This window comes from Gouania willdenowi, chromosome 16 (assembly GCF_900634775.1).
Source record: "Gouania willdenowi chromosome 16, fGouWil2.1, whole genome shotgun sequence".
In the NCBI taxonomy this organism is placed as follows: Eukaryota; Metazoa; Chordata; class Actinopteri; order Blenniiformes; family Gobiesocidae; genus Gouania; species Gouania willdenowi.
Window position 1 is genome coordinate 3,568,159 of NC_041059.1, and position 72,089 is coordinate 3,640,247.

The 72,089-nt window shown below is 36.6% G+C and overlaps 1 protein-coding gene across 1 annotated transcript; it reads right to left on the reverse strand.

Moving 5' to 3' along the window:
• Positions 1–2,370: 2,370 nt before the first annotated feature.
• LOC114477812 (glycine-rich cell wall structural protein-like) lies at positions 2,371–48,733 on the reverse strand. The gene is made up of 5 exons (XM_028470429.1): positions 48,726–48,733; positions 48,463–48,583; positions 48,169–48,191; positions 31,012–31,915; positions 2,371–2,511 (listed from the first exon to the last, which is right to left on the reverse strand). Exons 1-5 carry the CDS (start codon positions 48,731–48,733, stop codon positions 2,371–2,373), a joined length of 1,197 nt encoding a protein of 398 aa, XP_028326230.1.
• Positions 48,734–72,089: the final 23,356 nt, after the last annotated feature.

Sequence of the window (72,089 nt, forward strand, 5' to 3'; positions counted from 1 at the left end):
GGTACAAAGTGGAGGGAAAGAAAAGAACATCACATTGATTCGTTTTTAAACTGCATGTTGTAATTAAAAGTTGATTTAAATCTGTACTTTTAAAATATCATAGTAAAATGATGTCCCAACGCCACACATTTCGACATATGTGAATAAATCTTCTTCAAAGCCAAAGAAAAGTGACACTCTCCATTAGGAAACGAAGAAAATGTCTTCAAATCAATCAAAAAAATCACACATACTGTATAATACTAAGTTAATGAATTAGACGTCATCAATTATGCCAGTTACTTCTAGAGGCTTTAGTACAGGGGTTCTCAACCTTGGGGAGGGGGTTGCCAGATGCCTTCAAGAAACTAAGACATTTTTTGAATAATTTTAGCCCATTTTTGCATTTTCATCACTTTTACTTGCCATGTTTTTGCTCTTTTTAATGCATTTTTGCTACATTGCTCCCGTTTCTGCCACTTTTTCTTCAAATTTCAATGCTTTTTCTCCACATTTTCACCATTTACAAGATATTTTCACCCCAAAAATCTCTCCCCTTTATTCCTCCTTATAGATGGTCCTGTCTCCACATGACTGTTCTTCAATGTTCATGTCTGTGTTCAACCACCTTCAGCTACAGTGGGGGTCCCCGCTCTCTGGAACCTTTATTTTGGGGGTCACTGCCTGAAAAGGTTGAGAACCACTGCTTTAGGGAATGTGCTCATATCAACAATTGGCTCTGGAACCAAGGGAAGACTTTAATGATTGTCCTAAATTATTTCTGTCAGCGCTGACAACCTAAACAGGACCTTGATTTAATTCTGTAATTGCACCATCACCTTTAGCCTGAACCTGTACTTTGGTAATTAATAGGCGTGAGCTTTATTTGAAGTGTGGCAGGGCGGGTAATGGCCGGGTAAGTGCTTGTGTCATTTTTACCAACGCTGCGTCACAAGAAGGAGAACGATCCCATAAAACTGCATCAGTGTTCAGTCAACCAGTGAACCAAACAAACTGTTCCTGCACCCACTGTTAGTAGAGGACACGACTCGTCCTTGTCTCATCTCAGGATTTAAACTTCACAGTTTCTGATATTTAAAAAGGATTTTATAAAGGTGTTTATATAGTTGTGCATGTCATTTAAGGGAGTTATATGATATCGACTGTCCTGATCCTTTTGTCCAAGAATATCCATGGTTCTTTTATACTGAAATGAGCCTTCAAACAAAATGTTGTTTTTACATGTTTTTTTCCCCCCTTACCTACATTGGTATTCAAATATAGTTTCACTGGAAATTCAATCGCGATGCTAACAATTAGCCCATATATGGGATTATTAATGTTAAAGGAATACTCAAACCAAAATACAAAGACAACTAGAATATTTGCATTTCCTGAAGAAAATGCAAGTGTGACGCAGGCCAGCACCTGCGTCACACTTGCATTTTCTTCAGGAAATGCAAGTGCATTAACTTAGCATTAGCATTGCATTAGCAATAGCCTATCATTAACATTAACCTTGCATTAACCTAGAATTAGCACTAACCTAGCATTAGCCTCACATTAGCATTAATTTAGCATTAATATTAGCTAGCTTTAGCATTGGCCTAACATTAGCATTAGTTGGCTTTAGCATTAACCTAGTAATAGCATTAGCCTAGCAATAGCACTAACCTATAGCCTAACAATAGAATTAGCCTAACATTAGCACTAACCTAGCATTATCATTAGCCTTACAATAGCATTACCCTAACATTATCATTAACTGAGCATTAGCACTAACCTAGCATTAGCCTAACAATAACATTAACCTACCATTAACCTAACAATAGCATTAGCCTAGCATTAGCACTAACCAACATTAGCATTAGCCTACCATCAACACTAACCAAGCATTAGCATTAGCTTAATAATATAATTAGCACTAACCTAGCATTAGCAGAAACCAAGCATGAGCATTAGCCTAACAAGAGCATTAGCACTACCCGAGCATTAGCATTTGTCTAGCAATAGTATTAGCCTAGCATTGGCATTAGCAGGTCTTGAATATAAAATTCTTGAATATGAATTAAAACTTCATAGAATGGTTCTTAATTGTGATTAATTTGATAGTTAACCTGATAATTTATATGGGGAGGAGCTAAAGTTTGAGCAAAGACCAAATATCAAACGTCCTCTTCCTTTTTCCATCAATGTTCCAAACTGTTTTTCACAAAAACGTTTTCAAACTTTACATATAAGTTAATCTAATTTTATCCTCTGATGAACACGCCCACCTGGCTTAGTGTTCTGTTTCCATCCTGGCTCTTTAAATCAGACCGACTGTTTTTCAGGTTAAACTGATTGACACCATGACTTTCTCTCTCAGGAGAACTGTAATGGAATACAAGGTCAGAGAGGGAAGAATCCATGCTGCACCTTTTCACCCACAGAGCCACAGCGGGAACATTCGTTTGGCACCGATAACGTCCTCTGGGTCTGTTTCAGGAAGTCTGTAGAATCACTACCACCACATGTAGACACAGACGTTATCTACGGATCAGCCAAATGAACTCAGCAACACCATTAGAATTATGATGAAGCCACTCACATTTGTTTCTGGGCTAATTTTCCCCCATAACTGGGATGAGTATTTATTAGAATCAATTAGGCCCTAATAATCCACAGTCCTTATTAAAGCGTTCACATCAAAGCACATAAGCACACAATCCAATTAGGGTTGCTTACGGTTTCCATTGAAATGATCACTGTTACACTTTAAAATCCAATGCACATCTGAGTAAACAGGGTGTTTGCGTAGGCGCGCGTGTGTGTGTGTGTGAGCGACTACAGTAAAAACCTCCTAATCTCTATCATTTCACAATATTTTTCATACACGTGTTTGTGAATCGTTCACTATTTTCCCCTGATTCACAGATCACTGCCATGTTAAAGATATTATTCACTGCACGTGTTATTATTTCATTGGTGAGACTAAGGCCTTGTCCACACGTAGCTGCTTAAACAAATATATTTTTCTACAGTTTAGCCTGTCATTCACATGAAAAACATAATTAAAAACGGGGCTTTTGGAAAACTACGGTTTTGCGTTTGATCGTGGACACTGATAACCGAAGTTTAAAGTTTCCAAAAGCCACGGGGACTGCACTGGCAGCATTGGTGTGGAGTAGCGGTGCCAGGTTGGGGGTGCTTGGTTACGCCTGTTTGTTGGTCTGTGGCTGGGGGGCGGGGCCACCTCCCCGTTGACGGTGTTGTATTGTGGGACCATGCGGGCCTGTGTCGGCCTCCTACATGAACCGGGTCTCAAACCGAAAATGCACTTTTGGGTTATTTTTGGCCAAAAATTTTCGATGGCTCAAATTTAGATCACTAACACTATATGGGAAAATTTTTTGACGTATGCACAATGGGCACACTTGTGATATTCAACCGTCTTGGGACCGGCTTCAAGCTAAAAATAAAAGCATCTCTTCTTGTCTTTTTTGTAAATAGGGCTCTTGTTTTGAAGGTAACCAGAAGTTTTGTCAGTAGCACAATGACAAGTCGGAGTGTGCATTGCCATGAATCTGACGATACTATATGATATATCCTGATCCTAAACAATGCGATACTTGCATATATCGTGATATCGATAATTACTAATTTCACTTTTACAAGTAGAAAATGGGATGAAATACCAATTATTTCATCATTTTTGGTATGTTTATCAAGCTGTTAAATTATATATTTTAAAAAAATAAATCTGCTTCTACAACAGATTTATCACCAAATTGATTTTTTCTTACACCCTCAATGACAGGTCTCCAAAAATCTCCAAAATATGGGAATTAAATGTGTTTTTTGTGAGTTTTATGGATCAAATGAGCACATGTTGATATTCTGCTTGGTCACTTTCTCTTGTAATGTAGTGTATAGTATTTCCAACACACGCTTAAGACTTGCTCGAGACCAGAATGCACCAAGACCAAGATCAAGATCAAGTATTCTATCTTTAATCCTAGTTTTCTTGTAAACACATTTAACAGACAAAAACAAGGTGTCAACTCTCAACTCTCTCAAATCTGGACAAATTTGTTCAACTAAATTGTTGCAAATAAATAATTAGATAAACCTTTGCACATATTAAAATGCAACTGATAAGTCCAGAGTTATTATAAATATCTGAAAATCAGATGTTTATTTGTCAGGTGGATGAAACCTAAAAAGGATTAAGATGGATTGATGTCTAAGGCACTGGAAAGGATTTCCAAGGATGCAGAACAATCAGTGAGCTAACGCTAAAGCTAAATATTTGAAGTGAAATTATGACATGATTTAATCAGGAACAGTTCCACGTGATTCTCCTTGTAATCCTGCACACAGAGACGAAGCCTATGACAGGTGAGTGTGTTCCCCAATATCAGCCCTGATCCTGTCTGATGGAACCAAGCACCAGTGGCACTTGTTTGTGGCAATATTTGCTGACTGCTGCTTTTTTTTTTTTTTAATTGGTGTGGAATCTAAAGCAGCCATCGTTGCATTGTCATTTTAATTACTCTTCAGGTCATACGGTTTTTCCTCCTGTAGTTTTACTCTCTCAGGTGTCTGAGGGGAAGCATTGACATTACGTCAGGTAAAAGATACGATGCAGAAAAAAACAACAAAACAAAAACAAAAGTTGACTTTGGCTGTGTTTGAAATATCACACTCCTTACTATATTCTACAAACTCAATACGTATATACTGTTTACTATACAGTATATTATACCTGTATCATTAGGATAATGAGCGTTCCCACTGAAGTATACTTCCAAGTTTCCCAAGATGCATTTGGAACCTACAAAAATATCTCTGTTGATTCGCCACCTTTAAAAGTTCTCCTGATTCTGTTAAGTTCTTAAATGCATTTTCTTTTAATAAGGTAACCACATACATCTAATAAAGTGCCAAGTATGTTTTATGAAAATAAAGTGCAATCAATTTCCAGTTAAAATGCATTGATGAGTGAGGTAAATTAACAAGGTCTGATGGTGCGTTCACTGACACCTGGTTACCGGGTGTTTACATGCTATACATATGTTAGCGCAATTAAATAGGTGCAGTCCGCAACTCTCAGATCCCTCTCTCCCCCTCCCTCCCCGCTGCTCTCTTGCCCTGCCTCCAAACTTTCCAAAGTCCCTCCCTCAGAGGAGCTAACAAGCTAACGTTAGTCCGACAGCAACATCACAGTAATATAACATGCTCTGTTAAAAGCATGTTACTGCAACGCTTCTCTCTCTCTCAATGTGCACACACCTCAGCAGCAGCAGCAGCAGCAACAACACAGTGTCACTTACAGCAGCCCAAACGGAGGCTGCTGTGCGCACACATGAACAACACATGCACTACAGAGTTCCAGTGAAACACTTACAAATCAGACATAATGTATATCAAGCAGCAGTAATTATCTTTCAAGCAGAAAAGTCACCGATTCCATCTTCTACTCCTCCAGACCATACACTATAAAAAAAACTCGGCGGTGGTGCATTCTGGCAATCAGCCAAAGGCTGCAGGAGCAGCAGGGGGCGGGGCTCAATGAGAGTGTTTTTTAACACAAACTACTAGTTTGATGTAAAGCTGTCCTTACATACTGACAGCTTTTTACAAATATGACAAGAAGTCACTTTTATAAGAATTGCAGACTGCACCTTTAAAAAAGATCATTTAAAGAAATCTTACACCCTTAATACCGAGCATAGCGTTTAATTCATTACCATTTCTCCACATTTTAATTGTACATCAGTCGCAGACAGCAGGAAGTAAACAGCAGTTCTTAATCGTAAAAAGCAACAGAAGCAGAACTACTTGACGCACAGAATACACACACACTGTGTAGCTACTGATGCTATTAGCGTTAGCAGCTCGTCACCTGTTACTCAGTAAGGGGTCAAAGTCATCTGAAGGGACTGGATTCAGAGTCTGTGGGGAACATAACACTGTGTACCTGACCTTTAACGCTGCATACAAGCCTGTGAATGTGTGCGAATGACACGGCTATGGGCTATGATTGCACCACAGTGGTGATTGGCTGGTGAAATTGTCAGTAAAATGTTGGGGGGCTTTTATTAAGAACTGCACCAAGTTGCTGTTGTAATGGATGGAGTAAAAAAGTTGAGGTGTATTTAAGATTCTTTCATTTCCCACAACCTTAGACGCTCCTTCAGATTTCATGATTGGTGAAAAAAGCGCTAAATCTAACTTGTATCTAAATCTAACTTTGTATTTGAACTTTTAGTTCAAATACAAACCATCTGCAGATTTTTGGTGGGAAAAAAGAAAAGCTAGAGGCCGTTCAAACACAATAAAACTATTAAAAATTGGTGTCAGTTTTAATTTAAAAAAATTATTGTGAATGAATTAAAAAAGCCTTTAAAATCTTTAAAAATGTTCAAAACCTTACAGAAGCACACATCAGATCAGTCATAAGTGACTGGTAGCCCTCGCTCTAAACTAAATGCACAAAACGACTTTAAAAAAACATACACAATTACAGAAATATACACTAGACAACATAATCACACAAAATGACTCAAAAAACATGAAATGATCACAAAAACTAAACTAAACAATAATTGACACCAAAAACACATGAAATGACACAAACTCATTGTTCTTTCCTGTATTAATGGTAAATGGTAAATGGACTTGATTTATATAGCGCTTTATCCCCACACTGAAGCAGTCCCAAAGCGCTTTACATATCAGCTCATTCAGCCAATCACTCTCACATTCACACACCAATGGGACAGGACTGCCATGCAAGGTGCTAGTCGACCACTGGGAGCAACTTAGGGTTCAGTGTCTTGCCCAAAGACACTTCGACACATAGTCAGGTACTGGGATCGAACCCCCAACCTCTAAACGAGAAGCCAGCCCTTAATGCTCAAAATGGTCAATTTTCTAAAAGCTGACATGAATGTTGAAAATGTGGTCCTCATATAATGATGAATATTCGTCAGAGCTGCCATGCCTCAGTTCCACCAGTCGCTCTCTTTGAGAACCTGAACAATAATTCTGCTTTGTTTTCTTTAAATAAAAGCAGGGGAAAGTTTTTCTTACTTTGAAATCTGTCTTAAAATGGAAGAAACGAAAGTCAAGGTCAAGCACTCTTTCCGTTGTCTCCTTTTGAGACGGCAGACGTGGAGCCGGCCCTTTAATGAATGGGAGGCTGGTAATTGGCTTCTGCCTCATTAATGAGAGGTGGACAGCTGCTACAGAGGGCAACACATCGACTTTATTGATCGTATCACAAGAACACAAATAAAGCCAAAAAAAGCTTTGACATTGTGCTGCTTTCGTTTATCCTCAAGTATCAACCTCTCAACTCTTTATTAGCACAAATAAAAGAAAGTACTTCAAATAGCTTTGCTGATATATTAATTTTACAGAGTAAAGTCATTTTCAATAGTTGAATTTTTAATATAATCAATTTCAACTGTTGAAAACACAGGTATTTATGTTTTTTTAAAACACAAATCTAAATAATTTTCTGTGCCACATGGATTTCACAGCATGCCTATCAAAAGAAAAGTTTCTTTCAAAATAAAAGACTAGTCCAACATGAGAGACATTAGCTGCGCTACATTACCCTTGGAAATGCGCAAAATCTAAATATCTCAATAAAAACTGGTAATGGAAACACCGGAATTCCAAAAAAGCCCTCAAATGCCGCTAAAAAGGTTTTTATTCTTCCATGAGGAGGTTTTTCAGATGTTTCAAAATCGAAATGTGTTGGAAACACTTTTTCCACAAATACACGTCACAGGACGTGACGTACTTGGTCACATGACCACCTTTCTCTGAGAAAACATGACGTGGTACATGTAAACAGAGGAGGAGACCAAGACATTTCTTAGCATTAGACTTAAAAAATGATTACTGCCACAATCGTCATAAAACAACAAAGGAAGACGGAGTGTTATAAGGAGGTTGAGCGTCCGCCTTTCAACAGCAAAGTCTCACAGGATGAGATATAACGGGAGTTACGAGGCTCCAAAACAACGTTCAATGGAAACACGTTCAAAGCGCAATTATACTTTATTGACATTTATAAATATCACTTATTTTGTGAAAATCTGTAATGGAAACATAGCAAGAAAGTATTTATTTATTTTTGACCAGCTGTTGGCAACCCACCCAGTTCAGGTCTGCGACCCACCAGTTGAAAATACGCTGACGTATTGTAGTGTACATAATACACAAATATTTTAAGTGCCATAAAACACAATGACTGTACAAAATGCAGTATATATGAATTAATTTGTTGTTCTTTTAAAAATACTGGTATGTTTTCAGTGAAATGGTCTCAAACTTTTGAGACTTTAGGTTGGTTCTTCTTTTGTTGCACAATTCATCTTCACAATGTAAATGGTGAAGCGACACTGCACCCAGCAGTTCATGTATGGTACTGCAGCAAACATGAAGCAGAAAGATTTTATCATGAATTTACAACATTAAACAATGCGTCGATGCACATTTTTGTTGTCAACATTATCAATTACGTTACTCATCATTTTTGCATTATTGTATATGTTACACATAATGTGGTTGGCGCGAATCTCGAGATGGTCTATGTATTTAATTATAGACGCCCCCCCTCCCGGCAAGAATCTCCATATAACGTGTCTTCTGAGAATGTCGTGCACACAGTTGCCGTCGTTACCAAAATAGATATTCAAATTCCCTGCTTGCTATCACAGCCTCGGTGCCTGTTTTTCACAGAGCTGCAATGTGGCAGGAAACAAGGAGGAGATGATGGCAGGTGGAGACGGGTGGAAGGATCTCTCAGCTCTACTCCATATGTTGTGTGGTTGCTGGTGTCTGTGTCTGCCTGGTATTTGGCTCTTCTGTCAGCACCACATTCTCCTTTGCCTCCCAAACCTGGCTCAGCAGGCTGCTCAGGCACCATTAAAGTGAAATCACTATAATATTCCTATTGGGTGGTATTCATTCATGATGTCTCGTAATTGCCTCTTTTGTTCATTTGTTTCCTTTTCATAACCACTTGTGGGGCTTTAGCTTTCAACGCAGCTTCACAGCTACAAAAAGTCATTTTTTAGCACCCGGTCATTGTAACAGTGGCTATACGTTCCCCTTTAGTTCAAAATACAAATTAAATCCTGAAAAGATTAAAACTGAACTTGTAAACACATAATTTAAAATGAAAATGGTAATTCAGAATTGAACTTAAATCCAAAGTAAGTGGCTGGTTTATTCTGATTTGAACTCCGAATTGAATAATTCCTCGATCTTATATACATCAATTAATTAATTCCGGTTGTTCTGGTTGTTCTGAGCATGCTGTCGCTGATGCACTAGTGACGACATTATCGAAGATTAATGCCCAAAGAAAGCGTTGAACTCGAGCCGAGACTATTTATTTAATAAGAGCCTTGGAAGATATGGATATATCCATATCTTCCAAGGCTCTTATTCACACACCAGTGGGACAGGACTGCCATGCAAGGCTCTAGTCGACCACTGGGAGCAACTTAGGGTTCAGTGTCTTGCCCAAGGACACTTCGACACATAGTCAGGTACTAGGATCGAACCCCCAACCTCTTGATCAGAAGACAACCCTCTACCACCTGAGCCACAGTCGTCCCTGAATGCAAGTCTTTGGAGATGAGCGCTCTTGCATCTTTTGTGATGAATCAATTCCTTACCTGTGCTGAAAATCTACAATATAATTTCCTCGTTATTCCACGCACTGTAAAGCAATAACAACAATGGAACCACTCACCTAAATCCCTAAACAGTACACACACTGTATATGTTGCTCATGGTGTAGGGAAGTGTGATGAACCAAAGAAGGAACATAGTGGTGAGAACCGTGGGGCTGTGAGCACATTAAATAACAAATGGATTGCACAGTTGACTTTGTGTTGCCTGTAGCACACAACATGGTAGAGGTCAGCTCCTCGCCCACCTCGCTATAATATGCACCGGCCGGAGGACACACAGCTTCCCTTCAGAGGCAGAGCAAGGTCACTCATCATGTGTCAAACACCGACCAATCAGGAGCAGCGGCCGGGTCATTGGAATAAAGGGAAATAAAATGTTTGTAGAGCGGATAGTGGAGCCAGTGTTCACGCTACTGTGTCCTCGTTTTCTGTCCCAAAGTTTGAAACCGATAACGTAAAGACTTGTTTACTGGAGCGTTTAATTGCTTGGGTTGAAATTAGCATATGTAAAGATGCAAACAGGGAGCAGGAGGCGTGATATGAGGAACAAGTGACACCGTTCGCTCACTGATACCTTTGACTATCAGTGGAAGTGGTGCAAGATGTAACATTTAAGTCCACCAGTCAATCAGGTGAGGCAAAAAACCACAACAAAAGCTCATGAACAGATTCAATTCACCTGCATACTTCTATATAAACCCCTCTAGTTGTATTAGATGAACCCCCCCCAAACAATGAATAGTATTATCACCACAGTAATTTACCAACACATGCTGCATTGATAGACACAAGAAAACAACAACATCAACAATCTACTGCAGACACATACACGGAGTTTGCGGGGGGCAGGGGGGGCATTGCCCCCCCAAAGTGATCAAAAAAGTTTTAATTTAAGTTTTCCAAAAATTCATTAAAAAAAATAAAATTCTTAATATAATGTACATAATATACACATATGTTAAGTGCCGAAAACACAGTGACTAGGAAATGATAAAAATGGCGATATAAAATTCAAAGGTTTACAAAATAAAACCAAATAAAAAAGTTTTAAAGAACCACTGCAGCCGATGATATTTGACTCTCCTGCCTCCTGTAGCAGCTCAGAGCTGTGTTTGTTTACAATTTGGCCGACACCACGGGTGATCTGTGGACCCCTAAGTCTGTTCTTTGTAGTGATGCACCGAGAAAACAAGTGGCTGGAACAGAGAACGAGCAAACCCTGCGCTCAGTGCACACTTGTCTGGAAATAAAGCGGTGGATTGAGCGGTTGTTGTGCAAATCTACTCCCCCCCTCCCTCCCCTGCGACACAATCGGCGTCCACCGGCCACGGGAGTACATAGACAATCAGCCAAGGTGGAGTTACGTTGTTAGAGACTTTAAATGCCATAATCTACGTTGTTGGACTTTTAAAAGCTTTTAATCTAAATTGATTCTTTTATTCTATTTCTACCTGTTTAATTTAGAGATTTACAAGTGACAGCTAGTCTAGCCCTCCATGTTAAAGTGTATCTCCCATATAAAAGCACATGTATCCAGTGTTCTATGATATATCATGTAGAACATAATAAATAATAACGCTGCTTAATTTGAGCAAATTTACTCTCATTCTTTAAGTTACAGTAGGTGTTGAACATTTCAAGCTGCATTTTGGATTTATTTTGGCAGGTCCATAATACAGCTTTAGAAACTTATGTTACAGAAACTACTACTACTACTACTAATAATAAAAACAGTTAGATTAATAAAAAATGTTGTTGCCCCCCTGGCAAGAATCTCAAACTCTGTATTACTTTGTATTATACACTACAAACTCAATGAGTATATACTGTCTACTATATACTATAAGATCGATAATTAGGATGATGAGTGTTTCCAGGTACACCTCCAAGTTTCCCAAGATGCATTTGGAATAAAAACCTGAATCACACTGAGGCTAAATATCTGTTGATTCTCCACCTTTACTTTGAAAGTTCTGAAAACATTTGAAGTGATAAAGTGACCAAGTAGAATATTAACATGTGCTCATTTCATCCTTAAAACTCATGGAAAACACATTTCTTTCCGTCATTTTGGAGATTCCATATTGTCCGCCATTGTGCAAATGACGAAACTTTCGTTTAACTTCAAAACAAAATCCCTATTTACAAAAGTGTCAAAAAATAACTAATGGAAGGCAAAAAGAGATTATTTTATTTTGAAAAGAGGATGTTTGATTTTTAGTTTGAAGCTGGTCCCAGGATGATTTTACATTGTGCTCAAAATGTCCCGATATAGTATACATCCAGTTATTACTCGCATTCTCAATCTATTCATAGTATTTCATGCGATCGCACTACGTACTAAATTTGACGTCAAACTTAATATGAGTAGTACGTTAGTATGACAGGGCCATACTGACAACAGTCTGTGTAGACCTTTTAGTAATGGTCCACAAATGAAGAACTCTCCTAAGGGGCCTTTACTCTTGTCACAGCAAATTTACGGTTGTCCTCATTTGAAAACATGATTTGTGCTCTGGTTGAATGATGAAGTTCAGTCAAAGCATGATGATTTTTTTTATAAACTAAATGAAAAGGAGTACAAAAAAAGGTCTTCCATCCTGTAGGAAGGGCAAGCGGCCAGCAACTAACAAAAAGTTTTCTGAGCACTCACTTTTACAGATAGGAAGAGCCCCACCCTAAGATGAGAGGGAAAGAGGGGGTGAAGGGAGGAAGCAGTGGAAAATCACTGTTACAGAGTTCTGCTTATCAGAGTTTTGGTATGAGACCTTGAGTAGAGACTGTTCGTTGCTGGCACTGTGAATACAGCACAATCTGTCTGTACTGCGGGTAATCTAATCTAACATGACTCAGCAAAGGAGCAACGTCCCTGTTCAAAAGTACAATGATAGAATGCAGTCATCGTGTATAAACACATGACAAATTGTACACATGAACAAACATTTGATGATATGATGATTGATATAATAATTGTCATAACACTCTCCCTTAAACCGAGCGCTAACACGCTCTGGTGGCCGAAGTTAGCGAGTAATCGCGGACTGTTGAAGACACACTTCGGAGAGTTCTTCCTCTCTACTTCTTTGTCTACTATCAAACATCGACATCTTTAAATTTTCCTGGTATTTTTAGAGCAACCAACAGAAGCACAAATTGTCATTTTGACTAAATAATCTACTAAATGATGTAAAAATCTGGCTGAATGCTTCACTCCACAAAAAAACAATGGGATGTTTACAGGCAGTGGGGCCGTGTGACATCATCAAACATGTGATTTCAAGATGGAGGAACACAGGCTCTAAAACTGTAAAGTAGTCCCATCTTTAAAAGTTAATAAAGCAAAATATGGTGCAAAAATAATGTGTTTTGCTGGACATAGATCTTATAATAAATACATTTCAAATATTTTAGGCCACATTTGTAAAAACAGAGGAGGATCCCTTTAAAAGTGTTATTACTCTGTTTCCTTTGAAAATGAAAAGCTTGTTTTAATGTTCTTTCTCTGAGTTATGCAGAAAAAACAATGCAAAGAAACAAATCCAGCAGCTGTATGAGCCACCCCGAGACTTCAGCACAGGAATGATGGAAGTGTGTGTGTGTGTGTGTGTCGGATCCAAAGATGGAGTGACATTGGATGGTTTTCGATGGAGTTCACTCTGAATATTTCAGGCAGTCTTTTCTCGCTGCTGCTGCTTCCCTGGAGAGCCGATGATGTGCTCTAGCGCTACCTGCATTTTCACATCAAGGTAAGTATCAGATGTATTGATCTGAGGAGGAATCAATGTCGCTCATAAGCTCTGTGAGTGCATTATTCATCGCTTCATCTGTCAGTCTGTTTTTCGAAGCTTATGAAAAACTCTTCCCCGTCATTAATTGAAATCATCTTCAATTTGGTTCCTCATCACGGCTGCTTCTCTGACCTCATTGATCTAACAAGTGAAACACAATGTTTTCATAACCTCCACTCACGTCTTGTCTCCATAATGTTAGGTTGAGCTGAAGCAATAACAATAGTCAAATAAATACAATAGCGACTACATTTCCAGGATGAAACTACTGACGGTAATATAAAAGTAATAGAATTAGAACGCAATAGAATTGTTTTAAGATCAATAAAGACGATTGACTATGTTTTCATCTCCATTTTTCTCCCCATTGTAATAAAAACATTTACTGTATATAAGGTGCATGAGAGTCTCCAAACTCTATTTTTAGCAGACATGAGCAACTGGCGGCCTGGGGGCCACATGAGGCCTGAGCTTTAACTTTGCTCGGCCCTCAAAGTGAATGCACAAAATAATGTAAAAAATAAAATTAAATAAAGAATCCATACAAAATTTACAGAAGAGGATTAAAGCCACTGGGGAAAAAAAACTAAAACAAAAAACCAGAGCCACTGAAATGAATAAATAAATAAAAATTAACGGATCGCTCGGCCCTAAAAGTATGTTAAAAAAAAAATTAAATTAAATTAAATTAAATTACAGAAAAATACACACAAAAATGACAACAACAAAAACAAAAAAAAATGAGAAAAAATATACAAAATTACTCAAATCACGCAAAATGACAAGAAAACACATACAATGATTTCAGAAACACAAAAACAAGAATACAAAAAACAACAACAAATTCATAAACAAAATGACCACAAAATTAGCAATTTTTACAGTCAAATTTAAAATTTCAATCAGATCTTTAATTAGCAACCACTAGCATGTAGCTTGTGTTATTCACCTCGTTATGCATGTTATAATCTTTTCACTCACACACACACACAAACAGTAGAAATTAAAGGATGATAAAATCAAGCGTATGATGTTTTCCCTCCTGTGCTCACACACTACCAACGGTATCCAGAGCCTGCGTTGCCAGGTTGGAGCTCCCTCTGCCCACCTGCTCATGGTGAGCTCTCCAGAGGAAGACCTCCCATTAAAACCATACAACACACCTCCATGATTTATGAGCCATCTGTCGTATGTGGTGTTCCTGTCACCTCAGACAGGATGTTCACGGCTGGGATTCACCACCACACTGTGTGGGCACTATGGGCACTGCCAAGGTCCTCACTAATTAAATTACACCAAGTGGGAACAAAGTGGTTGCCATAACAGAGAAGAGAAGGTGGATAGAAGATAGAAACTTGGTGGCCTTTGTATGTTATTGGAAACATTTCAAAACTGTTTCACGTGGACCATCAAGCATCACTGTTTCTACACTTTTGCCTAAAATATTTGAAATGCCCTTATTAATAGATCTATGTCTACAAAACACATTATTTTAAACCATATTCATTGAATTGCCTTTTAAAAGTTGGACTATTTTACAGTTTTAGAGCCTGTGTTCCTCCATCTTGAAATCATGTGATTGATGATGTCACATGGCCCCACTGCCTGTAAACATCCCATTGTTTTCTATTGGAGTGAAGTACATTTCATAATTTTACACATCATTTATGCCTGTCATATATTAATTTCCAAATGTGCTGATAAGAGTGATGAATGCACTTCTTGTTTTAATGAAGCTGAAACAATTTTACATTTGTTTTACCACTGCCCATATACGTTATTATTCTGGAAGAAGGATATTGATTTAAAATGATTACAAAATGACAACTCATGCTGTTTTTGGTTGCTCTAAATAATCAGAAAAAGTTAAAGAGATTGATTTAAACTGCTTTCGTTTATCGAAAGAGGATATAAACAGTTGTGACCCGGAAAATAAATCTGTGACCGCAGGGGGCGACAGTTCTGGTTTGGTAGTAGACAATGAAGCAGAGAAGAAGAGCTCTCCTAAGGGACCTTTACTCTCCTTTAGACAGTGCGCTGACATGCTCTGGTGGCTGACGTTAGCGTGGACTGTTGAAGAAACATAAACCCTGAGGATGCACGAGAGAATAAACATGTGTAAATATATATATTATATATATATATATATATATACATATATATATATATATATATATATATTTTTTTTTTAAACGCAGAATTTCCTCACAAACAATTCCACAAAATTCCACATAAGATGTTGACAATTACGCAATATAAAAAAAGAATGCATTATTTTACTTTTTGCAAGGATAAACCATGCATTGCTAATTTTGTCGACATATGTATGCATGCAAGATAAATGGATAGATCATTTTGGTGTTGAAGTTTTTAAAGATATCTATTAGATATCTTTAAAAATGTACACAAAAATTAGTTACAAAATCAAGAAATTTAGAAGTCAAAATCCTGCGGCGACTCAAATCTATCATTTATTGCTTGGATAGAGAATATATTTACACATGGAAGTGAAAACTAGGCCACAATAATGTTGAAATTGCTTTTTTTCCAGTGTCTAAAATCTGCGGCCCACTAGATATCAAACTGCTCACTATTTGGCCCCTGAGTGAAAATGAGATTGACACCCCTGCTTTAAATCAATATGTACGGTATGTATCTAAGTACATGTGAGCAGCATGTGACATAACAGTCAAAGACCACAAACTCCTGAGAACAAACCCACAGTGACACACGTCCACTTCCTCAAACCATTGTTACACAACCTGCTGTGGCTCAATATGATTGGTTACCCAATATTAGCACATCTGTGCAGCGTATGAATGTCAATCTGAGGTCAACCTTTAAAAAATGATGGTCAGCATTCAAAAGGACAAACTGGTTTGTTCCATGTCCCAGTTACGTCCCACATGTTCTACCTGTCTGTCATGTTACACTGTGTCCTATGGAGCCAGACACTAATGCATGTGAAAGTATTGATGCATGAGGACGACAAGCAAAACGCTTCATTAAGTGGTGACCTTCAGTTTAGTTTGTCACTTTATTATTTCATATTTAATGGAAAAATGACAATAATGGCATTTACAGTTCCATTTGCTCACAATGAGCTAGTGAAAATAATTTGCTCTTTTAATTCCAAACTAAGACGACTTGAGGAGGATTTAATGTGCTTCACTTGCTTTTCTTAAAACTTCCTTTATTTTAATGTATTCATTGTGTTTTTTCTATTGTAACTAATTGTTTGTGTGTTAGCGTGCTGGCTGCTGCCTATTTTGGCCATATCGGCTTTGAAAAACAGATTGTTAATTTTAATGGGACATCCTGGTTAAATAATAATTAAAAAAAAAAAAAAAAAAAAACATATTTGAAAAGGGGAGGAGCATTTGCCGAATTAATTCTATTATAATTCTACTAGATGTAGATGTAACATTTAACATTTAGATTTAGTTTTAAAATGTACATTTAACATTTAGATTCAGATTTTAGATTTAGATTTTACATCGAACCTTTAGATTTAGATTTAGAATTTGAAATTTAAGTTTTACATTTAACCTTTAGATTTGAAATTCAATGTTTTGATTTAACATTTAGATTCAACATTTAACATTTAGATTTAGCATTTAATATTTAGATTTAACAATTAGCATTTATATTTAACATTTATATTTAAATGTAACATTTAGATTTGACATTGACATTATATTTTTACGAGAAAAGTAAATATCACAAATTTCACAAATTATTGCTGTAAATCTGGTCAAAAAAAACAAAAAAAGTCACATGTTTTTAAAACATGGTTTGTTGGAAGAAAAAAGTTGCTGTTTGTTTTTTTATGTTTAGTATTTAGAATATGACAAATGTAAAACTGATTTCAGGTGATTATACAGTCATCATGGAGTGAGTCTTTGTTAAAACATGTAAACATTTGCCCCATTTGATGTAAAAGAAGTGAAGAATACTCCAAACTAAATGCTTTATGTGTTTTTTTCTCAGTAACAGTCACTATAGCTTTGGTGTTACTGGCTAACATCTGGTATCAGTGTAAACAGATTGATGGTTCCACCTGTGCTCAGACACAGAAACTATTCCCACAGCGAAGCCGCAGACGCTGGGAGGCTTTTTGGCAACATTTTGGCTCTTTTTGTTTTTTCCTTTTAAACTTTAAGTCAAACCAGCAGCTTTGCTACATATGCTGGGACTTCCTGGTTAAATAAAGGTTGGATAATAATAATTATACAAAAACAAAAACATATTCAATAAGTTGTGTGCCTCATACCTCAGTTGATTTTACGCAACCCTCGTTTAATTTAGATTTAACATTTCAATTTCAATTTCACATTTTAAATTTAGATTCAACATTTCGGTTTAGATTTAACATTTAGATTTACATTTAACATTTAGTTTCCACATTCACCATTTACATTTAGATTTACATTTAACATTTAGTTTCCACATTCACCATTTACATTTAGATTTACATTTAACATTTAGTTTCCACATTCACCATTTACATTTAGATTTAACATTTATATTCAAATGTAACATTTAGATTCAAATGTAACATTTAGATTTACCATTTTGATTTAGATTTCATATTTTAATTTGACACTTAACATTTAGATTTAGATTCAACATTTAGATTTACATTTAACATTTAGATTTAACATTTAGTTTTCACATTTAGCATTTAAATTTAGATTGAACATCTACAGCGCATTCAAATGTAATATTTAGATTTAACATTTTTATTTTGATTTAACATCTTAACATTTAGATTCAGATTCAATATTTAGATTTTGGTTTACATTTAACATTTAGAGTTAACATTTAGGGTTCCCATTAACCATTTAGATTTAGATTTAACATGTACTGTACATTCAAATGTAACATTTAGATTTAATATTTAGATTAAATAATTAACAATTTGATTTGATGCTGACATCATATTTGCATGAGAAAAGTAAATACAAATTTCCCAAATATTGCTGTAAATGTTAAAGAAATGTAACGTAAAAAACAGTTTTTCTCAGTATAACAGTAAAAAATAAAGGCTGAGCTTTGGTGTAACTGGCTAACATCTGGTATCAGTGTAAGCAAACAGCAGATTGATGGGTCCACCTGTGCTCAGACACAAAAACTATTCCCACAGCGAAGCCTCAGAAGCTGTGGGCCTTTTTGTTTTTTCCTCTTTAAACTTTAAGTAAAAAATGCTACATATTCTGTCAACCACGACACATTTCCAACAACAAACCTGTTTACCAACCAGTCTGTGCTTCAGGGGTCACTAATGAGGCTAAATGTAGAAAATGTTTTCTCACTTTGTGCAGACATGTGGATGGAGTTATTTCACGTTTTGTAAACATCCAATTGGGAGCTGGGGGTCTTAAATCATTTATTTGTTGTCACATTTTTCTTTTATTTTTTCATAATGAATGTCTACGAAATAATGCAACAGACTCACAGCAGAACATTAGGTCGTGGAGGAAGGTTAAGCAATTTGTGTGCAGCTCATGAAAGGCTATCAAATGGAGCCGTGCAGAGACTGTGAGCTTTAGAAAGTGTAAGTGAGTCTGAGAGGATCGACCTTCACCAGCAGCTGCAGCTCTTGGCATCACATCCACCTGCTCTGCCCTGATCATTCTCTGAATCACACCCCATTCATCCAGCATTACTGCAGGTTGAGCTGCTTCATTTTCCTCTCCCACATACAGTAAGAACACCAGACAAGCTCTGTTGATGCTGTATTTATTAACCGAGGAGTGAAAAAGGAACCATGTGCTTCACCTACACAGTGAATTACTTCTATCTGATGTTAGATTCTTACTCTGATTATTGCTGACAAGCGTCGTGTTACAACATGAATGTGGGTCATGTGACATGAGAGACAGTACAGGTAAGTACAGAGAAAATTAACCTTATCTCGGTAATGCACATGTATGTTCTGACTTCATTACACGTGATGAAATTAATACAATATTAATACAGAAATACAATCAGATGAAGACATACAGTAGTGTAGGCCTCATTGATCAATTAATCAAAGGCCATTTGCTGAAAAAAAGCGCCAATCACTGTCTTCCTTGTCTGGCGAAACAACACAAGAAATCAAAATAGATAAAAGTACTTCTACTGGACTCTACATCCCATAATGCAATGCACAAGCGGAACACATCAGAGCCGGGCCAGGGTGAGGGCGGGGCAAATGAACGAGCCCTTCAAACCCAAATAATAAAGCTCATGATAACATAATTTTACAGCATACACATGCCCACAACAGCAGGGCTTACCACGGAGAGCGACTATGTCGTTTTGAAGTCCATCAAACGGACATGAAGTATAACAAAACAAGAGAAAAACAAAAAGATTAGGCTACATGGTCACTAATAATAAAACAACACTAATTCAAAGCAGTTCAGCACCACATCATTCTGACACCCACTTTAACCATTTCAACTCAGAGCCTGTATCAGTAGCTATAAAGTTTAGTAAAACTGACACAGCGGCCCACATGTTCACAAACACTATTTCACTATGAAGTACTATAGACCTATTCACCACTATATGAAGGGCATACGATGAGCCTTGTGCTCCACAAACTCATCTAGAGTAGGAGTGACATTTACGACGCTCTCCAAAACAAGGCTGCGTTACGCACATTCCTCTCCATTTCAGCATCTATTCTGCTGCTGACTTTCCACTGCTCGTGGACTATACATCGACTAAGATGTTTCCAGTCTCTTAGTCTGTTTACCCATGTATTGTTATAATACGGGGCATTTTGGTTGGCAAAAAGCCAGCAAGGCTCACAGTCACAACAGTCTAGTTTGGGGGAATAGCACTTCCAGCTGCGGGGAAGTTTCATCCCAACTTTAGTGGTAGAGGTGTAATAACTTTAAGAAAAACACTGATTGTCGTTATCAGTAGGAAATAGACCTTTGGGTCTGCATGGGCCCATCTTAAGGATGTATCTTTTAATGTTGGCGTCCTGGATGTTTTCAGCAAAATTGGCCTGATCAGTCGGAAAACATTCCAGAGGAGGATTTTCATCATCCGCGGTCTGTGTGTCACCTGTAGCAGGAGGAGACCTGCTGCTACTTTCATTTTTAGTGTCCAGCGCGGGTGAGGAGGGGGGCTTCTGGTCAGGCACCAGGTCTGGCTCTACCCTGGAGCAGTTAGCAACTGCTGAGTTCCTGACATCACCGCTATACCTCCGACAGAGGAAGAAGGCTGCTGGGCTACTACAGTTTACAACTAACACACATTGTGTATAGTGATTGTTAGAATTGCTACCTGTAATTAACATGGTCCCTGGCGGGCATGAATCACTGCAAACAAAAAAGTCGAGTTCATCTCCGAACGAACAAAATATGTGTCCAGTTTCTGTAACTTGACTTTACCATGCTCTCTTTTCTCTTTGCCGCTCCACTTTTATGCTTATACGAAGTACCACTCATGTCATCTTAGTCCGTGAAAATGCTCCACCTAGCTTGTAATCTGTTGACAAGTGACTGATGATGACGTTGGTTGATGCTGGTTGATGACGAGTTTTACCCAAAATACACTTGGAAACAATCTCGGCGATCCACTTGTAAATTTGCGTCAAATGTGAGAGTGAAAATAAAGCCAGTCATGCAGCGCAACATTTTATTTAATATTTTACACCAACTACATCACTAAAGTCAGTCTGTCTGGTAAAGTTTTTATCCACCATGACTAACCCTGACTGGGGTAACCTATATAACCCGTTTAAATCTGCATGATGGTGACTGCTTATGCCTTCTCCAGCTCCCCTGAGCTGTGGTAGAGGCTCAGCTCCTTAAAGTCCTACCTCCTATCCGGGCCCCGTGCCGCCCTCCCAGCCACCCATGAAGCCCCGCCCTTGGTGCAATGCACGAAAATGCCAAGAAAGTATATACTGTCTACTATATACTATAACTATGATTAGGATGATGAGCGTTCCCACTGAAGTATACTCCCAAGTTTCCCAAGATACATTTGGAACCTACATCGACAAAAACCTTGTTCACACTGAGGCTAAATATCTCTGTTGATTCTCCACTTTTACTTTGAAAGTTCTGAAAAAGTGACCAAGTAGCATATCAACATGTGCTCATTTGATCCATAAAAGACACATTTCATTCGGACATTTCGGAGATTTTCAGAGACCCTCCATTGTGCTACTGACTAAACTTCCTGGTAACGTCAAAACAAGAGCCCTATTTAAAAAAGAGTTAAAAGAGAATAAATAATGGAAGACAAGAAGAGATGCTTTTGTTTTGAAAAGGTGATGTTTGATTTTTAGCTTGATGTGTCGGAAAAAGACAGCGTTTATGGTAGAGATGAAAACAATCTTTCATTTATTGATCTGAAGCCTTCACTATGCTTTCGTTCTCCAGCAGCTTTAAAGTGTAACTACCTCCTGAGGTTTTGGCTGACGTGTGTCAAGGCCAAGATATTTAAAAACCTGCCTTGGTTATGGGCGGGGCATCTGGTGCAGTTAGCACATGCCCAGTATAAAATCTCTCGAGAACAATCTATGCTATCATGCTAACTACCTACTCAAGACTCACTATAGCTCTCTATTTACAATTTACAAGCAGCCGATAGAATGTCATCAGTCACTATCTCAGCCAATAGTAAAATTAGATCGTAATAACCTGGTTTAGACTGAGTGGAGTAGAGCCTTTATCCAAGTGTTCAATCAAATGATTTGCAACCCACTTTTCAGCTACTTTTGATATGATTGGGAGGATGGTGATGGACCTATAATTGGCTTCTAAAGTTCTAGAGCCAAATTGAAAATGGGAATAACAGTCACACCTTTCAAGCTAGTGGAACTAGATACTAGAACTTGATGAGAATCTAAGGCAATGCTTTGAGAAAAGACACATTAAAATAATTCCCCTTGTGCTTGCATGGTTTATTAGACTTGGCTATAATCTGATCTGTATGCTGAACACAGACTTATCTGCAGTTGAGTCGGAGTAGCATGCAGAGGATGGGGTGGGGGGTGGGGCGGGGTGTGGTGGGGTTATTATGATTCAATAAACTTCTTCATTGTGGCTTTTTGTTTTCCTACCCGAGGCGTTGTGAGAAGCTCATGAGGAAACATCTGGCATGTGAAGAAGGCAGTTTTTCATACTCTCACTTCTGCACAAACCAACCCAAACAAATCCAGAATCACACGCACTGATGATGACCACCCACACATCTTCCTCCTCCCTGCTCTGCACATGAAACCAAACACAACCTCAATCAGACGTTGGTTAAGATTCTAAAAAACAAAAACTTGCTTTTCTTTCATTTAAAAGTGGAATCAGTCCAAGAATGTCTGGAATTATGATTTTATTGTATTTGGCAATTGAATACTGCCAAATATACTGTTCTTGTAGGAGTTCTTATTATTTTTCTTCCACAACTCCTTTGTCCTGGAACTCCTCCTAGGCTATTAATGCAGCACTAATAACACGTATGTCATCTCATAGGGACAATGTCAAGGACGTGCAATCAACCTTTTTTGGGGCCAAAATGTCAAGGTCAGGATCAAGGTCAAGGTCGGTTGAAGTTTAAAAAAATCGCAAAAATTTTCAAAACTTTATGAATATTTATTGTGCAAGTTCAGTGCTTACATTTATGAAAAGCTCATCTCAAGTGGAGTATTTTATTTAATTGGAACTAAACTGTACGGCCTACCAGTAAAAAGATATATATCCTTATAACTTGGCCACTATACCATTGAACAACATTTCCTTTCAATGTGTGACCTTGACCTTCACTCAAGGTCATATCTAAGGACAAGGTCAGTCTTCTGTGTTCTTGCATTATTACTTTTAATTTCATTCGTAAAAACAACATATTTGTCAACAAAGCCAATTTTCATTTGCCAAATATGTATATGTATATGTATATGTATATGTATATGTATATGTATATGTATTATTATTATTATTATTATTATTATTATTATTATTATTATGCTGTGTAGAGTCAGGGTTCCTATTGTTAGTCTACTTCCATAGTTGGGCTTTTAGGGACAAAAACACATTATTCAGTAAAGGTGGGACAATATAATGCGATACTGAAACATCACGAGGGTATCGTAAGGTGTTTTTTTGTATCATTATGGCGAGCTCATTATCGTCTAATTCAGTGGTTCTCAACCTTTTCAGCCCCAGACCCCCAAAATAAAAGTTCCAGAGACTGGAGACCCCCACTGTAGCTGAAGGTGGTTGAACACAGGGATAAAAGGGGTTTAAAAACCACAGAAATTGTTTAAAAGTTGCACATTAGTGTGGCCATAAACGGACAGAAAAGGTGGTAAAAAGGGTCCATTAGAACAATTAGTTTAAACTGGCAAAAAATACACATGATAATTCTTAAATTGGCAAAAATAAGCATGAAATTTGGTGAAAAGAGGTTAAAAGTGATAATTTTGGGCCAGCATATGTGACATTAGGTGGAAAAGTGGTGGAAAGGGTTTATAAGTGCTGAAATTGTCTTGAAAGTGGAAAAAATGTGCAGAAAAAGCATTGAAATTTGATGGAAAAGTGTCAGAAATGGGAGTAATAAAAGTAAAAGTGATAAAAATAGGTTAAAATTTGCCAAGTTTGTTGTAGTTGCAGAAAAAGGATAAAAATGGACTCAAATTGCTCAAAAATATTCTTAGTTTCTTGAAGGCATCTGGTGACCCTCTCCCAGTGTCTTGTGACCCCAAATGAGGTTCTAGAACCCCTGGTCTAATGAATTGAGCCTGGTCATAGCACCTGCACCATGTTGATGAATCCATCCCCTCATGTTTCATCCAGAGCCACGTGTATAATCACGACGCTCTACGACAGGCTCTGATAACTCACAGACAGCAGCATTGAATAAATATCGTCTGGAACCTGATTGCCTCAATCAGCCGAAGGTGGAACATTTACGACACGCTCTGCACAATAGCATACAAATGACTACGACTGATTTTATATATGACGCTCTGCCGACACAGTTAGTCTGATTAAAGAATAGTTTAACGCACAAAAACAATAAATGATGTTGAGCCAGGTGCTCTGAGGGAGGTTTACATTGGTGATTAGTGCTTTTCACCAAAAAAATTCAATAGAAAAACCCCTTTTTTCTGCAGAAAACGAATGTATTTGGTACGAAGTCACGTTATTGTATGTATAAATGTCGGTAGATAAAAGACACACACAAAAAAAACCAAACTAAACATTGAACACTAAACTAAACACGAATTGTTACATTTAAATATTAAATCTAAATGTGACATTTAAATATAAATATTAAATCTAAATGTTACATTTAAATATAAATATGAAATCTAAATGTTGCATTTAAATATAAATATTAAATCTAAATGTTAAATCTAAACGTTGAATTTAAATGCTAAATGTTAAATCTAAACGTTATGTTTAAATCCAAACATTAAATGTTAAATCTAAATGCTAAATGTTAAATCTAAACATTATGTTTAAATCCAAACATCAAATGTTAAATCTAAATGCTAAATCTTAAATCAAAATATTAAATGTTAAATTGAGATAAAAATGTTAAATCTATATATTAAATATTAAATCAAAATTGAAATGTTTTAAATTTTAAATCTAAATGTTAAATATTAAATCTAAATGTTAAACAATAAACCTAAATCTAAATGTTAAATATTAAATCTAAATGTTAATTTTACATTTTAAACGTTGAATCTAAATCTAAATATTAAATGTAAATCATAAATGTATAGTCTAAATCAAAATGTTAAATCTAAATGTTAAATGTTAATTCTAACTGTTAAATCTAAATCTAAATGTCACGGGTGAAACTAAATATTTTACCAACACAAATTCATCGGAAGTACCAAAATAAGTTTGTTGACGCCCCATATTCTTGAACATACAGTATGTGCACTACATTTTTATTTGCTGCTTATGTATGATCAGTCAGTAAAAGGTCATATTTAGTATTAAAAATCTGTGTGTGATAGTAATTTTCCCCATGATATCCCATACTGCATATCTAAAGATAAATAAAGAGCTTCCAACTCACTACAGCATAACGTAAAGTCCTGGAAGAAACAAAAGTACATTTAGACGTATAATTTTCCCCATAGTGTTATTGTTTAAAGTTACATTAACCCTTCGTTAGTTGTGTTAAAATGATGAAATGACTGTTCCTGTAGCTGTGGTGACCTCTGCAGTCCTCGGGTGGTGAAATTGAGGATTAGCTTGGTGTGCTGCAGGCTATTAAATGTGACTGTGGACCACTCCAGGCTTTTGTCCTCATTTCTCCAACATGAGAGCATGTTGCTCCTCACGTCCTCTCATCCACCCACGTCCCATTGTCCACGTTTTTATCTTCATCACCACAACTAAAGGGGAAAGTCATTTATTTACAGTGCTTTTTGTGCACATTTAAATTACCGTACATTGTTCCAGTGTTTTGGTATTAATTGTGACAATATTTCTATGTCCAAGAGCAGATTTGGGATTTTATCTGTTTGTAGTTGTCGACTTACACAAAACAAATAAACACCAACAATGTCACAGGCCTGTTTATAGACACAATGTAGACATATACAGTAGATACCAAAAACTCCCTGTTTATCCAAGACAAACATGTAACTTTAATCACTGCATCTAGAATAAAAACCAATCTGAGCATTAATACAGGAAAAAAAAAAAAAAAGGTTTGTGTTGATTTGTGGTTGTTTTGTATTTTCTTCCTAAAACTTTGTATATTCTTGTTTTTGTTTTTCGTGTTTTTGGAGTCATTTTAGTGTTTTTTTGGTCGTCTTGTTTGATTTTGGAGTTATTTAGTGTGTTTTAATCATCATTCTGTGTATTTTTCTGTCATTTTGTGTGTTTTATTCACAACTTTATACATTTTTGGAGTAATTTTGTATGTTTCTGTTGTTTTGTATCTTTTTGGAATCATTTTGTGTTATCTTTTGCCATTGTGTGTGTTTCTCAAGTCCTTTTGTGCATTTTTATCATCATTCTGTGTATTTTTTTGTCATTTTATGTGTTTTTGTAGCCATTCTGTGTGTTTTTGTTGTTGTTTTTAGTTTTTTGTCTTTTTAACATTTTTGTGCACCTCATTTTGATATTGTGTGTTTCTGTGGTCATTTTATTTATTTTTTTCTGTCATTTTGTGTCTTTTTTTTCTGTCATTTTGTGTGTTTTTGGATTTTTTTGTTTTTCCATGCATTTACTTTAGGAGACTGCACAAAATTAGATTGAGGGCCTAATGTGGCCCCCGGGCCTCCAGTTGCCTGTGTGTTAAAACACAGTTGTTGCACATAGAGATTACAGCGACACCCTGCATCGTGGATCTGATCTGGAACCTCCACGGAGAACATGCACATTTCACAATAAAAGACACAGACCTACATGGTATTTAGCTTCTCTAAAGACAATAAATGCCATCCTACACAATAAAGGGAGACTTTGGAGCCTTTTTTTCAGTTGACATTGAAGCACCAGTGCTGTGAATCCCTCCCCACTGCGGCAGCGTGGGCGTATGTTTACGTATCCGTTCTAGTGAGTCGATTGGTTTCAAATGTGAGAAAACAAGAAAAAGTAAAGTTTGACTTGTGTGACAAGGGTTAGCAGAACAGAGTGCACGCTGCTCAGTGGGCAGGAAAATTGGTGACAGTGTACATCTGTAGGGTGTGTGTGTGTGCGCGTGTGCACCTGCAGTGGTAAAGATGTCTCACCGCTTCAGGGGACAGTAGAATACGAGTGATTAAAAGTGAAAAGCACTGAGAATATCACAGTCATCTAAAGCCACAGTCAAACCTGATGTTTTTGACAGCTTTATTTTTTACTTTGTAGCCTTTGCTTTTTTGCTGATTCGAGTTTTCCCCCCAACATCACAACGCTAAAAACACTTTTTTTTTTTTTTTTCTAAACCAAATACTGAATAATAAACTAAACTGTCATTTTCCTTGTACTGGTATGGGACGCTGATTGTAAACCATGTTTAAAAAATACATGTGAATTTTTTTTATGTTACTTTTGACAAGATTTACAGCGATATTTGTGATATTTACTTTTCTCTTGAATTTTCTCTAAATATTGAATCTAAATGTAAATGTTAAATCTAAATGTTAAATGTCAAATCTAAATCTGAATCTTAAATCTAAATATTAAATGTTAAATATAGATGTTAAATGTTAAATGTTGAATCTGAATCCAAATGTTAAATCTGGATATTAAATTTCAAATCTAAATGTTTAATCTATATCTAAATATAAATGTTACATCAATATATTAAATGTTGAATCTAATTATAAATATGAACATCTGTAGGGTGTGTGTGAGTGTGTGCACCTGCAGTGGAAAATATGTCTCACTGCTTCAGGGGACAGTAAAAAATGAGTGATTAAATCAAAATGCTAAATGTTAAAATGTAAATGTTAAATCGAAATCAAAATGCTAAATGTTGAATCTAAATATGAAATGTTCAATCGGAATCGAAATGTAAATCTTAAATGTTGAATCTAAATGTTAAATCTAAATATAAAATTTCAAATCTAAATCTAAATGTTGAATCGAAATCTTAAATGTTGAATCAAAATCTAAATGTTAAATCTAAATATTAAAGGTCAAATCCAAATCTAAATGCAAATCTAAATATTAAATCTAAATCTAAATGTTGAATCTAAATATTAAACGTTGAATCTAAATATTAAATGTCAAATCAAAATCTAAATGTTTAATCTAATATTAAATTTCAAATCTAAATCTAAATATTGAATCTAAATCTAAATATTGAATCTAAATATTAAAAGTTGAATCTAAATATTAAATTGAAATCTAAATGTGTACATCTGGAGGGTGTGTGTGCAGCTACAGTGGTAAAAATGCTTCAGTTGAATATGAGCGATTAAAAGTGAAAAGCACTGAGAATATCAAAGTCATCTAAAGCCACAGTCAAACCTGATGTTTTTTTTTGACAGCTTTGTTGTCTTTGTTTAACTTTATACTTTGTGTTTTTGCTAGTTTTGAAAAGCAGAGGCTGTTTCTGGCCCTGGAAAGCAGGTCTTTGCTCTAGTTTTAGAGGCTACATCGCTTCTATTCCCCTAACGGGATCATCCAGGGGATTAGAAGTGTGGAGGAAACAGAATCAGCCATCGCTGTGACACACTACCTTTCTCTGCACCTGAGCTCGTGCTTGTGTTGCAGACAGATATCACCTCTCCCTATATCTGACACGCAGAATGCACACCTGCACAAATGAGGGTGACACCTGCAGAAAATGTTGCTTTATATTTTATTTTATTCCCACCAGTATTTTTTTTTCCTTTTTCTTTTGCTTTTTTGTGCCACCTCTAGATGGCACTGTGCAGCTGTTTGAGAGACACTGGTTTCACTGGTTGGATCCACATGGGAATGATTGATTTCACTCCCATGCAAACATTCTTTTTTTTTATTTTGGGACGAGGAATATTTTTGTTTTTCACATCCATTTGTCTCCAAAGCTCTTTGGTCACTCAGTAGGTCAATAACATGTTGGCCAGAGGTAGGCAACGGGCGGCACAGGGGTCACATGTGGCCGTCTAATTTTCTTCGTACCCCCCAAAACAAATCCCCAAAAATTGTATATAAAGAAATTGGAAAGAATATAAAGCCCAACATAATACACAAAATAATTCCCAAAACACACAAATCGACAGCAAATTTGAGCACCCAAAGAATTTTTAAAATACGCAAAATGACAACAAAGACGGACACAACAACCACTTAAAAGAAATGACTACAAAAACACAAAAAACACATTACAGAATAGCTCCGACGACACACACACTGTCAACAAAATTACACAAAAATACAGAAAACAACAACAATACAGAAAGTGATCCCAAAAACGCACAAATCGACAACATAAATGCAGAAAATGACAGAAATTACTACAAAAACACATTACAGAATAGCTCCAGACACACAAACTGTCAACAAAATCACACAAATTGACAGGAAAATACAGAAAACAACAAAAATGCGGAAAATGACAATAATACACACAATTACAACAAGAACACAAACAATTAACATCAAAACCAAAAACAATTTTATTTTTTTTAATTAATGCTCAGTCATTATCAGTCATTATTCTAAATGAACATGAATATTGATAATGTGGCCCTCAGATCTGATACAATCACAATTCTGTGGCCCCCGTTGTGATAGATATAATATAAACGCAGAAAATGACAGAAAAATACACTAAATAACAACAAAAACAAACACAACAACCACTTAAACAAACGAAATGACTACGAAAACACAAAAACCCAAAAACACATTACAGAATAGCTCCAAAGACACACAAACTGTCAACAAAATCACACAAAATGACAGAAAACAACAACAAAAACACAGAACGTGACCCCAAAAACGCACAAATCGACAACATAAATGCAGAAAATGACAGAAAAATACACTAACTTACAACAAGAACACAAAAGACTTTATCCCCCCTCTGTATTAGATCAGTCATTATTATAAATACTGACATAAATGTTGATAATGTGGCCCTGGGATCAGACACAATCACATTTTTGTGGCCCCCGCTGTGATAAAGATGCACATGTCTGATGTAGGCAGTCGTAAAATGGGACTTTAACTGTATATCTCAATTTACTTTGGCAATAACGTCCGACGTTTCTCTCCATCATCATCATCATCATCATCATCATCATCACTAAAATCCACTTTCACTGAACTGACAGAGATGAAAGAGAAGTCTGAGTTAAATAACTCCATGAGTAACCTCCAGTAAAATACTCCAAGCTGAGCTCCAACTTTAGTCAAGGTCACTCTTTTTTTTTCTCCCCCACAGAGGGTGGAAAGGATGGGATAGAGTTCCTGATCTGTTCCCACTTTTCCAAATTTGATCCCATTCCACTTATAATATAGAGCCATAGGTGGACATGACCTACCTGGATACATTAGTGTGTGTGCCCCACCCCCACCCCCACTCTGTGTGTCACACAAAGGACAAAAAGAAGCAAAGCAAGCAGACTTTCATCATTTAATATAATCACCACCACCGAGTGGTCAGGTTTTATGGCTCATGTGAGGACCTTCACTTAGATTTATCGCCCTGGTGTTTGCCAATATTATATTGATACATATTTAATATACACATTGCAACATTTAGTCATTGTATTTGTGTTTTTTGTCGCTAATATGTTGTGCACTTGCTTGGAGGCTTGTTTTTGTTGGTTAAAGCTCGTGATCCAGGACTTATGACAGTGTTTTACAACCAAAATTCATCTTTTCATTGACAAAAATCCCAAGATGCACCACCATCCCACCAACCTAAAATGTTTTATGATGTTTCATATTTAGTCTTTTTCATAAAAAGTGCAATTCACAATCTTTATCTTATATTCATATAGTACAGTACCTGTCAAAATTATGTATTCATAAAATACACAAAATTCCAGCTGAAATTCCCAAAATTCCAAATAAATACACAAAATGAGTCAAAACTACACAAGAAAACAATAAACTATGGCAAAAAACCCCTTTTAATACTACCACCACCACCGCCACCACCATTACATTACCGCCGCCACCGCCGCCGCCGCCGCCACCACCACCGCCACCACCATTACCGCCGCCGCCACCACCACCACCATTACCACCGCCGCCGCCACCACCATTACCACCGCCGACGCCACCACCATTACCACCGCCGCCGCCACCACCATTACCACCGCCGCCGCCGCCGCCACCACCATTACCACCGCCGCCACCGCCACCACCATTACCACCGCCGCCGCCGCCGCCACCACCACCGCCACCACCATTACCGCCGCCACCACCATTACCGCCGCCACCACCACCACCACCATTACCACCGCCGCCGCCACCACCATTACCACGGCCGCCGCCACCACCATTACCACCGCCGCCGCCGCCGCCGCCACCACCATTACCACCGCCGCCGCCGCCGCCACCATTACCGCCGCCGCCACCACCACCACCATTACCGCCGCCGCCGCCACCACCACCATTACCACCGCCGCCGCCGCCACCACCACCATTACCGCCACCGCCACCACCACCACCATTACCGCCACCACCATTACCATTACCACCGCCGCCGCCACCGCCACCACCATTACCGCCGCCGCCACCACCATTACCGCCGCCGCCGCCACCACCATTACCATTACCGCCGCCACCGCCACCATTACCGCCGCCACCGCCACCACTACCATTACCGCCACCACCATTACCGCCGCCGCCACCACCACCATTACCGCCACCACCATTACCATTACCGCCACCACCATTACCATTACCGCCGCCGCCACCACCATTACCGCCGCCGCCACCACCATTACCGCCGCCGCCGCCGCCACCACCATTACCGCCACCGCCACCACCATTACCATTACCGCCACCAATAATAATAATGAAGAAATACAAGATGGTGCTGCCCAAGAATCAACTATACAACATCGAAACATTATTCAAAAATGTAATTTTAAGAAGTGTTTTTAATGGGTGCATTTTTTTGTCATTGGTAATGAATAAAAAATGTTCGATATTTTAAGTATAAATAGTATGAATAATAATCAGAGTCTGCTGGTCTCAGGCCGTCTGTGAGAGGAACGAGACGTCACGACTATAGAAACATTTACATAAATATAATATCAGGGTTGGGGTCAATTATAATTGTAATCACGTAATCATGACTTCATGACAATTTTGGTGTAAGTATAATTTTAATTTAAAAAAATCTCTTGCTGTCGTAGTTGTAATTAAATTGTAATTGAGTTTAGATAATTACGGCCCGAGCACAGCGGTGCATAGGACCCTATTGTAATGCACCTTGTTTTTATTATTATTATTTTAATCGAGGAAATTATCGCATTTTTGAGAACCTAAAAACGTTCAAAAGCTCACGAAAAATGGTACGCATATTAGGACTGGTGAAAAATGTTATACTTTCGGGGCAATTGTACATGTGAAATGCAAAATGACTCAATAGCGCCCCCTTGAAAATTGTATTGGCTCCCAGCTTGGACTGTGTGTGGTTGTGAGGACCCGTTCATCACTGCTGCAGCTTTAATTCACTTTCTTTTTTTTAAATCTACAAAAATTGTCAATTAGAATATAACGCAAAACTGGGGAACCATGTTATAGTTCTATGTACAGTTCTACACATTAATAATTATTCAAATATGTTTCATATCAAGCTTTCATACATTTTACCGTTTCAAATAATGGAATTGAGGGGTATTAAAACCTATATTTTCATTGATTATGAAGCCTAACAAGGTAGCCAATAGATAGGAAAAAAGTTTGTAGTGTATTTTACAGCTGATTTATGACCATATCTGTCAAGTTTTGGATTTGAAAATAAGGGAAATTTTCTGGCGCCCACTACGATCCGTCCCACCCGCTCAACAAAGCTCCAGTAGCTCTTATATTTTAAGATAGATGTACAAGAAATCTAAAATACCCACTTATCAACCACTTACTAAATACAATTATGTGATTATAATCTGGTAGGTCGACCTTTGTTGACATTAAAATTCCTACTAGGGCTGGACAATATGGACCAAAACTCAAATCTCAATATTTTTTCTCAAAATGGTGATATACGATATATAAATCTAGAGCATCTTATTTCAAATGAAGTCTGAGAAGAAAGAGAATTCTGGGTTAAATTTTCTGTTCCAAAATGCAACACAGGCTCATTTATTAACAAACACCTGCACAATATGTGCCACTTTTCTCCTGTAAGGGACAGCATGTGTGAGTGATATGTAATCTGTAATATGGCTCGTTATGGGGAAGCTCTGAGTTAGGACTCTGTTCTGAGAAGTAAAAGCAGTGACTCTTAAAATCAGTATTTTGATACAAAATAAGCTGTTATATATTATAGAAAACTCGATACATCTTGAATCTCGATATATCGCACAGCTCTAATTCCTAAATGATAAAGCAGCCTAAATAAAAACATAAATGGATATATTAAGCACGTGTTTATTTAATATACTTACAGTTCATATACAAGTCAACACGTTGCATATTTACTGTTAATATTTACATCCTTTAACACTTTTTTAAAGCAGTGTGTATTTGTGGAGCTTGTGATTGGCTGATTTTTCATGGTGACTACGTCATTCTTTCCCCCGTGGTAGACGTTAAAACATAGAACGTGTAACTGTGTCACATCCTGATGGTCTTTATGAAGATGAACTCTGTCATATTTTACAATGTATTTACACCAGTTCTTTGTTTTTTTCACCAGAACATCTTCATTCATCATCTCTGTTCTGAGTTGTTTCTGGGTTTGTTGCCGCTGTCAGCACTAATCTCGCGAGAACTGCCACTCAGGCCATTTCAAATGGCAGTTCTCGCGAGGCTAGTGATGCCGTTCAGTTTAGTAAGGCATCTTTGAATTATTATTACATTAAAATACGGGATATTCACCGGAAAATACTAATACGGGAAGATGGCGGGAAAGAGGGGTAAAATATGGGAGTTTCACGGCTAAAACGGGATACGTTATCATTAGAGATGCTAACAGACAGCTAACACAAGAGGAAGGTTAACTTTTATCAGGTTATTTATTTCAGGCTCAGTAATCATAACTGAATTGTAATTGAACGTGGGTAATTGAAAATGTAATTGTAGCTGAAAAATGGAACTGACCCCAACCGTGGCTAATATATCCATATATTGATATTTGGTCATTGTTTTATCAAATGTGTTTAATTAGAATTTGTGATAAACAGATAGTTTGGATGTTGTGTGTATGTCATACAGCTTTGTTTCCACAGTGTTAGCTTTTAAAAAATTGGGCCTTGGATATACAAATGTGCACGTAAGCGTGAAGGAAAAGGAAAACCAATTTCCAGCAAAAAAAAAAAACCAAAAAAAAAACCCAACATTTTCATTCTGGACCATCATTTCGTATTACCATTATCATCTGAAACTAAACGTACAGCAGTTCTCATATTGTCTCCCTTTGTGTGGCAGATATGAAAATATGCACATAGTAAATAAAGGGAATATATTTCCCTGCCCATAAAATAAAAAAAGATGTTTCCTGTGCCAAATTCCTACAAAATGAATAACTCACAGATGTCGTCATGTTCTTCCACCACACAAAGCAGAAAAGAAAGTGCATTACATAATGTTCTTCTACAGCATTTTATTTTTTTTGTCAGTAACACCTGCAAAAAAAAGAAAAAGAAAAACATGAGAAAATGCAATTGAGTTTCTGTGAGTTCTCTCTGACTAAATGAGGTACGATAGTGTTTAATACCAGGACTTGGCAACAGCTTTCAGACTTAAGGATCCTGCAAATCCATGTGCGGAGAAAGAGCAAGGTTAAAAACATTTTGGTTTGTTATTGTGAATTCCCACTGGAGTTGTGGCTGTGCTAAGACTGCAGAGGATGCTGATAAGAGACTCTGCACCTTATCTCACTGGAACAGTCCGTGTTCACTCATTTCTTTTACGCTGCGTGTGAAAAAAAAAAAAAAAACCTTTTTAAAAAAACCCAACAAAACAAAACACAAATTTTTTTTTTTTTTAATTTGTATTATTATAACAATTACTCATTATTGGGATCCAACAATTCTTTTAATGCAGAAAAAGAGACACATTTGACAATGAGTGGAAAGATTTCCTCATTTACATATTTAATTTAATAACATTTTTTGGCCATAGGCGGAGTTTAAGATTCTTGAAAAAAATAGAATTAAATATCTAGTCCGACTTGAGATTCGTGCCATAATGCAAAAATGATGAGTAACATAATTGATAATGACGACTACAAACATTTGCGTCGACACGTCGTTAACGTTCATCGTCCTGAATACGGGTCAAATTGCATGTTCTCACTCATTCACACTCTTAAAGGGCCCATGTTACGCTAACTCAACTTTTCTGTGCTTTAAACATCATAAGGTTCTATTAGGGCTTCATACACATGTCCAGTGATTCCTTCAATCGTTAGTTAGAGGGTGATTTGCTCCTTTCTTACTGCAGGGCGAACACAAACACCTCGCTACAATTTGATGACGCGTTCCCACTTTGATGATGAATTTGATGCAGCACTGAGCTGGAGAAGTAGCTGTTAACAACTGATCCTCTAATCAGTTAATCATCTACTGTAGCTGATCATGTTCTAGGCTTCCCATTGGTTAGAGCTGGTCTCAGTGCTGCATTGAAACCACGGCAACACGCCTACGTCTGCAAACGCCTTTACTGTCGTTTTATGTGTGATTTTGAAGTTATTTAGTGTACTTTCCTCTTATATCATTTGTTTTTTGTTGTTTTGTGTATTATTGTCATTTTGTGATTTTGGCGCCATTTTTTGTGTATTTGTTTTTTTGTGTTTTTGTTGTCATTTTGCAATTCTATAATTTTTCTCTCATTAGGTGTTGTTTTTTGTTGTTGCCATTGTGTGTCTTTGTTGTCATTTTGTGTATTTATATTGTCTGGTGTATATTTCTGTAACTTTGTATGGGTTTCTAACTCATTTTGTGCATTTACTTCAGGGGCCGCTCAAAATTAGAGCAAGGGCATGTGGCCCCCGGGTCACCAATTGCCCATGTCTGATATAAACCATTCTAAGACACTAATCGTCACAGCAAACAGACAAGTATTTTGTCAAACTTTGGAAAAATAAAATGGCAACAAACAAACCAGCACTCCTCACCTTTAAAGCTATGCTATGACTGACTGAATCCATGTATTCCATCAAAAGTCATCTTAATGTCTCCCTTAGACATTAAAAATCCAATGAATCCCAGCATTTAGTTTAAAACACAGTAAAACTACTGTAAAAAATAAAATGTAACGTCATATTTACAAGAACAAAGCAGCTCCGCCCTGATTTCTTCTGACTTTTTCTTATCTCTGCGAAGCTGAACCGTGTCATTAAAAAAATCACCATTTTTAGATTAATGTGTCGTTTCTATTGATATTTTGGACATTTGTACCAAAAATTTTGCCAATACAATGTCAGTAAAACACTTTTTCACAATTTTTGTTGCTCAACCAAAGAATGCATAACTTTCACAGATACAGTATCAGAAACTTTAACAGTATAAAGGTGATTATGGTCATTAATAGTTTCTCCCTGTATTTATACTAAATGAAAAAGAACATTTAACAGTTCAAACACTATTCCTGAAAACAGAAAAAATAAAAAACGTCAACATTGTGAAAAAGTGTGCCACCCCTAAACGTGCAGCGATTGCCTCCATTTTTGGTGACAGATGTTTACACTGTCAATGTAAACAAGGCTAAAAGTGGTGAAAATGTATTTTCTGAACCACCCTAGGGTGCAGTGTCACTTCACCATTTACATTGTGAAGAAGAATTGTGCAACAGAAGAACCAACCTAAAATCACATGACTCGAGCGCCAAAAAACTACTTACTTACTATCAATTAATATATATTTTGTGTAAAGTCACTGTTTTATGCCACTTAAATTATTTGTATACCATGTACATTATATTAAGAATTGTATTTTTTCAAATTATTTTGGAAAACTGGAATGAAAACTTTTGTCCCCCCCCCTTTCCCCATCGCAAACTCTGCGTTTGCATAGACCCATTATAAAATCAAACATCAGAAATCATACAGTTAGCGTCTCTGTGGCTAACGATAATATCATCTAACACACAAATGGGAACAATAGACCCCCACATGATGACATTTTATACCAAGGCAATCTGACTTTATTAAGGAAGAGTAATAATGGCGTCCTTTGGGTTTCACAGGCTGGTGTTGTGGGTCATTAAGCCCAGCAGGATAAGAAGCACCAGCACAGCTGGGAGGGTTGACAGTGACAAAGTTAGAGGCTGGAAACACAAGTAAAGGTCTCATTCTACCATCTGATGTGCTCAGACATGAGCTTTAATGGCCGTTGTGTCTTTTTTGTGGGCATGTGGAAAAATCACCAGCTGGAGAGGTGAATTTGTCAGGCTCAGTGATTTAGCAGCAATGGATAGTGACATAATCTTTACTGCTAACACGCTCCTATAGGAGGGACTTGGTCTGACACATCAGGGACCATCTCTCTCTGTTGGCAAAGATTTACAGTTTGTCTCCTTCTTACAAACTGATTTTTCTTTTTAAATTAAAGTTTTCTGTTATATACTGTATATACTGTATATATATATATAATGCTGACATGAGTGAGAGTGTCTTAAGGCCTCCCGCAGAGATACAGGGGTGTATCTGTGGAGGTGTATTTACTGGAAAAATTGAAACTTTGTGTAATCAAATAAAAAAAGAATGCTTATTGAATAACAAGTTTTTATAATACTTATGATTCCTAGATTCTTAATTGAAGATTAAAGCTTTATTAACCCTAGAACCTAGATTGTTAGCCGATTATATTATATTATAGGCATTATTACCCAATAAAAAGTAATTACCATCAAAATATGACCATACATGAAAAAATAGAGTTGTATTGTTTTTTTTTTTTTTTTTACTTATTTTTATTATGCCATGCCTAACAAGATGGAAAAAAAAAAAAAAAAAAAAAAAAAAACAATTATGGGTGGAATCTAAAAATATTAAACAAAAATTACTGAAAAATTCTGAGAAAAAACCAAGAAACTTGGTCTTTGGGCCACCCATTTCTGACATGAACAAAAGGTTTCATAAGTGCTGAAAATTTGTAGAAAATGCATTGAATTTTAATAGAAAAGCGTCAGAAATGGGAGTAATGTAACAAAAAAAGTGATGAAAATAGGTTAAAATATGTCAAGTTTTGTGTAGTTGTAGAAAAACAATAAAAATAATCAAAAAGGGGCTCAAATTATTCAAATAATCACCTGAGTTTCTTGAAGGCATCTGCACTGACCACAGGTTGAGAACCCCTAGCCTATAGCCTACATGGTTGGACTTTTGGACACATTTTTGCATTGAATTTCAATGGAAAAGTGTCTGAAATGTGAATAATGTAGCAAAAATGCATTAAAAAGACCAAAAATATGGCAAGAAAAAGTGATGAAAATAGGTTAAAATATGTCAAGTGTCAAGATTTGGTGTAGTTGTAGAAAAAGGGTAAAAATAAGCAAAAATGGGCTCAAATTGTTCAAAAAATATTCTTAGTATCTTGATGACATCTGATGACCCCAAAATAACTTGATAAGGGGGAATAAATGGACGACCTTTTTGGGGCCCATCCATAATATCCACTGTTATCCAGGAAGTTTATTATTATTATAGTCATCGAAAGATAGAAATCCTTCTTTTAATCAGAAATAAAATGGGTTAAAAGTGACAAAAAATGGTGGCAAAGTTGGTGAAAAGGGATTTTAAAAACCACAGAAATTGGTTAAAAGTTGCAAAAAAAAGTGTACAAAAACTCAAACTGTCACTATTGGAACAATTAGTTTAAACTGGCAAATAAGTGGCATGAGAAATTGTGAATGTGGTTAAATTGGCCAAAATAAGCTTGAAATATGGTAAAAAGAAGTAAAAAGTGACAATAATGGGTCACATATGCAACATTAGGTGGAAAAGTGGTGGAAGGTTTTATAAGTGCTGAGAAGGTTTTGAAAGTAGAAAAAAATGTGCAGAAAAGGCATTGGAATGTGATGAAGTGTCAGAAATGTGAAAAATGTAGTAAAAATGCATTAAAAGGAGCAAAAATATGGCAAAAAAAGTGATGAAAATAGGTTAAAATATGTCAAGTTTGGTGTAGTTGTAGAAAAAAGGTAAAAATAATCAAAAAGGGGCTCAAATTGTTCATATAATCACCTGAGTTTCTTGAAGCCATCTGTCCTGACCACAGGTTGAGAACCCCTGGCCTATAGCCAATGGTTGGACACATTCTTAGTAAAATAACTCACAAAATGAATGCATCACATTTCCCTTAACATCAACACCCTGTCATGGAAACGGGTGAAATAAAGGTAGAAATCAATTTCTCCCAGCAACAGCATATCATTCTACTCCCCCTCAACGCGCTGAAGATAAGAGCAAACAAGTGGGTCAAGCTGAGAGGAGACGATATTTTTGTGAGGCAACCATCTTTTTGTCAGGATCAAAGTGAAGTGGATCCATCTTTTACCCCCTGGGTGTTCTATTAACAACTCTGTAAAGGGATGATCTGAAAGGTACAGTATAGGCATTATCTTTGTTACGGTGTAATTTCCTGTGAAAGTCTTTAAGACGTTCTACACGTGAGCTTCATGATCAAAGATCTCATCATAATAAACTATTGTGCGTTCAACGTTAAACCACTGACGTTTCTCATCAAGCGTTCTTGACTTATCTGGTGCCACTTCTATGGCTAGAGGGTACGTAACACGAGAACACGAGAACACTAGAACTCAGCACAGTTGATGATGTTATTGTTTTTCAGAGATCCTATAGAAGTGTATTATTTACTTTTCTCTTTGTTTTTCGGGCTATTTCTTTCACGTTTTGTTTTTTACTAATTTTTTCTTCTTCTGTTTTTCACAATGTTTTTTTTAGTTTTTTTTTTAGTTTTTCCAGACTATTTTTTTCTTTTTGGTGGTAATTTTTTTCCCTGTTTTTCAGACTATTTTTTTCTGAGCTGTTTTTCACACATAAAGGCTGATCCTATGGAAGCCTATTGCATTACCTTAAAAAAATAATCCACTTTTTCTAAACCTTTCGGTTTGTTTTTTGTGCAATATTTTTCATGTTTTTTTTTGTAGTTGTTTCTTTCTCTTGTTCATACTATTTTTTCTTTTGTTTTTCTGACAAATTCTTAGAGGACATTTGAAACAACAGATGCATTTATTTCTTTACTGAGAGCAAACATGGCCAACTTGTTTAATTTGATAAAATTAAACCATGTTTCAGACACTGGAAGACAGTTCTATCTTTAAGCCATAACATTGATGGCATTATTATTAGTCTATGGACTTGATGCAGGCACCGGATAATTTGCGGTTGTTCAGAAGGAAAAACCCATTCAGATCTGTGAGACAGCGACGTTTCTCGCGATCAGATGGACAGATATGACATGTTCCATGGATATAATTCATGCATTTGAAGTAAATGCAGACTGGCTACGTTGGTCACTTAAAATACAATCAGGAGAATGCTAAAAAAGGCAGGCACGGAAGTCAAGCTAGCCATTCTCACCAGCTGACAGTAGCTGTTCCCTAATTCCGTTAATCACACTCTGCATTCCTTTTGTGTTTCACATGTAACGTGGCACTAATAATTTTTTAGTATATCTCTAAGGAATGTCTGCGTCTCCACTTCTGTCTCCACGTATAGCGTCATGTTTACGCAGAGAGAAGTGGTCATGTGACCAGGTACGTCACGTCTTGTGACATGTATTTGTGGAAAAAGCGTTTCCATAGCGCTTTTGTGATACATTTCATTATCGAAACATCTGAAATACTGAAAGCGTCAAAACCTTTTTGCAATAAAAGTGTTTTTTTTAAATTTGGGTGTTTCCATTACAGTTTTTATTGAGCTATTTAGATTTTGCGCATTTCAAAGGGTCATGGAAACGCAGCTACAGTCTCCTGTTGTCCTGCTGACCGATCTCTCTACTTATACCTCTCTGTGTAGCTTTGCTGGGGTTTTCTATGCAGAGAGGTCCCAGAGCCTTACCACCAAATCTAAAATGCATTCTTAATAAAACAATTTGACTAAAGTGATCCTGACTGAACCTTCATAGTTGTACGTTTCCTCCAAGGAGAAAAAATTACTCTGAAAAACAGAAGAAAAAAAAAAATTGTCCAAAAATCAGAAGAAAAAAAATCCCCAAAGAACAAACCTAAAAAATTAATTATTAAGAAACAAACTGTTTTTTTTTTTCTTTTTTCAAGTGAATCCAATCCGCTTCCTTACGATCCAGTAGTTCCTTTGCTTAACCCTGGCGTGCATTAACACCAGCCGCAGTGAGTCGACCTCCAGCTTTGTAACGAAGCAACAGCTGTCACACATTCACATCTTTACTGGCCAGTGTCAGTTGTGTGAAAACGCTTCAACACTTAATGAACGACTAGGTTCATTCACTACAGACACCACTGACACCACTGACTGCCTCATCTACTCCATCTGACCTGGAATTGGCTGTAATGACTTTTCCAAAGATTATTAGCATCTCCATATCCCTCGTAATAAAACACCTGCTGGAAATTGATTTCCCTTTCAGTGATTGGAGAGTGGGACTCTATCAATACTTGTATTTGGGTAGAAAATGTCTACCTGCTGCTCCATTTAACTTCATGGATTGGGACGACGTTAAAAAGGCGATAATATAATATATAATAAGCATAAATGTGTCTTGATTTTGCACACCAGCGCTGCCTTATACTTCAAAACCATTATGCTGTGACAACAGCTATTACTGCCTGTTATCCTTTATGATTGGTTTTCACATACAATATGACTGGTTAATAACTGCTGTGAGGACATCAAAAGGACACCTGTCCCATCCCATCACACTCACTGTCATTGAGCATCAGACCCTGTAGCATTAAAACGAGTAAAAACAAACGCATCACGAGTGACTCGAGGTCGATCCTGACTTCAAGCTAACTTTAGCGTCAACTGACAAACAACAGACTTAACGTAGTCACCAGTGTGTTAGAGTTTAACAAACATAAGCTTTGAATTTATTCTGTGCGCTGTTTATTGAAGGAAAAAAAAAAAAACAACAGAATGATGATGATGAATATGTGTTACATACAGATATGACTATTTGCTTTAGGCCAGATATAGGCAACTGGTGGCCCAGGGGCCACATGCGGCCCTTGGTCTAATTTCATGTAGCCTCCAAAGTAAATGACACAAAAATACACAAAACAAAAACAACAATACATTAAAAAATACAAAGACTTAAAACATTGCATCAAAATACAGTAAAAGACAAGAAAAAAAACACAGAAAATACTCCAAAAACACAAAAAAAGACAACAAATGAACAAAACGACAACAGCAATAGGCAAAACTACTCAGAAAAATATATACAATTACAGAAAATGACAACGTACACCAAAAGACAAGAAAATGACTCTGCAAACCTACAACGACAACAGAAATACATAAAAATAACCCCAAGAATACAAAATTACCACACAAATACACTCCAAAAAACATATATTTTACAGGAAGAATTCACAAAAAGACAACAGAAATGCACAAAACGCTTCACAACGAGCAAGACAACAACAAACATACACAGAATGAGAGAATAACACACAAAAATACTATAAAAACTCTTTCTTCTTTCCTGTATTAATGATCAAATCACTCATTATTCTAAATGCTGACATGAATGTTGATCATGTGACCCTCCGATCAAACTCCTCCGATGACCCCGCTGTGATAAAAGTTGCCTACCTCTGCTTTAGACCAATGTTTCTCAAATGGGGGTACATGTACGACTATGTGACGGCACTACAGGGGGTACTTGAGATAAAGAGAGAAAAGAAATTTAACAAAAAGTGTCAGTCTTGGTACCGGAAATAATTAAAACTATATAAATAAATCTATTCATGAGCCACTAAATCTGTGTTTTTCAACTTTGGGGTCGGGGCCCCATGTGGGGTTGTCTGAAATGTTTGAATTATTCTTTTTTTTTTTAAATTAAAACAACACACAATCTTAAACAACTGTATATATATATATATATATATATATATATATATATATATATATATATATAGTATATTCAATGCTTCCCTTGCCCCCCGCAAACTCCGCTACAAGACTCCACATCCCACAATGCAATGTGCTAAACTTTTCTGACAATGTTTATAAACAATGTTTACAGTGGAGATGAAAACAAACTTTCGGGTGACAATTTCAATGTTTTTAATGTTGTTTTTTTGAGTAAATGATCGTCCATTTATTGATCTATAAACACTACTCCATAAAATAAAAGAATATCGTCTTCTGAAGCTTTAAATATGAAAGTACATATATTCAATCATTGACCCTTTTACATTCGTTAGCCTCAAAATTCACCTCCACGTGTGGGCTCAGATGGGGATCAGAATGTAGAACCCATTGTGGATTTCAGTTCGTGTCAGGATTGAGAAAGTCTCTCTTGATTTTCCTGCATTGCTTTTGAGCCACAGGCGTGACAGTTTATTGATCCCCCCTCTCATCTAATCAGTAGCCTTGTCACATTATAACAAAGGGGAGTGAGCCAAAATGAAAGCAATTTACTCCAGGCTGGTGAAGATTGCAGGGCAGGGTGCAGTAGTTTTCTTCCCCTTTCATAGACCGTCTGATACAGGTACTATTGTCGCTAGGCTTGAAATCTAAACATTGTGTCAGTACTGGGTCTAGCAGGATAAAGCCGCGGGACAAACAAAGACTCTGGCTAATTGTCTGTATTCCACTCATCCATGAAGACTGTTAGTCACTGTAGGCACGATGAGGACAAGTGTTCATGGATTCTACCAGCAGCTTTGTTAAAACTTAGATTTTCTGTTGCAAAGAAGACACAGCGTTGTTAAACATCCACTTCATTAATATTAATCAAGTTGACCGATTAACAATTGGTGAAACATCACTTTTCTTGCATTTTTTTGTTTGGACTTCATAAGCCAATAAAGTTAAATCAATGCCAATATATAATAATAATAATAATAATAATAATAATAATAATAATAATAATAATAATAATAATAATAATAATAAGGCAATATAATGTGAACAAAAAGAGGCAAAATGTAAAGAAAAAGTGTTATTTATTGGGCAAAAGGTAGCATTCATGGATAAAAAGTGACCAAAAAATGGTTAAATATTTAACAAGAATGTGATAAAAATGTAAAAATAGAAATTGCAAAAATGAGAAAAAAAAGGGATATTTATATGAAAAACAAAGCTAAAATCTGAAAATAACATAAGTGTAAAATTTTTTGGGAAAGGGACAAAAAAGGGACAAAGAAAGTTCCAAAATGGCCAAAGAAGGGCCATAAAGATACTATTTTAATAATAGTAATATTTGTGTTTAAATATCATTTTTTTTTCAGAATGATATGTTTTAAGTTTATCATAATTTATATGTTTTATATTAGTTTAATATGCATATTTTAGGGATGTGCTTATGTGTTAAAAACATCCAGGATGTATGCACGGTGGGCACACTAGTCATACTCAACCGTCCCATGATGCATTGGGAGCGTAATGTGAAATGCTACTGGGACTGGCTTCAAGTGAAAAATACAAACTGTGACATCACTCCTTACATGTACTGTAATAATAACACATAGTTCTCCTCAAATGATGTCAAACGATAAAGAAATAAATTAATAGACAGCTGTTGCCATGCAATCAATGTTTTTGTTCAGCTAGTATTTTATCTGTTTCTGTTTAGCTGCTAACATTAGCATGGTCGCTCTGCTAGCTTGTTTGACTATCATGATTTAATAAGTTGTCATGGATCTTCAAACACTGGCTTTTCCACGTTTTCCTCCTCTTCTTCCTTTTTCACCAGATCATTAGTTAGATTGTTAAACATGACGTCACATGCTGCAGCATTAAACAGTAAACAACAGGTCACGCCTCAAAACTGAACTGTCAATCAATTTGGGGGCAGGGAATTCAACTATCTTTTTTATTTTCCTTAAAACTAGACTTACTAGTTATTAATAATACTACCAAGTTTAGTTTGCTAATAATATCAGTGCTTTGATTGCTTAATTAATAAAAAAAAAAAAAAAAACATTTTTCCCAATTTTGCACCTCCTATGATGGCCGGCGCCCCGAGCATTTGCCTATACTGCCTATGCCATGGGCCGGCCCTGCATGTCTGAATGGTCTCAAACGCTTTCTAAGACATTCAAAAATCCAATGAATTCCAGCATTTAGTGTAAAACACAGTAAAACTTCTGTAAACAAAATAAAATGTGACGTCCTATTTACAACAAAAAATCAGCTCGGCCCTGATTTCTACTTACTTTTTTTTTTTTTTTTTTTTTTTAAATCTCTGAGGCTGAACGTGTCATTAAAAATCCCCATTTTTAGATTAATGTTGTAAATTCATGATAAAATCTTTCTGCTTCATTTTTGCTGCAGTACCATACATGAACTGCTGGGTGCAGTTCACCATTTACATTGTGAAGAAGAACCAACCTAAAGCCTCATGACTGGAATGCCAAAAAATAACTTGTATTTTTAAAAGAACAACAAATGAATTCCTATATATTTTGCACACTCGTTGTCTTTTATGGCACTTAAAATATTTGTATATCATGTACACAAACAGTGCGTATGCACATCTCATGCCTTTATCACCGCTGTTACTGAGGCTTAAACATGGTCATTACGCCAAGTGTCCCACGAGGTAATGAAGACGTGTTGGTGGAGGAACGTCGTCCTCACAAGGTGCCACAGTAACACCACTGTGGCAAAAAAAACCAGAACAAAAAAAAAAGAGAGAAAAAAAGGCAGTAGATTACCATTTAGATTGTCAAACCTAGCTTATGGGCTATACATACATGCACATGCACATGTCAGCAATTGATTTTGCACTTTTCTAAAGTGTAGGAGACACAAACTGGTCTGGAAAGCACCTCCCATTTCCAATTTCTGCATCAGCCTTTTTGTCATATTCCTGAAACCATCGTATTCTGCTACAGGCAATAAAAATACACATACTGTAGAACTGTGACATGTTGACTGGAACAGCCTCTTGTCTATTTATTTATTTATTTATTTATTTTTCATCAGTGGCTATTTGTTGATTATTACATTCAAATGAAGTGTACGCCTTCTGAATAAAAAGGCCACTGAGGATTTATGGACATTCACAGCAGCATGCATATATATATATATATATATATATATATATATATATATATATATATATATATATATATATATATATATATATATATATTGTTAGTGGTAATATGCACAGGAGGTGATGTCAGAATATGAAACCAAATCATTGGGTTTGTGTTGGACAACTAAACTCATCAGGTGTACAGATGAGAGCTAGCGTGATATCGATTATTTTTTAATCAGATAAAGACATAGTGGAGGACAGGGGTCTACAACCTGCGGCTCTGGAACCTCATGTGGCTCTTTGACTCTTTTGCAATGGCTCCCTGTAGCTTTAAAAAATAAAATAAAAATAATTGTTATTTCATACAGAGGGTATTAAAGATTAATCACATTAACTTCAAATACAATTATGATAAAACAATTGGTTAACCTAAAAATAAATCACATTGTACAATAACTCATTTAACCTTACTCTAACCTTAGGTTTTAAATCCCTGGTAAGATAATTAAACTAACAAAAAGACTATATTCTGGAAGAAAATAGAGACTTTATTTGTACGTGGAAAAATGTATTTAACTGCCAACATGCCGCCTTAATATGCATGCTTGACATGTTGCAAGAAATTAACAATTAGCATGTGTTGACCGACATCATCATGTGTTAATAAATTCAAGTTTTTTTTTGGTAGAGCTTCAAAAACATTAACTCATGATATTATTCCATATTATTTGAACTGTATAGAATTTCATAGACTGTATTGTTTTCATTGAGAAGATTATTATTTTTTGGCTCTGGAAGGATTTTAATCCAGGTGAGATTAAGCAAAATGTCTCACAGTCAAGGGTTCAGATCCCCGGTTTAGATCAATAAATTAAAGATCATTTACTGTATTTGACTGCCTTGCTTATTTAGTTTTGTTTGATCATATTTAATCTAAAAAATAACTAAAAACAAATTCATCCATGTTCAAATTATTTATGATTGATTTCTCCTGAGCCTTAAAAAAGTGATATATCACAATGGAGAACACAAAGATTAGTGCCATAGGGAGATTGATATTTACGGAAAGGTTTTGCGCATTGTATTGTGGGATGTGGAGTCCCGTAGACGAATAGTTTTTTTTCTTCATTTTTACTGTAATTTCTTGTGTTTCCCCCAAAACTGTGCCAAAAGTGACTTTGTAACAAATATTGTGGGTTTTATTTACTGTAAGTTTAAAACTAAAAAAATAGGTAGGCCATCGTTACAAAGTAGGTTGGTCGGAAAGTGACAAAAAACGTGGCAAAAAAACGGTCCAAAAGTGACAAAAACGTGGCAAGAAAAGAGTGAAAAGTGACTAAAATGGACCAAAAGCATCAAATGTGGCAAGAAAATGGGCAAATAAAGAGAAAACAGGTGATATGTAATGGCAAAGGGAAGTTTAAATAGGCAAAATGTGGCAAGCAATAGGGAAAAACGGCAAACATGTGAAACAAAAACAGGCAAATATATGGGAAAAAGGAAACAAGTGGTATTTATTGGGCAAAGGCTAGCACATTTGAATGAAAAGTGGCCATGAAATATAAAGAAAGGTCAAAAATTGGACAAAAGTGTCAAAAAGAACTCGCTAAAATGGACAAAAATAGGAAAAAATTGATATTTTTTGGCGAAATGAGCTAAAGTCTAGAAAAAGTGAAAAGTGGCAAAAATTGGACAATGGGAGTTGCAAAATGGCCAAAGAAAATAAATAAAAAGTTTCTCCCTTTTAAGGTTTTCTGGTGGAATAATAATTAAAATTAAGACATAAAAAGCCACATGTCAACTTTAAATGTTGAAGTCATTTTCAATTATGGTACTTGTGCTTTTACTTTGTTATTTATTAAGTACTGCTCTGTTGTTCACATAAGATATACAAAGGTGAATTTCCAAAAGCATTACTAGTTTGAAAGCGGTCGCTAAGCAACGGAGGATAGCTGTGACCTACCAAGTGACCGAGTCTTTCTGACGCTGTAAGCAGAAATCACAGGAAGTGAGCTGACACTGCACCTCCAATAGCAAAAAAAAATAAAAATAAACCCTTCAGCACTAAAATCTCCCTCTTCAATGTCTGCTGCAGTTGTCTGCGTTTTCCAGTGTCACATGCCACACCATTAACACAGCTCCACTGTGAACACGTTTGAACCCCATTCATCAAAACCACCTCAGCGTCTAATAAAAATGCCCTTCCAGCCCTTATTTTCAGTCTGTTGATTTAAAAGAGCTTTTTGATTTTGGTTACCTGACCTCCGGTTACCCTGGAGTCCCTGCGTTCTCTGTCAGGAGTTTGATATCTTTGGACTTTGGGATCAGAGGGCAAAAGCTTCAGGATTGCTGGGAACACGGTAAAGTTAATCTCACACCTGCAATAAAAGAAACAAGGAGGTCAGTTGGTCACAGGCCTTTCTGCATCCAGTCTGAAAATGAAAGGTAAGAAGAAGAAATGTTAAGATTGTGAGGTCATGCTAATAATAACCTCCAACAGCACAAGATGAAATCACAAACCCAGGCATTACACGCTGACACTTTCTTGGTGAAAAATATGAAAGCTTAAAGCAGATCAAAGCGTTGGCATGTGGAAAAGTGGTAATATTCCAAACGATGAAGATTTAAACGCAGGAACAAAAACCTATTGAGCGTTCCAACAAGTGAGCAGCCAAAAATATACCACTGCTCGATATGTTGTACAAACTAAAGCTTTTATCTATGGGGCGCCGTTTGCAAAAGTTGCGCATGCTTAAAAAACAGCAGCTTTTCGCAACATTTAGCGACGTCGTTTGTAAAAGTTTCTCATGGTCACTGCTACTGGAAACCACTAACTAGGTTGTGATTAAGTGGGGTTACGTTTTTTTAAAGGCAGTGTCTATCAATACGTAACATGTATCCATATATGGGCATTCTATCTGTACGCAGCGCCCCTCATTGGCCAGTTTAGGTAACGTGATAGGTGCACCGTGTAACCTAAACTGGCCAATGAGACGCTACACACGTACTTCTGTTTGTATTAATACGTCAACTACGTTACAAACTAACTAACCCTAACCATAACCTACGATATGGACGAACTAACTCTAACCTATGTTACAGACTAACTAACCCTAACCTACTTTACAAACTAACTAATCTAACCCTAACCTACGTTACGGACTAACTAACCCTAACCTACGTTACAAACTAACTAACACTAACCATAACCTACGTTATGGACTAACTAACCCTAATCTATGTTACAAACTAACTCACCCTAACCTTAACCTATGTTACAGATGAACTAACCTTAACCTACGTTGCAGACTAACTCACCCTAACCTACGTTACTAACTAACCCTAACACTAACCTACGTTACAAACTAACTAATCCTAACTTTAACCTACGTTACGGACTAACTAACCCTAACCTTAACCTATGTTGTGGATTAACTAACCCAAACACTGCATATACATATATATATATATATATATATGTAAAGTATCATTGTACGTAAGTAAATTTACAGTAACTTACACCTTATGGAAAACATTACATAATAAAAAAAGGCAGTTAAGCTAATGAAGTAATAGCATGATTGTTTTTGTACAACAGATACCAAACAGTGCATTATATGTAGATTCAACAGTTCATGATCCAAATGTATCAAACCAGATCACAGATTAATAGGCTCATTATTTATCCCTTTCCTTATCTATTTGGCTTAAACGTGCATGTTTTCCCTGAATAGTGCCAGAAAACAGTCAACATCCATGTTCACTCGGTATCTCTGCTCCCTGGTGGCATCCTTCAGCCTTTCTTTCCATCGCCGTGTGTTGTTCTAATCCTGGTAATTCACTGAGAGGTTAATGAAGCATCTGCTGATCTGCCTTGGGTCACGTATAAGTACATCAGCACCATGCTATAAACATGAGCTGCCTTCACCTCTCCTCTTATCACTATAGCTCCAGAGCTGTGGGTGTTACATCTGCTGAGGAAGACGTGGAGCGACTCCAAGTGACACAAGATGTAGGACGTCTGCAATGAAATGTTTCACCATAGATATATGCATCTGACTTCAAATCAGAAATGAAGAAAACGATGGTTTTCCATGGGGCGACGATTGTAAAGTTGCGCATGCTAAAATAAACAGACACTTTTTGCAATATTTAGCAACAAACCATGTTTAAAAAACACATAAAAAATTTATGTGTTACTTTTTACCAGATTTACAGCAATATTTGTGATTTTTTTTTTCCATAAAAATATAAGGTCAGTTACATCTAAATGTTAAATATTAAATCTAAATCTAAATCTAAATGTTAAATGTTAAATCTAAATGTAAAAGTTAAATCTAAATGTCACGGGTGAAACTAAATACTTAGGTAAAATGCAAAATCACCATTTATATTGTGCATTTAACATTTATATTTAGATTTAACATTTAGATTTAATTTTTTTTTCTCTTGTACAAATATAATGTCAATGTTAAATCTAGATGTTAAATACTAAATCTAAATCTAGATGTTAAATCTGAATCTAAATGTTAAATGTAAATTTTAAATGTAAAATTTAAATGTGAATGTTAAATCTAAACTTTAAATCTAAATGTGAAAGTAAGTATTTAGCTGATATATGCAAATTGACTGTTTAGATTTAGCATTTAGATTTAATGTTTAACATTCACACTTGACATTTGGATTTACATTTAACAATTATCTTTTAGATTTAGAATTAAATGTAAGAACATTTATAACATTTAGATTTAAATGTTGGAATTAACATTTACATTTAGAAATAAGATTTAGATTTGACAATGGCATATTTCTATTACAAAAAATATCACAAATTTCATAAATATTGCTGTAAATCTGATCAAAAGTAATGTTTTGTAAAAGTGGTTTGTTGCTAAATGTTGCTGTTTATTTTAGCTTTACAAACGGCGTCCCACAGTTTTCAGAGGAATGAAGGAAACAAAAATTGGTGTGATGGAATTCAACCGTCTTTCCCAGCTTTTTTTTTTTGTTTTTTTTTTTACTATTTTGGATGAGAAAATCACTCAGTCAATTCCATAATTATATTTCCATTGCCTGACTTGAGGGTGAAAATATTGTTATGGAATCGAAGTGTGGTGCTGAATGACAAAAAGATGGATTAGAACAAATGAAGGCTCCCTGTCGATAATCCTGTGAGAAAATGGGAGTCGCTGGACCGTGAATGGGTTTTCAAATCAGATGTAATGGAATAAAGGGCAACAGGTTCAGCACAGAGGTGGGATTCTCTCCTTATCTCACGCCACGTATTAAAGCTGTAGGGTCACCGGCCTTTATACAGATTCAATAAGATCCTCTATAATATGTTTGTTCAACTCTCGATCAGACACGGTTCCAGGATTGTTTGAACATGGACTTTTCAGGGTTTTTACAAATGTGGCCTCAAACCTTTGAAATGTACTTAATAGAAGATTTATGCCAAACAAAAACACATTATTTTGCACTACATTCGTTCTAGTAACTTTTAAAAATGGGACTACTTTACAGTTGTAGAGCCTGGGTTCCTCCATCTTGAAATCACGTGACTGATGATGTCCATATTAGGGATCGACAGATACGGACCGACGGCGATACCGTTTTTTTTTCCATCAGCCTTAGCCGATTTTCTTATTGAAATCAACAAAAAAATAAAAATAAATAACAAATAATAAAAACAGGGGATGTAGAACAAGAACAAGTAAAAAATAGTGAGACATCTCATGAAATATTATGAAAGATAACTGTTCGGCCTTGTCCTGAAAATAGCTTTGTCAAAAGTTGGCCTTATTGAGTATAAAGATACATAAATATAATATTAAACACAAAAAGAAACCATGAATAATAGTCCATTCCAACACATCCCCAGAACATAAATTAGCAGAGGAAAATATTGTGAATTAAGCAACAAACTGCTCAAGTTTCTGTTCTAAATTACATAAACATTAACAGGAAAAAAAATATTCAAATAAGTAGTAAACTGCTTCTCAAAGTTTTAAAAAACGTCTTTTCAGTGCAGTACTCTCATATCGCTGTAATCTTTGTATCCCACTCAGTGAGAAGCAGAGAGGGAGGGAGAGAGAAACACACACACACACCAAACCTCCAGCCAGCTGCTCGTTAAATACAACTGTGACAACACCACGGAACAACGTCAGCTAAGTTAAACAGTTAAAAGATGCTTTGAAAGTTTAAAACTTGCCGTTGGGGTTGAAGAGCTTCCTTCATGCTCTGCTAGTGGGGGGAGGGGCTCTGCACTCTGCAGCCTCTGTCTCTAGCAAACCAGAGCAGCCGCTCTGTATAAAGAGCAGATCGGTCGATCACTAGTCCATATGTCCGGTTTTACCCAGCCATGTCCTGTTTTCACGTCATGTCCGGACGGATTTTACAAACTCATTCAAATGTCCGGTGTCATGTAATCAGTTTGTAACCGTACTGAGATTGTATCCCTAACCCTATCCTAATCCAATAAACAAATAAAACATGTGTCTCTCTGTTCACTTTGAAAACAAAATAAACAAAAAACAAAACTGAATAATTGTTTTTTTTAGCAAAAAATCATTTTCCGGTAGTGTGTATGCACAGATAGGCGCATATACAATCTCAGTACAATGCAATCACAGTACGCTACACCAGGTTTCCCAGGTACCCTGAATGCCTCTAAGGGAACACGTTCAATTAAAAGACCAAACCTCCGCTAATATTTGCTCTATCTAAGAAGTTCCACCAGTTTCTGAAAGCTAAGGAGTGGCTCTTTACAGTCAGTACAGTGTCAATACAGTCATTTTACTCACACGTGACGGAATGATTAAAGATGCCACTTTGCTTTGATGAAATTGTCTCACAGGAGGAAAAAAGAAAGAGAGACTAGAGTCAAAGATGGATAGAAGAGACAAACAAACATGTCTGTCTGTTGTTTGTCTCAGCAATCAACAGACAGAATAAAGCTCAGAGTCATTATGGGACCATGTGATGCAAACGTTTACTGTTATTTATTGAAGTGTATGTCTAATGATTATTTAATGTTTTGTAAGCCTTGAGGTTTTTTTCTCATAGTTTTAATGTCTCGGAGCAGATGTTTCTCATTGTTTCTATGATTGAGAGATATTTTAACGATATATTGTCATAATGCTTAAAAAAGATGATGATTGACTTGAGTCACTACTGATTTCAGATGTTTTTGTTATAAAGAGAGGAATTAATTTTTAAGTACAATAACATCTTATTTATCTACTATATCGTATTCTGCCGATGCAAGGTAGATTCAAGAAAACATATGACGAGGTCGGCCCAAATGTCCTGCTTTTTTGGAAATTAAAGTATGGTCACCCTATGTAAACATTCCATTGTTTTCTATTCAGCAGCTTTTTCGGTTAGAATGACCGTTTCTGCTGCTTTTGGTTTCTCTAAATAATCAGGAAAAGTTAAAGATGTTAATGTGAAACTTTTTGTTTAACAAAAGAGGATAAAAACAGTTGTGACCTGAAAAGATCTGTGACCACAGGGGGCAACAGTTCCAACTCTGTGGGTTCATAGTGGACAATGAAGCAGAGAAGAAGAGCTCTCCTAAAAGGGCCTTTACTCTCCCTTTGAACAAAAGATGTTTCCATCGACATCTTTAACTTTTCCTGATTATTTATATCAACCAAGTTGTTATTTTGAGCTGCTAAATGATCTAAAATCAGGCTGAATATTTCACTCCAATAGTAAACATTGGGATGTTTACAGGCAGTGGGGCCATGTGACATCATCAATCACATGATTTTAAAATGGAGGAACACAGGCTCTAAAACTGTAAAGTAGTCCCATTTTAAAATGTTAATAAAATGAATATGGGTCATAATATAGCGTTTTGTTTGACATAGATCTACTAATAAGTACATTTCAAAGGTCTTAGGCCACATTTGTAAAAACAGTGGAGGATCCCTTTAAGACTTTATAGTGAACAAGATGTCGGACTTGTTTTCATACAAATGCTCGGACTGAGTCCATTAATCTGTGACTGATAAGGCTTTATGTGACTCTAGATAGCCCACATCAATTTGATCTCATTAGAGCCCGCGTAATAGACTGCAAGCATTAAACAATGACCTGAGCCCCTCATTCTGTTCTCTGTTTCACAAATTAACCCAAATTAACTGCGTAGCCAGACACTTCCACAGCACACGTTGGATAACAGCGACAGTGAGTGGGATAGAATGTAAATAAAAGCTGGGAGAAAAAAAACCCAAAACAACCGTTTTCATCCAAACATGTCAAGCACAAATTGAGAAAGTGGCCATTTTTACGGGAAAATATAGAGATGGGGTTGGAACGAGGGAGCAACAGCCAGCAGCAGGGGCTGTGAAGAAAACTCCCACCGTGTGAGCTGCATGTAAATGATGGCAGCGTTAAGTAGGTGAAATAAAAAACATGTCTTTACCCAAGTGAATCATGCAGATTCTCTTTGTTTCTGGCCCGAGGCAGACAAAAAAAAAACAAAACATGGAAACATGGCGGATGGAGCTCTGAAATGACTCCAAACATTACTATCACGACCTTTTCAATGTTTCCCTCTTGCACATTTCACCTAAATTGATCCTAGTTATCCATTCGGATATTTAATTAATTAATTTCTCTGAATTTGATCTAACAATGCTGTTGTCATTAAAAAAATACAAAATCTTAAAAAAAAAAAGGTGCAGCGCTGATGGAGCGAGCGTAAAAAAATTCATCTCTGCGACAATTTCACATCGTTTGACATTTGATATCATTTGGTTTGATATCACAGAGCCCATGGCATTATCTCCAGTTCAACGCCTTTTTCAATTTGAGATTCACTGCGTTCCAGGTTTTACCCCCCATTCGTAAATGTCACTTAGGAAGAAGTGATGGAGACGGTTGCACTGGTGTAAAAAAGATGGTAGAACAAAAACAGGAACAATGTGATTGGAAAAGAGCGGAGAAACAGAGACAATGGCTGTGTTGGAAATGCCACACTCTGTAATATACACTAGTGGTTCTTTTCTAGCTCTAGTACCCGCTTTCTCTTTTTCCCCAGTTTGTTCGAATGCAACATTTTGTTTAGAAAAATAATAAAAAAACAACTATAGATCATAATAATTGAACGAATGAGTGAACACACATTTTAAAGAATGTCATTTTGTAAATAAGTGGAAATAAACAGTATTTAGTTCAGTGGTTAACCATTTTTGAATCGTGACCCCATTTTGATCAACTTCTGACGACCCCAAAGATGTTTGAGCTCAGATTTTTTTTTAACTAATATTTTTTAATACTGTATTTTAGTTGATAGTATAGAATACTATAGAAATACAGTTGTTTAAGATTGTTCTATTAATTTTTTTAAAACAATAATTTCGAAAATAAATTTTAATTTTCAGAAATTTCAGGTGACCCCATTTAATCTACATGTGACCCCAAATGTGGTCCTGATCCCAAGGTTGAAAAACACTGATTTAGTGGCTCCCGAATAGATTTATTTTTTATAGTTCTAATAATTTACATTTATTTCACTCCTGGGGTGGGACCTAGACTGACTCTATTTGTTAATTTTCCATTCTCTCGCTCCCCAAATACCCCCTGTAGTGCCATTACGTACCTCTTGGGGTACACGTACCCCCATTTGCGAAACTCTGCTATGTACTACAATCTCAATGAGTATATACTGTTTATTATTTACTATAAGTATGATTAGGATGATGAGCGTTCCCACTGAAGTATACTTCCAAGTTTCCCATGATGCAGTAGGAACCTACAAGAAGAAAAACCTTGTTCACACTGAGGCTAAATATCTCTGTTGATTCTCCACCTTTACTTTGAAAGTTCTGAAAACATTTGAAGTGAGAAAGTGACCAAGTAGAATATCAACATGTGCTCATTTGATCAATAAAACTCACGTAGACACATTTCATTCTGATATTTCATATTGTCCACCATTGTGCTACTGACTAAACTTCTGGTTAACTTCAAAATAAGAGCCTTATTTACAAAACTAATGGAAGACAAGAAGTGATGCTTTTGTTTTGAAAAAGGGGATGCTTGATTTTTTCTACGTACAACTCACAATGCATCATGGGACGGTTGAATATGACTAGTGTACCCACGGTGCATACTTAAAATCTAATGTGAACGCACTGTATACTCATTGTGACATCAGACAGATCAACATAAACAATAATAATAGCAACAAAAATGTATGTGGTTTTTAACAACCTTTAAATCTGAAGAAAAACCAACAAAAACAACTAAAGCTGGGACAAAATATTTAATTATATTAATTTATCAATTCATCCTGTTTATTATTATTTATTTACACTGGATGTTTGTGTGTTTAAGGTTTTTTTTTCACCTGTATAAAATAATTTGGGAGTTGTTCAAATATAGTGAAGATACTCTTGTGTTCAAGCCTGAGAAGCATTCAGAGAGACAGAGTCAGTGGTTTTTAGTTTAGTATTTAAAATAGAGACTTATACTTTTTTTATTTGTTAATTCATTAGATTTTTGCATTTTGGTCTCAAACTGTCTTTTAGTGATAATCTGACTGTCCCTGTTGTTATATCTGATTTGTCTCATCGCTGACATACACCTCGTGTTGTTAAATTTAGATTAAAAACCCTGTAAAGCAGAAATAAATGTGTGTTATGAGTTTGTCACACCACATAAACACGTGTCATTAACCACTAAGCCAAATTAAAGGTGCTGGAACCACGCCCACGTGCGGGAAGGGCACCGCCTCCGTGTACTGTGTCTATGGGAGAGAGCAGTGTGAACAGGACACAAGAGGTGTCAGCGGAAAAGTCTGCTCCGCCCGAATCCAAATATGTGCATTTTTTTCAGGTAGAGGCGGAACACACAATTGCGGTGCAAAAAAAGTGCTATTTTCATGTGAAATGTGGCATCAACGAACGCTTTTTATTCCCCCGAGTCTGAATATGTTGTTTGTTTTTGACTAGGGCCGAATTGCTCCCGCTGGAGGCCACGGAACTTTGGTGTGCTTCAGCAGCAGAGTTTGGTTAATGCTAATGATGGCTACGTTACGTAAACACGGCTATGATTTCTGACCCGCCCATTAAATTCTGAACACAGTTGGTGAATCCTTGCTCCACAATTACATTATAAATGGTTGAATGGCTTTTTACATGTTTAAAGAAATACATTTATGACTTATTTAATGTGTCGCTTTACACCGACATTAAGTTAAAACCAGATGTTTTGAAGCGTTTTTTTCCAGAAAATAGTGTTAGAAAAAGGTATTTTATTATGGGATGAGAGGGATATTGGATATAAGGATATTTAGCATGAGGATATATAATTATAGTTCGTCATAAAAAGAAACCATGGATAATAATTCACATTAACATGGGGAATCTCAGCAGGAAAATCTTCAGTGTGAGAACCGTGCAAACTAAAACACTCATGATAATGATAACATATTTAGAGAAAAGACGGTAAAATTGTAGTTGTAAAAATCCGATAAGAATATAAAAATCACATACACACACACACACCTTCATGATACCACACACACAGTTACACACACACACATAAAAAGCAGTAAAAAGCATCCAGGCTGGAATGCACAGTCATGCTCTGGGGACACTATGATGGATTTTCTAGGACTGGATGCTTTTCAGCTGCTCGATCCCATTCAAATAAAAATGTCTTTTGCAACAACTCTCCCCAGTGGGACAATCTTCAGCATGACGAAGTGCAATTATGTGGCGCATAATAGCCAGCTCTACCCGTAACCCTGTTTAAGACTGGAAGGGCAAAGTAAAACCCTTGGGGAGACTGTGTGACTGTGGAGAATGAGGGATTAGAGTATGTGTGACACATTGACTGAATTAACCAGCGACAATAGAATAATAATGAATGTCACGCCTCTGACTGACACCACGGAGAAGTAGCAGCTCGTTGGGATTTATTTCTCTGACTGAAACTAGTTGCATGTGACAAAAAAAAAAAAAAGGGCTTTGATGATTTTCAGAGTTTGAGACGCTATCAAACACCTACTGGGTCACATTTTATAAAGGCATTCTCACAATCTGTACAGTTTCTCCAAAATCAACTCTGTTTAATGATGAGAATTTAATAATAAATACAAGTTGCTCATACATTTCTTTCCTTTTAAGTTATTCTAATAATGTTTCTCACATACATGATTATATAAGGAGTGTTTCAGAGCTGGGTTCATACTGTATATAGGAATGTTTCAGTGTTTCACAGCTGTAATGAACTGGCAGTGAATGACTACGGGTGCTTATAGTGGTGGACTCATTCAGGCTGTGAATCTGCAGCATTTTTGCATTTTAATTTGGTCGGGTCCACTTTCACACATTCTGTTTGCCAAGCGCACCAAACTTTCTAAACAACGTCACGCAGGCAAAACGGTCAGTCGTTGATTGGACAGAATACTTCAACCTCCAATGCTGTGAAGATGTGGCGCTGCCCTGACATTACTGACAGTCGCGCCGTCATGTATGCATTTGGTCTCTCTTCCTATGTTTTCCAAAGGAAATCATAATCACACGATGCCACAACCTGCGCTAATGCTCTACATAAACACAGAGGTGACTCTGCTCCGTCTCCACCTGTCAGCACTCAGAGCCGTCATGGCACTGGTAACTTACTGGTAAGGATGTGTAATGTGTGAATATATACGCAGATAAAACAAAGCTATTGCTGATCATGTGAACAGTTTGGGAAAACAGAGATGAGTGAAATAAATAAATGATGTGGAGGAAATACAGAAGGAAGTGAGGAAATGTGACGTGTTTGTTTGTGTGCTGACAAAGCGACTCTGAAAATGGATGGATGGATGGATGGATGGATGGATGGATGTGTGTGTTGCTGCTGGAGCACTGGGTTGTGAATGTGTGCTCGAGCCTGTTACCGTGACGTCAGGCACGCAGAGCACGCAGCAGCAACACAGCGGCTGCTGCTGAGCTGTCACTGATGGAGTTGCTCTGTTACAATTACGCTTCAATGTAAAGTCCTATGTTTGGTCCTGGTTGTTTTCTCACATGGTTAAATACTGCATCATGGTGCTAGCTGTTACATGTTTAGCATTGACGTGCTAGCTGCTACACTTTTAGCATTGATGTGTTAGCTGCTACACTTTTAGCATTGAGATGCTAGCTGCTATATGTTTAGCATTGAAGTGCTAGCTGCTACATGTTCAGCATTTAGGTTCTAGCTGCTACATGTTTAGCATTGAGGTTCTAGCTGCTACATGTTTAGCATTGAGGTGTTAACTGCTACACTTTTAGCATCAAAATTTTAGCTACTGCATGTTTAGCATTGAGGTGCTAGCTGATACATGTTTAGCATTGAGGTTCAAGCTGCTACATGTTAGCATTGAGGTTCAAGCTGATGCATGTTTAGCACTGAGGTGTTAGCTGCTACGTGTTTAACATTGAGGTGGAAGCTCTACATGTTTAGCATTGAGGTGCTAGCTGATACATGTTAGCATTGGGGTGCTAGCTGAGTACAGTTTGATCCACAAAATTTTTCTTGCATAATTTGCACACAACTGGGCTTTTGTTCTCCATCCGTTATTTATTTATTTTTTACTAAAATTAACGTCCACAAAGAACAGCCTTTGGGTTCTCCTGTTTCTTGTGTTGTGGTCTGTGCATCAGTTTTATGAGTATTTTTCAGTAATTATTTAATCACAATTAACACAATTAAGTCCCAGCCCTTGTTTTAGTATGTTTTTGTTTGTTTTGTATGTACATTTTTCATGGACACGAGGAAGAATAATCTTGATAAAAACTAAAATAAACTAAACTACTACAACTGTACTTCTAAATATTGCCTTTTAAAAGCGCAGGAAACCAATAAGCATCTATTTTATCTTATTGAGTAATAAACTGTGCTTAAATCAAAGGGTCAAACTGCATTTGAGTTTTTTTGTAACAAATGTTTGCAAGATAATTTAAAACACGTAAATGCTAGCCACAATTATTACATGAACAATCAGATCAGATTTGTTTGTGAATAAAAAACTGATATGGCACTGGTGGAATAAACTGAAAGTAATAATTTCCTGACAAACCCAGGCATGAACAATTAAATATTGTAACTGAATGCTTTATTCCATCAGCACTCAGCTTTACTCCACACAGGACAGCCAACAGTTGCTGGCTAATGCCAACTCTTGTTGGCGGAGAACAGTTTTTAGCTAAACTACCAGACAGGGACGTGATTGATGGATTGCTAATTGTGTCCCTGGTATAACAGCAGCTGCTCCGTCACAGATGCTCAAAACAAATTACACTTGTTCCTTAAAGAGACAAGCATCTCAAAACAATATTTAAACTATCATTAAACTCAGTGTTTGTGCATTTATTGTACAGGTTTAGGCACTCGCAGTACGTATGTTTGGATGAATGGAAATACAGGAGAATAACACCAGGGTTGGGGTCAATTGCATTTTTCAGTTACAATTATAATCACAATTACTGAGCCTGTCATAAATAATCTAATAAAAGTGAACCTTCCTCTTGTGTTAGCTTTCTGTTAGCATCTCTTATGATAACGGGTCCTAAATCAGCTGTAAAATACACTAAAAACAAATATCTATCATCTAATATATTTCTTTATCTACTGGTTACCTTGTTAGGCTTTTTAATCAATGAAAATATAGGTTTTAATATTTTGTCTTCATTTTTTTTAAAATGGTAAATTGTGGGAAAGCTTGATGTGAAACACATTTGAATAATTGTTAACTACATACAGTATGTGTAGGAGAGTGCTGTAACACAGTTTTGCGTTGAATTATTTTTGACAATTTTTATAGAATTTTTATGAAAATTACAATTACAAAGTTAATTATCTGAACTCAATTACAATTTAATTACAAAAGTGGAAAAAACATGGCAAGAAAATAGTGAAAAGTGACTAAAATGGGCCAAGAGCAGTCAGGAGTGGCAAAAGAAAATTGATAAAAAAGAGGAAACAGGTGGTACGTAGTGGCTAAAGGCAGCTTAAATAAGCAAAATATGGCAAACAATAGCGAAAAGGGCAAAAATGTAGAACAAAAATAGGCAAAATGTAGGGGAAAAGGAAACAAGTGGTATTTATTGGGCCAAAGGTCGCTTATTTGGATGAAAAGTGGCAGAATATGGTTAAAGAATCGACAAAAAGTGTCAAAAAGAACTTGCAAAAATAGACAAAAATTGTGGAAAAGGGATATTTATTGGCAAAAAGAAGCTAAAATGCAAAGTGGCCAAAGATATAGGTAAAAAGTGGGTAAAAAGTTCCCCCTTTTAAGTTTTTCTGGGGGAATAATAATTAGAATCATGTTGAGTATCCTTGACCTAATAACAGCTTTATTATGGTTTTAATAAATTATTTTAATAAACTAAATTGGCAGTGGACGGTTGCCCTACACTTAGAACACCCTCACTTTAAAAACGGCTGCTCCAGCCCTGCTCAAGATGTTCTCCAACCTAACCTTCACTGAGACATTCTAAAAAAAAAAAAAAACCTCCAAAGGTTCCACCATCCGTCCTCACCTCCGTCAGATCTTCCTCCGACAAAATCTCCAAACCATTGGGACGTGATTAAAATGTGCTCTCCATTCTCCTTTAGCAGCTGTAACCCCACAGTATGTTCAGCTCATTAGCATCAAAACATCAAGGCCTGAGGCAAAGTCTCACAATAAGAGGACACACAGTGTCATAATTATCAAGCCGTTGGGCAAACACACATTGGGAGACTTCCTGTCTGCAGCCTGAGGAGGGAAGTGACCGTCTTGATCGCTGGGTGTTTTTATTTTTTTAAATTTTTACATTGTGGGACTTTGAGTGTCTTTGCACATGAAAATCTAATGATAATTCCACCATTTAAAAATGTAACAGAAAAGTGAATAAAAAACATATATCATTTTTAAAAGCAATTATTTGTCAAATTTGGTCATAAATGTGAATGTTATTACATTTAAATTCACAATCACTCTGATGGCTGTAGTTGGCGAATAAATTACTGATTGTTGAAGGACTCCCACCCAATAGGACTTCTGTTCTCAAGGTTTGTGGAGAGTAAAGGTCCCTTAGGAGAGCTCTTCTTCATCATCTACTACCAAACCACAGAGTTGGAACTGTCGCCCCCTGCAGTCACAGATATTTTTTTTGTTTTTAGCCTCTTTCGCTAAAAAAAAGAAGTTTACATCAACATCTTTAACTTTTCCTGATTATTTAGAGCAACCTAAAGCAGCAGAAGTTGTTATGTTGACCTAAAAAGCTGCTAAATTATCTAAAAAATAGGCTGAATGTTTCAATGGAATGTTTAAGGGCAGTGGGGTAGTGTGACATCATCAATCACATGATTTCAAGATGGAGGAACACAGGCTCTAAAACTGTAAATGAGTCCCATTTTTAAAAGGCAATTCAATAATTATGGTGCATAATAATTTGTTTTGTTGACCTCAAATCTTTCTGTGACCTTTAATTTTCAAAGTCTACAGTTAGAGAATTCAACCAAATCTTTATTTCTCGTGTTATTCAAATGTTGCACCTGTGCTGCACCTCAAACCTCTGCAGTGGGTTGAAGCTGAACAAAAGAATAAGAAAGTGATGAGAACACTTTATGTCTCACTTTCAACAGAAATCATTCTTTGTTCTCACTAAAGAATATTTTCAATCAGCCAGTCTCCAATGACTGAGTGATGTACGGGCTTTGATCCTGGATTCTGCTAGAATAATGTTTATTATTTTTTTCAAATTTACTCTATTTTCCTTGGATTCGTCCAAAACAATGGCATAGTCTTTTAATGTGTTGTTTGTGGAGGGGGAGGGGTCAAAATGTGGTCAAAAGTATCCCCAAATTCATTCAAAACAAATACAATTGTTAATATAATGTACATAATACACAAATATTTGAAGTGCATGTACAAAACAGTGTATATGGCTTGATTTGTTTTTCTTTTAAAAATACAAGTTATTTTTTGGCGCTCAAGTCATGTGACAATTGTCCGTAACTGTTCACTGAAGAGTGTTTTTCAAGAAGCTGCTTATTTTCATTATTATGTTTTTGATATTCAGTCGCACAAACATCATTAATAAACCACTCAACAATTGTATTGGGCAATAAAACAACAATACATGTCATGTTAAAAATGTGATTATTATTAATAAAAAAAAATGTGCAATATTATGCTCCTTAATTTCACTGAACGACATCAGAAACAAAATCCAATAGTTGTTTTCCTGCAGTGAAAATGTTAAAATGTTAGAGATTTGTTAGTTTCATGTCACAGATGTTAAACCAACCTCAGGTGTGTTGTAGAAGTTTTCAGTAAAATGGTCCCAAACCTTTGAGACTTTAGGTTGGTTCTTCTTCTGTTGTGAAAATTCTCCTTCACAATGTAAATGGTGAAGCGACACTGCACCCAGCAGTTCATGTATGGTACTGCAGCAAAAATGAAGCAGAAACATTTAATCATGAATTTACAACATTAAACAATGAGTTGACACCATTTTTTGTTGTAGTCAACATTAATATTTATGTTACTAATCATTTTTTGCATTATTGTATCTGTTACACACATTGTGATTGGCACAAATCTCAAGACGGTCTATATATTGTATACTATTTTTCCATGATTCACATATGCCGTGCATATTAAATTGTAATTTCAAGAAGATTTTAAACGGTTTTCATATTAACATTAAAACAATATATTGGAACATATTGAGTTATGGCAAATCTGTTGTAAAATGAAGGGGTATCAAACAATTACCAATGTAAATGTGTAACTTTGAAAATGTTAATGCAAATACGTAAAATAAAATATGCTCCCTTGCTCCACATACAAGGTTTCAGATTATAATATCTTTAAAAAGCTCTTCTTTCTCACTATGGTAATCCTGGAAATGTGACTTTTTTGTTGGATGTAAAAAGGAGGAAATGAGACGTAAAGAGTGAATGCATGCAATCACATTCCCCCCGTTGCAAATCAGTTCTTGAAAATCTGCGATGACTCAATAGCAGCTTTTATCCGCGGTCTGTTCAGCCTCTGATGAAATGTGCTTGATTTCCTATATGCAGGCGGCGCTGAGCCTAAAGGCAGCAGGAGGTGTCTGAAGCTGCTCTGCCCTCTTCCCTTCAACAACCAAACCGCCGTGATTGGCAGACTTTGGGACATTTGTGCCTCTTGTTCCATCTATTTCCCAAAGTTAAATAGAATGCGCCGACGCTGTAATCCCAAATATCACATTTACTGCTGTGATACTGTGCTTCTGGACTAATCTGTGAGCTAATAACAACTGACGGAGCCTGGAAATGGGCATAGACCCACATTATAAGTCACAATAGATTGGAGTGTCACTGGTGTAATGGAGTAATAGGGCTCAAATTTTAACTCAATGTTCTCTTCCCTGTGAAATTACAGGGTGTGCATGTCCTCCTGTAATGAGAGATGCTCGGTTAAACCCGAGCAGCAAGAGTGTGGATATTAGATTTGAAGACGCGGTTAATATATTCACCCGATATGCATTTTTCATAACAGAGACACAGGAAACACTATAGCTAAAAGAGGCAAATATGCAACAATAAAGTAGGCGGATTAATTCCATAGAATAAGATTTATCACCTGGCCAAAACAAAGCAAAGGTGAACAAATGTCACAGCTAATGTTAATATCCATTTTCCTGCTCCTTGGGTACAGGAATACTTGCTGTCTCACACTATCATATTTATCATGCAAGACTACCCAACTGTGTGTGTGCGTGTGTGTGTGTGTGAAGAAGTTGGGAAGTGTGCAGGCGCTGAGCCAAGGTGCCCTTGCAGCTGCTCTTCCTCCTCATCCTCTCCACACTTCAGGCAGAGCTCAGAGACCTGAAGATGGTGGAGTTATAGAAGTACAAATAAATAGAAGCTGTCAGTCAACAGAAAGCCTCACCACGAGGCAATAGATGCACTGCCTACAGAGCTGGACAAACTCACAGTGACTGTGTGTGTGTGTGTGTGTGTGTGTGCGAGCAGGTAGACGAGTTTTACAGCTTCTTTTGCAGAATATACTAAAATATATGACTGTGTTGGAAATGTCACACTAACGTACTACACATTACAAACTCAATGAGTATGTACGGTCTACTATCTACTATAAATATGATTAGGATGATGTGTTCCCACTGAAGTAAACTTCAAAGTTTTCAAAGATACATTTGGAACCAACAACGATAAAAACCTTGTTCACACTGAGGCTAAAACATCTCTGTTGATTCTCCACCTTTGAAAGTTCTAAAAACATTTTAAGTGAGAAAACAACCAAGTAGAATATCAACATGTGCTCATTTCATTCATAAAACTCACGTATACACGTTTTATTCCAACAATTTGGAGATTTTGACTAAACTTCCCGTCGACTTTAAAACAACTTAAGAATGAATAGCTTGAAGCCAGTCCCTGGGCCATTTTACATTCCGCTCGCAATGCATCATGGGACGTTGAGAGAACAAACAAATCCCTAGCAATAACAGAAGTAAAAATACTTCTATGCATCCGTCTACTAGACTCCACATCCCACAATGCAATGCATAAAAATTTCGAGAAATGGAGCGTTTATGGTAGAGATGAAAACAAACTAAGGCACAATGAGATGCTTTTATTTTGAAAAGAGGATGTTTGATGTTTAGCTTGAAGCTGGTCCCAGCACTATTTTATATTTAGCTCCCAATGCATCATGGGACGGTTGAGTATGACTCGTGTGCATACTTAAAAAATGTCCCCATATAGTATACATCCTGGTATTTCTTGTGTACTCAATGTTTTCATACTATCTAATGTAAACACGCTACATACTATCTAATGTAAACACACTTCATACTATCTAATGTAAACACGCTACATACTATCTAATGTAAACACACTTCATACTATCTAATGTAAACACGCTACATACTATCTAATGTAAACACGCTACATACTATCTAATGTAAACACGCTACATACTATCTAATGTAAACACGCTACATACTATCTAATGTAAACACGCTACATACTATCTAATGTAAACACGCTACATACTATCTAATGTAAACACGCTACATACTATCTAATGTAAACACGCTACATACTATCTAATGTAAACACTACATACTATCTAATGTAAACACACTACATACTATCTAATGTAAACACACTACATACTATCTAATGTAAACACACTACATACTATCTAATGTAAACACACTACATACTATCTAATGTAAACACACTACATACTATCTAATGTAAACACACTACATACTATCTAATGTAAACACACTACATACTATCTAATGTAAACACACTACATACTATCTAATGTAAACATGCTACATACTATCTAATGTAAACACACTATCTAATGTAAACACACTACATACTATTTAGACGTCAGACTTAGTACGAGTAGTACTTTACGACATTTTGAACACAGCCAGTATCTGATCATTTTTTCTCTGCCAGCCTAAAATCCATGTTTGTTACTCGAGCACATTTTGTCAGCCCACAATCCAATATTTAAAAACATGTAATTAAGAGATGAATCTGGATTACCGTTGATAAAATAGGTGCTGGGTTACATCCAGAATGATGGAGTCTGCTTCTGCATGTTTTCGATGTCTCCCACACACCTGACTCTAACGATGGTGTCATTGTGCAGCTGCACAGAGCCTGATAATGAGACACCCTCTACAGTCAGGTGTGGTGGACCAAGGGAGCATCTATTCTGATGCATTTAACGCTGTTTTCACAACAGTTTAGTCGTGGACTCGATCAGAATGGTTGGAGGACATCTGATAACTTAATCACCTTGGTTTGGCTCTGGTTGCGTTCAGAGAACAACTTATGATAGAATAGAATAGATCTTCATTGTCAATGCAACAGGTACAACAATATTTAAAAATGCCATCCAGTGCCAACACAATTATACAAATACAATAAAGAAGCAATAAAAATCAGTTAAAACTAAGGGTGTCAAACAATGAACTTTTTTAATCACAATTAATTGCACGACTTCCATAATTAACTCATGATTAATCGCTAATTAATTGCATATTTTTTTATCTGTCTTGATTGTACATTAAAAGGATATTTTTCAACTTTATAATACTTTATGAACATAGAAGTGGACCATAATGCTTACATTATGCAAAAATGTTTATTATTGCAACATTTAAAACTCAGCCCAACAGGAATCATCAAATGGGAACATTAGCATGAATTAAAAATTGACAATGTCATGTTCAACTCAACATTTGGAAAGAATTATTAAACATTCAAAGAGCTTAAAATAAATAATTGATCATTCTGCATCACAGCAGAGACATTTTCAATTCATCATCTAAACGTACCAAAGCTAATAGTACACAATATGATAGTGCCTAACCACCTCATATGGGTAGAAATAAAACATAACATAAAATCATCCCTTACTACAACGTAGGCTCAACATAGGGTGTTCCAAAAAAAAAATAAAACAAAGAAATTGTGCCATTAACAGCTCTTATATTGTATCAGCAAAGTCTGCGTAATCCAGCTTTTTGGCCGCTGCATTATCAGTAGTCAGTGTGCTGACTTTACCTTCAACGTCCCACTGTCTGGTTACTTTCATAAAGTGCTCGGCACACACATCGGCAAAGTGCCTCTCCTCAGTCTTCATAACAGTTAAAGCATGGGATCGATAACCCCATTGTGTCATAATAATGCGCGGTGACTTCGAGGTAACTGTGATTACGAAGAGACGTCCAATAATCTCTAGTTAGGGCAACCGTGCTTGTCAGCCTCAATGCGTCCTCCACTTTAGCTTTCTCCTCTTTATACAAGTTGTGTATATCGGTTCTATTGGTGGTTCTTGAGGGTAACTCCTACGTGTAGTCATTTAATGCGATGCTATTATTGTCCTCTACAATGATCGGCCAGCAGGATGTAGCCACACATTAAGTGATTGCTGTTGAAAGCTTTCCTGCGCCCTGTCCAGGGTGTACCCCCCCCCCCAAGCGCCCAATGACAGCCGGAGATTGGCACCGGCAGACCCCCGCGACCCTGTAAAACAGGAGCAAGTAAGTTTGAAAATGGGTGGATGATGTTGAAAGTTTGTTGCATGTCGATTTGTCCAGTCTCCTCTGTAAACAATCCAACATGGTCTGCCTTTGGCGTGGAGGAGGTGGGGCCGCAGCATCGACTGTATGCATCTGTCATCGTGTTGCTGCAACTTTTAGTGAAAACGCCAGGAATGTGTTGGTAAATCACTTTGACTGAGTTTTTTGGGCAACCACAAGGAATCACAAAAGGAATGAAGTAAAAAAAAAAAAAAAAACACATTTTCTGTCCATATCCCACAATGCAATGTGCAAAACTTTTCCAGAAATGTCAATAAATGGAGAGTTTATTGTAGACATCAAAACAAAACTTGAATAACTAAAAAAGCATTCAGAGAGCGAAGACCTCCGCCAAGCAGCTCAAACTCAGCTAACACGCTCCGGTCACGGTAACATGGTAAACGTAGGATTACCATGACTACCTGTCAACATTGAGCTGCGTTACCATGACTACATGTCACATTGAGCTGTGTTACCATGGCTACATGTCAACATTGAGCTGTGTTACCATGACAACAACAACAAGTTCCACAGTGTGGATGGGAAAATGAATGGAATTATATATATCTATATCTTGCTAACAGACTGACAGAGAAACGGAGGGTAAAACATAACCTTACCGCTCTACGCTTCGCACATTGCGGATGTAATAATAACAAATATAATAGCCCAATAAACTAATGGAGCACTAGGGGTCACTCAAGGACTACTGCCTTCTATGCATCCGTCTATTGGACTCCACATCCCACAATGCAGTTCACAAAACTTCAATCAACGAAGTGTTTAAGGTGGAGATGAAAACAAACCTTTTCCATCTTTATTCTGAGTAAATGTTTTATTGATCTACGAGGTCTACACTATGTCTTTATTGGATGTAAATAATAAAAAGCACAGCTTAGATATCATAATTGAGTCCTTCCTTTGTAGTTTTACATCAGTCTGATTACACACCATGATAGCAACCTCACATCCCTGTTTCCGCAGTAACTACATCACTGATATTGAATCAAGTCTTCCTTGTTTTAACAGTAAATTGCCTTTTGCTGACATGTGGAAATAAAGCATCCTGCTCTGGTTCTCTGCCTAAAAAACTGCAGATTTATTCCTCTTACTCTGCTAAGTGATGAGGAAAGAAAGTATTTGAAGCTAAATTTGAGATTTCAGGTGAAGTGACAGTTTAAATCAACATCTAAGCCTGTAGAGAACTGGCTCCACTCGAGACTGAATGATGGCAACGCAGCCAACGTGTTGCATCACCCGAGCTCCTTCTCAACACATTTAATCTAGTAAAACATTTTACACCATGAGCAATGCTCACATCACTTGGTTTCTAGTTAATATGCGTTGTCACAATCAGGGTGAAATTTAATAGCTTAAATGTTACACGTCAAAGTCACACTCATCACCTGCCTTAGCGTTGCATGCTCACTCATCCATCTTTGTTCTCCATCCATCCATCCATCCCTCTGCAGACAATCTGCATAATCATCCTTTAAGTCTTCCTTCTTCATTACATTTTGCACAAACTTCTGCTGCCTCTTCTTAAACCAACGTCAGGGGAACCGAGTGAGTTAAAGTGAAATATGGGCGTGAATGTTAATGAAAATGTAGCCTGATTATAAAAAAAGGGGGTTTGTTAAACTGTTTTATTGGTTATAAAAACAATTTAAAACAATTAGAGAAATAGTTAATAAGTCCTTGAGTTATTTTGGCTTCATGCAGTTGAATAATAAAGTTTAGAGTATTTAGATGTTCTATTCATAACTGTTGCTATGTTACATGAAAAAACAAATAAACATATGATTTATTTACAGCTTTATAAATAGTGTATATTTGTGCTGTTGTAGAATAACATCTCACAGATCAAAATAATGATAATATTTAGTTTCATATTTGCAGATTTTTTTCTGCACAAGTGAAACAAGTAATTGGATGGATGGATGGATGGATGGATGGATGGATGGATGGATGGATGGATGGATCAACGAATGATACAAGTTTGTACATGATAATATTAAAGGTTAAAACAAATTGCTCTTTATATATATAATAGGATCAGTAGGGTAAAACTAACCTGTCTATATATATATATACACAGTATATATATATATATATATATGTGTGTGTACAATTTCCTAAAACGGACTAAAAGCACATTTCTATCATATTCCCCTGTGCCTCTAACCACTGATATAATCTCAAATATCACAATGTTTGAATGTAAATCAAAGGAAGAGAGGTTACCAGGTTACCAGGCTACGAGGAAGAAAAGTGAAACTAAAAGTATACGTCACATTGAGAATGGTTGCTCACACTCACCTTCCACTCACAAATCAACAATAAATCCAAAATAAGTAGGATTTTATGAAATTATTACATTTATACAAGTTGTAGGAAAACACACAAAGCATTCATAGGTGAATTAAATATGTTGAATAAAATATAATGTGGATAAAAATGTCTCTGATCCCAGTGTGCTCTGTTTTCAGTCATTGTGAGTTTCCGTGAACACTCTGATGAGCAGGCCCCTTTAAACGTTGTCGCCGCAGTGAATTGTGGGTCAGCATTATGTAGTCTCCTCTAGTAAAGGATGCATCAGTGTTTCCTAGGCTAAAGGAGGTTATAAAGGAAGCATTGAGATACTTTCCTTAGCTTTTAGAGAATTGAAACACTCCTTATCATGGCCGCCACTTAAAAACTTAAGGAAAAGTGGATAGGAAAGGAGATAGGAGGGAGTATTCGCACTCACCCGAGGTCACATTTTGTCTGCGTATTGGTTTTGTACATGAAAACTCACTTCACACACACACACACAGAAGCTCATTTACACACAAAAATGTTTTACAAATACAAATAATTTTTTCACACGCACACAAAACCTTTATGATCCTAATTTGATCCCAACACTAAAAGGTCAAGCAAAATGTTCCGTGATCAGACAGTAGATGTGATTTCATCATAGGAACAGTTTGCCTCGTAAAAAAGACTAAAGATTGCTCACTTATTATAAAACAGAAATATCACAGAAAGGTCAAAGTGTCCACACGCAGCAGTCGCTACTACAGCCTCCAGCTGTTAGATAGTCCAATCACGTCTCTCCGTAGCAATCTGCATTCAGAAAAAAAAAACGCTACGGACAATGGCGTTGTTACAGAAGATGATTTCCAATTTCCATCAGCCAACTAGGAAATGATTGTGCTGCCAATACGCCTGCCAAGACGGAGCGACAGGGAAACACGGCGGCTAAATGTAGCGTTTGTAGAGCGAGAATCAAACTGTCACCTTGTTGTATGGCTTAATCACACAGAGTGTTTTAAAAGATGATAGAAGAGCAGAGCGTGGCGTGATGAAAGCAGACATTCAAGTTCACATTCTTTTCACTAATCTGTTCTGGTAGCAGCACAAACAAGCATTTACTGTTTCAGCTTACAGTAGTGTTACAGATATGATGATAACACCTGGATAATGTCTTTCTTTCATTTTTCTTTGTCTTAAAGTTGTCTTTGAGTATCCTGTTAAAAATAATTAGAATAAATAACTAAGTATGCACCATTTGTCTTGGTTGTTTCACTAAAACTAGGGAAACAAAACCATGCAGCTTATGCTACGCAAACCCCAAACTTCATAAACACCAAATATCAAAAAACAACCAAAAATACACAAATTCTGGATTCATTAAAGTAACACATATAGTAAGGATGGAACGATTCACTCAACTCCCGATATTGGGTTCACGATACGATTCTCTCATGATTTATTTTACAAAATGAGACTGTTGACA

What these genes read in the sequence shown, in the direction of transcription:
- LOC114477812 (XM_028470429.1), bottom strand. An exon ending in CAGAAAGACTCGGTCACTTG is followed by an intron (nt 31,916 to 48,168) that starts GTAGGTCACAGC and finishes ATTCTTGGGCAG; the next exon opens with CACCATCTTGTATTTCTTCA. An exon ending in TGGTGGTGGCGGTGGTGGTG is followed by an intron (nt 2,512 to 31,011) that starts GTAGTATTAAAA and finishes GCTGATCCGTAG; the next exon opens with ATAACGTCTGTGTCTACATG.